Here is a 60948-nt window from a genome sequence, read left to right on the forward strand (position 1 = left end):
AGCCGATCCGTTAACCTTCCTCTTGAAGCTCTCTGTCCATTGGTGAAACCGCATGAAAATCCATTTGGTAGATTTTGAAGGAATCGATCACATACACTTTTGGGAACTTTGTTTTATAATACACTAACTGTTGCCCGCGACTACGTTCGCGTGGTTATAAAGATATGCATAACTATTAAGATGTTTAACGCAAATTATTTTTTTAATTCAGTCACTTGAAATGCTTCTCACACTGAGTAACTTTTTAAAAGGCACACTGTAGTATAATTTAATAGTTATTTTTATAAAACCTCTCTATACACCACATTTTTAGTTCCATCTGCAGGCTGCAGTATAAATAACCTATCAGGCGAACTTATAGCTGCTGTATATGTTTCATACAAACCATCAACCCCAATTAATCCTCTTTAGCGGTGGAACATTGCAAAATCCGTTCTTAGCGGACGTCTACTAACTATAATCTACCTCCCTGCCAAATTTTATCTTTGTCCATCCTGGATGGATGGACCATCAAGCGGTTTTTGAGTTCTCGTGATGAGTGAGTCAGTGACCTTTCTCTTTTAGATATACATAAATTACAATGCATTATTTGGACACCTCCTCACCACCTATAGAACATACATTTAAAATTTCAAGTCTCTTAATTCAAAAACATAGGACTTTCATACAAAATTTCAACACCTGTTTTATCCCCTTAAGGGTCGAGTTTCATAAAATCCGTTCTTAGCGGATGTTTACGCCCTATAAGGAACCTACCTGCCAAATTTCAAGTTTGTAGCTGTTATAGTTTCGGAGATTTCGTGATGAGTGAGTGACCTTTCGCGTTTATATATATTATAGATATATAAATATAGATATAGATTATAACATATATTTATTACGGAATATTCACCAAAATATTTAGGTATATATTATTTATAGCATTTTTATTATACACAGACACAGATAGCAAGGACGACCCTATCTCTGATAGAAATCTCTTCCAGTCAATCTATGATAAAGAGAAATGTGTCCAAGTGGAATATAATAATGAAAGGTGTACTAAATAAAGTAAAAAAATACGTAATATGTTGTATATTGTACCTACAAAATTAAAATATACTCATATCAACCAAATTTTAAATACAACCACCTGAAAAACCCACAGATGCAAGTGTAAATACATATACATGCAAAAAACATTACTAATAATATTATTCTTAATTGCACACCAATATAAGATACAAACAAAAGTAGTACAATTAGAGGAACTACTTTTACTAATGAATTTTATTCACAAAAAGGAAAAATGTAATAAAAATGTTAATATTTTATTAATTAGTATTAAAATTTCACTCAGACTTTTTAGTCCTTAGGGGGAAGTCTAAATCAATGATTAGTCGGATGGAACGTTTGAGAGATCATGTTATGAAGACAGTAAAGCGGTTCGAGCTCTGAATGGTAGTTTGAGTGACACTCCCTCGTGTGAATTATACACCAAGCGATCATTGTTTGTGCGGTTGGTTGGGGAAGACAGTCACTTATATGACTGAATTTTGACATTGAATTAACAGTCTTACATTTGTTAGATGTGAGAGTGATACCAATTAACATAAGAGAATGCTAAATAAATACTTCTGCGTGTAACACGCATTACAAAACATAAACTTTACTATAGTATAAATATAAAAATTAAGGCTTTTGTCCTATTACTACGCATGAACCTCTTCTCAATAAAACAGAAATTTTCCACTACGCAGGCCCAATGTGAGTAGGTAGACATACATGTCTAAATTTTTTTGCAAAACTGGCAAGTTTTTTTACAACAAAAAAGTTAATACAAATTAGCTACCCTTTTTAATCAAATCTTGAAAATATATCCTGTATCTTCTTGTACAGAATCCTTCTTTCAATACCAAAAAAAACGACTGTGCTTTAGACCACACGACTGCAGTAAAACTTCTTTAGCTTCATGTCGCACCTCTCTATCTTGCACCTACAGTAGTATACGAAACGTAACTCCCTCTTTTTCTATTTTCACTAACATATCTTCCTCTCAACTTCCTCGCCAGATCACACTTTTCGTAACGCGCCCATCACGCATTCACCAGCTTACTTCTCGACTTAAGCGTGCGTAAAGAAGTTCTACTTATTATTATTGTCTTTAGTTTTGTTCAAAATTCATTTAGATCATTGTAAGGAGTGTAAGAGATTACAATTATGTAAACGTTATTGTGGCCGTGCCGTTTAAATACACAACATGTTGACATTTAACAATGATGCCACAGCATCGGTAACGCACCAGTACCACCGTCATTTCGCACTGCATGATGTGAACAAGTTCAACCCAAAACAAAGTGTATTTTAGTAAAGGGTTAGTATTATGTACCTTCTGCGTAACGAAAACGAAGTCGTTTATAAATTCACCAGCAATGATTTTATCGGCAGGATACGGATTCCGATAACCGCAAATAATTACTATTTTATCAAGTACTTCTCATTTCTGTTTGCTTATCTTTTTTATATTTTAATTAAAATTTAATTTAACATTTAATAAAGTTTTAATGGACTTCGATATTATTGTTAACCTTAGCGACAACTATATTCGATAAGAAAAGAAATGTAAATTAAATAAAGAAATGGAAAACACTAATCAAAAATTTAAAAATATAACAATGATATATGCATATTTTTTACTACCACAAACTTATCTTACTTATATAATCATATTTAACCTATTTCATGACTTAATTAGATAACATTATAAAACATTATCAGAACCAAAGTATTTAATCAGAACATTTATTATCATTGTAACAAAATTAATATGGCGTAAACAGATTACAAAGTGATAAAAATTGAGCAATATTTAATAATACTTATCGCCCACAACTTAGTTCGCATGAAAACTTTGACATATATACTTCATACGAACTGTAGATGTAAGTTATTATTTTTGATGAAATACTTTAGATTTGTAAATAAAATGATTAGAGTAAAAATAATGATTTCCTTGCGCTTTTTACGACACTAAATAGTAAAATTACAAAAAAAAACATGAATACGTGTTTTTAGTTGTATTGTGTATCCATTTTTTATAGATACTTTAACAATAATTTTACTCTTTATAATTGTGTTTGCTCGCAAACGAAAAAAAAACCGACTTCAATTACATCGAAGAGTAATACAACGTAGATCGACGAAAAAATAGTAATACTTTGTTCGTATTCCATATAACGCGACATTATAAAATTGTAGAATTATATAATGTTCTACTGTTATTTCTAACATTTTGTTAGCGATTGTAGGCAGAAATTTCATAAAAGGCCCGTCGTCGATTCGCGCGAAGGGCTGACATCGCATACGGCGGGTTTTTTAGTTGAAGCGGATTTATATTAATTATATTGAATTACGGTTTATGTCTTTTTTATTAAAAATATGTAATGTTCATGTTTTCACACAGCTCCGATGCCACGACTGGAGTTTACCCCTTCAGATCAACTGTCTAAATAGGCACAAAAAGGCTTACTAGTCTAAGAAATATATTATTACTATATCAAATTGTAAATAAATGAATCTATAACGCCATCTATCGGAACCTAATTGCGTTATTAGAAAACGTCTGAACGCCATCTCTAACAAGGTCATTCGTTCAGTAGATTTTACTGTTCAATTTTTTCATTCCGGGGCCTTAAATGAAAATCGATTCTTAAGGAGAAAACTCCAAAAACAGTCAAGTAAATACGCCATATCAGATATAGCTCAAAAAGTTCGAGTCAAATCTCAATTATATTTAAATGGGAACACATGACAAGCACCACCTATCGATTAAAAAAAGAATCATCGATATCGGTCCACCCAGTAAAATAGTAATGAGGTTAATATAACGTTGGTCCACGTAAAATAGCCAAGTAAATACCCAGTATTAGCGATAACTCAAAAATTATAAGCTCAAATATATTTATAACGAATAAACTGCTACTCTCTACTCTAGTGGAATATTGTAATTTGATCGATAGTGAACGAAGTAATTTCGTTAAATTTTGATAGATGGCATTGTGGCAAAGTATTGAACATGACCACAGTCGTCTTAACATCGTCATGTAAATACGTGTCATCAAAGATTACTCAAAAATTGCTCATTATATCTCAATCATATTTAAAACGGACGACATGACAAGTATTAGCTTTTGATTTATACAAAAAAGATCAAAATCAGTGCACCCAGTAAAAAGATATAACGTATAATACAACGTAGGGTGACGAAAAAACCGTCAAGTAAATACGCAATATTAGATATAACTCACAAATTACTAATCAAATCTCAATTAAATTTGAATGGGACCACGTGACGAATAGTAGCTTTTAATTTATATAAGAAACGTCAAAATCGGTGAATCGGTGCACCCAGTAAAAAGTTATGAGGTATAATACAACGTAAGGTGACGAAAATAATGTCAAGTAAATACGCGTTATCAAAGATTAATCAAAAAGTAGTTATCAGATCTCGATAAAATTTATATGTGACCATATGATAAACATCAGCTTTCGATTAAAGTAAAAATTATCAAAATCGATACACCCAGTAAAAAGTTATTGCGGATTTTCAAGAGTTTCTCTCGATTTCTCTGGGATCCCATCATCAGATCCTGGTTTCCTTATCATGGTACCAAACTAGGGATATCCCCTTTCCAACAAAAAAAGAATTATCAAAATCGGTACACCCAGTAGAAAGTTATGTGGTATAATACAACGTAGGTCGACGAAAAAAGCGTCAAGTAAAAACGCATTATTAGATATAATTCGAAAAGTAGTTGTTAGATCTCAAATAAATTTAAATGGGACCAATCGGCACACACCACCTTTCGATTAAAACAAAATTTGTCGAAATCGGTCTACCTGGTCAAAAGTTCTGATGTAACATACATAAAAAAAAAAAAAAAAAAAAAAATACAGTCGAATTGAGAACCTCCTCCTTTTTTGGAAGTCGGTTAAAAAGGCAAAAAAATATTACGCTTCAGCCTGTAATATCCCACTGCTGGGTATAGGCCTCTTTCAAGAGAAGGATCAGAGCTTAATCCACCACGCTAGTCCAATGCGGATTGTCAGATATATTTCCTACAATGCGTAACGATCGCTATCAAGTGTATGTACATTTGGGACCGACAGCTTAACGTGCTCTCCGGGGGACGGTGAGGAGATCTACAAGGACTGCACAAACACCCAGACCACGGCAAACACCTGTATTGCTAATACAAATGATTTCATATACGGCGATCGAACCCGCAACCGCCAGCACCACAAACCAGTGCTGTAATTAAAAAAATATATTATAATATAAAAATATAAATAAAAAATATATTATAATATAAAAAAATATATTTTATCAAAATATTATATTTCAGGCATTTTTTATAATATAAATATTTAGGCAACATTTATATGTATATATTACGAAAAATTTACGCAAGTAGGTGCACAATGTTAAGCTTCTGTATGATTTTACCTATTTAGTTGTGAAAGCTAGAGATATTATTATTAACACCTATTTAGCTAGAATTCTCATACCACTAACATTTTCCGGTAATCGTTGATTCGGGTATTAAATTTATCTTCAAAATGAACATTGTACTCAGCTGTGAAAAGAATCGTCTTCAAAAAACCTGAAGCCAGCTCATACTGGAGTTGGGTAAGTGGAGCACTAGATCAGCTTCTACTTCATTATATCGACAAGTATCACAACTTAACTAAGTAGTAAGTAAATATTACTCAAAAAGTAGTGATCAGATATCAATACAATTTAAAAAGCCACAAAACAAGCATTAGCTTTCGATTAAAACAAGAAATATCAAAATCGGTATTCCCGGTGAAAAGTTATGCGGTATAATACAACGAAAGTCGACGACAAAATAGTCAAGTAAATACGCATTATTGGATATAACTCAAAAAAAATTTGTTGGATCGCAATTAAATTTAAATAGGACCACATGACACAGCATCTTTCGATTAAAACAAAAATCATTGAAATCTGTCCACCCAGTATACACCCAGTACACACCCAGTACAAAAGTACAGTCGAATTGAGAACCTCCTCCTTTTTTGGAAGTCGGTTAAAAAGCGGATCTATCTGAGATGGTAATAGACTTGCTACTATTTAGTAAAAGTACGATTATTATATGCTGTGTGGTTACGGCATGAAAGAATATAGCCACCCCCTCTCTTTCCGTGGGTATCGTAAGAGGCGACTAAGGGATAACACAGTTCCACTACCACCTTGGAACTTAAAAAGCCGACCGATGGTGGCAAAGCCATCCAACTGCTGGCTTTGAAATACACAGGCCGAAGACGGGCAGCAGCGTCTTCGGTGCGACAAAGCCAGCCCTACGGTCACCAACCCACCTGCCCAGCGTGGTGACTATGGGCAAAACACATGAGCTCATGCCATTTTTAGCGTGAACTTGTGGAGGCCTATGTCAAGTAGTGGATAGCGAAAGGCTGATGTGATGATGATGATGTGACGATTATTATAAAAATGGCCACAAAAATAAATATATTATGATAGTAAAACTTCTCGTTTCATGTCTTTATTATTGTAAAAATAATATGGTAAAATGTATTGTATCGTCTTTATTCTTAGTTACTAATCAGTTGTTCTTTTAATCGGATAGATTAATTTTAATATCTTGTATTTATCTAAAAGCGACAAAGGTATAAATAAGGTGTTTTAGTCGAAGAAAGAACCCAGTCACCTTATCAAAATGAAAACAGCAGTGATTCTTTTGTCTTTGGTCGTATACGCTTCCACGGCGACGCTTCCACAAATCTCATATGATTCCTCTCCCTATGGCTACTTAACTAAGTATGGTATTCCCGAGGCTGATAGGATCAGAGAAGCCGAAGAAAAAATCCTAAGTGGAAGCCGAATCACTGGTGGCTCCCCAGCTGCTCTTGGACAATTTAAATACCAGGTTCGTGGCTCAGTTGTTAATTTACTTATTATATTTATATTTAATTACATAACAGACCTGATATCTATCGGAAACAATAACTCATATAAAAAAAAATTAATTTATAGTTTATACGCAGTGTGTTGTTGGTAATACAGGAAAGTCAGATATAATTTTTGGTAATTTATCACTTTTTTATGTAAATACGTATATAAATACGTACGGTTAACCCGATGGTAAACGATTACCGTAGGTTATAGACGTCTGCAACACCAGAAGCATCGCAAACGCGCTGCCAACCACATCCCCAATTCCCCCCAGGATCTCAATTAAAGCATTATATATAACAACCATAGAATAAAACATTTATTATTTTACGCTGCCGTATTAAAATATAATGTCATTTTTTTCCTCAAATTAGGCTGGACTCTTATCTGAAATCATCGGTATCCCATCTGATCGAAGAGGTGTATGTGGTGCGTCCCTCATAAGCGCTAACCGCCTCGTAACAGCAGCTCATTGCTGGTTCGATGGCCGAAACCAAGCCTCTAGATTGACCGTCGTTCTTGGTTCTAACTTCCTCAACTTTGGAGGTACAAGGATTCAGACAAGTGATGTTGTTGTACATCCGCTATGGTTTCCTCTACTGGTTCGCAATGACATTGCTCTCATCCGCCTGGCGAATAATGTACTATTCTCGGGTATGTATGAGTGATATTTTATTACAATAGTTTTATCTATTTTTTACTTACACCCGGAATATAATTAATATTTAAATTAAAATGAACTACAAAAGAACACTTGATAAATATTTAATTTAATACAACTTTTTTATATAAATCACCCGCGACCGTCCCCAGATTCGCACGGGTAGTATAAAATGTTCTGAGCGACGGCGAGGACACGGCGCGGGAATGGTCTTATCAAGCGATTCTACTCATTAGTGTGATCCATTTAAAGTGTAGCCCGTTTTAAGCTCTCATTACTAAAACAAGTGATTTAACCTTATAACCACCATACCATATGACCTTCACAAATTATACAACTAAGACTTCGTTATGAATTACTCTGATTGTTAGTCAAACCTGTCCGAAAATTAGAGAGAGAGACAAACGCAGCAAGAGAATATCTATACAAATAATTGTGTTTGCTGGCAAACGAAAAAAAGCGACTTCAATTACATCGACAATTATTACAACGTAGGTAGACGAAAAAATAGTCAACTAAATACGCATTATCAAAGATTACTCCAAAAGCCTTTTTAAGCCTTTTGTTAACCATAAGAAATTTATAAAACTTTAATTTTCCCCTTCAATTTTCACTAGAGTCCTTTAATTCAAATCTTAAAAATATATACACAAAATATTACAAAATAGAAACAAATTCAACCTAATATTTATTCTAGGGATATGTCTTTAAACATTAAGAAGCAAATTTACATTTACACTACTTTTTGTTACTATCCAAATCTGATCTACTATCAAACTGAACTTATCTCTTAATTAATATGTGCATTACATTTTTGTTTCAAATTTTAACCTGAGTCATTATATTGTAGACACTATTGGACCTATCGCTTTACCTACTGGAGCTCTTACCAGCCAAACATTCGAAGGTGAAGCAGGAGTTGCATCTGGTTTCGGGATCACCGCTGATGGTAAGAAAAAAACAAAATTTGGCTATGATAATTTAAATTAACTTTTTTTTATTCCTGAGAACTGTAGAAGAACAGCTTATGCACGTAATTAAAAAATATATATATATCTTAAGTAAATACTTCTCAATGAATCACAGGTGCTTTTCTAATTACTACTTTTTTGCAATTTTTAATAAACCATGAGATAAATTTTGTTACTTCCTCGATTAGTAATTTTGAGAGACAGTTAAAATAAACCATATTGACATAAAATATATTTTCAGGTGGTGGTATCGCCAACAACCAGTTCTTGAGCTACGTTTCAATGAACATTCTTTCCCATGCTCAATGCGTGCAGGCATTCCCATTGCAGGCATCAACTGCCACGCTTTGTACACAAACCACCGGTGGAACCAGTACCTGCCGAGGTGACTCTGGTGGTCCCCTTGTGGTACAAAGGGATAATAACCCTGTATTGGTTAGTCTTAATTATTTTTTAATTTTTTTCGTTTTCCCACTTTATTGTGCAACACATTACATACGCATCAGCCTGTAATATCCCACTGCTAAGCATTTGCTGTGTGGTTACGGCATTACGAATATAGCCACCCCCTATCTTCCTGTGGGTGTCGTAAGAGGCGACTAAGGGATAACACAGTTCCACTACCACCTTGGAACTTAAAAAGCCGACCGATGGCGGGATAACCATCCAACTGCTGGCTTTGAAATACACAGATCGAAGACGGGCAGCAGCGTCTTCGGTGCGACAAACCCAGCCCTACGGTCACTCCATTTTTGACGCGAACTTATGGAGGCCTATGTCCAGCAGCGGACTGAAAAATGCTGAAATGGTGATCTTGATGATAATGAGCATAGGCCTCTTTCCCCATTTAGGAGAAGGATCCCAATGCGGGTTGGCGGATGTATTCCCTACTATACTTTACTCAACCGTTACTCAACCGATCGATATCAGGTTTACATGATAACAACTGGGACCGACAGCTTAAACTGCTCTCCGAGGCACAGTGGGTAGACCCACAAGGACTGCAGAACACTCAGATCTGTGCAAACGTCGATATGGCCAATTCAAATGTTTCTCATGTGCGGGGATCGAACCCACAACCGCCAGCGCAACAGCCTCAAACCAGTGCTGTGACATACAATACATTACATAATATGCAAAAAAAGGTAAAAAAATTGTAAGAATCCACTATACTAAGAAAATATCAACTAGATTTTAAAGTTGTTTGTAAATTTAATAACCACGAATTTCAGTTTTCTTATAAATCAACTTTAATATAAATAGTGTTCGACTCCTAACTGCGTTCCTTCAAATAGGAGGGTTCAATAGGGCGATTTTAGACAATAGGGGGATTCTGTAGGATTTTACTTTATCTTAATATACGAGCTAATCTTGTAAGGTACTTCTTCATAACCATCCAATAAAATTAAAAAAGGGCTAGAATTTGTTTTTCACGCAGAACGTAATCTATTATACTTACAGGACCCACTTGTAGGAACGCAATTAGGAGTCGAACACCTTACACATAATAAAATTTTAGGGTAATCATATACATATCTATATCAATATAACCACATATATGATGTATGATGACATAAATATATTATGATATTTTTTTCAATTACTGTAACGTATTCCTAACCTAAATAAGAGTTATTTTAAGGACATTCATGTGAACATTCACACGTGTACGAATTTAAAAAAGTTTAATATACACTTGACTTTATTTTCAGGTTGGTATTACTTCGTTCGGAATTGCTTTTGGTTGTACAATTGGCTACCCCGCGGCCTTCGTTAGGGTGACGTCTTACGTAAATTTCATAAACGAAAATTTGTAATTTCTATATAAGTTTTAATAAAATGCCTAATGACTGAACATGTTTTTTTTTTTGTTTTCCTTTAAGGACACACTAAAGTTAAGTATAAACATCCAAACGGTAGAATATGAAATGGAAATCTTTTAGGACCTGTTTCACCACTTGTGAAAAACGTTATTTGACGGATGACAATACAGAAAGACTGATGGCTGGAGGTAGAAGGGAAGGGAAGCGGGAGTAGGACTTGTTTCTTCTCAATTAATTTAATTGCGGTAGGACCTAAAAATATTAATAACACTATATAACAATTTTTACGGCCAAATTCGTACTCACCTAAGCAGTAAAATCATCATTTATTTTTATGCGTGTTACCTTATATCTGCTGTGTGGCTACGGTAGTAAAGAATATAGCCACCCTCACTCTTCCCATGGCTGTCGTAAGAGGCGACTAAGGGATAACACAGTTCCACTACCACCTTGGAACTTAAAAAGCCAACCGATGGCGGGATAACCATCCAACTGCATGCTTTGAAATACACAGGCCGAAGACGAGCAGCAGCGTCTTCGGTGCGGCAAAGCTAGCCCTGCGATTACCAACCCGCCTGCCCAGCGTGGTGACTATGGGCAAAACACATGAGTTTACGCCATTTTTTGGCATGAACTTGTGAAGGCCTATATCCAATAGTGGACTGCGAAAGGCTGTTGTGATTGTGATTGTGATTGTGTAACTAACGCAGTTGATGGTTATTGTGGCTACAGTTACGTTAATGCTACATTTTCAGCCGGGATAAAACCCAGTCTATACTTTGATTAGCTTTGACAATCATCATGTAAACGTTGTTTTTTGGCAGTGTAATTAATTTTTATTGTACTTTCCGCTGCACAACAGCTGTTTTTTTGTCTTCCTAAAATTCGAGAAAGGCTGCACCGATTTGGCTATTTTTAATCTTGAAATTATTGAAAAACTCATTTGATACATCAATAAGATTATGATATTACGTACATATATTATCGGAATATAATATTTAATCCGAAGATTTATTATTATCGTTACAAAAATAATCTTAACTAGATTAGTATTAAAATGTTGTAATGTTTAATTACGTTTTTTTTTTTTTATGAGGAGCTTATATTTTTACTATCGGAATAATATTTTATTGCAAAATTGTTCAAAGAACTATTTGGTTAATAAAAAGTGTGTGCGTAAAATTTTATGAAATTAGGTAGATATATGTAATTAGTAACCTATTTAGATGCCTGATTGATTGATTTTGATTACCTGATAGATTTAGCTAGCAACGTCCCACAGCTGGGCTTAAACCTCTTTTCCCATGGAAGAGAAGACTCCGACCATAATCCAAAACAATAGCTATTTATTTATATTTATCCGTGTTTAAACAACAGCTATCGCTTTTATAATAAACACCTTCTAGAATAAAAACCTGGGATTGATAATTTTGGGAGTTCTATGTGCCTCGGCGGAATACTCACTAGTACAGACATCAAGACCTTTTGACGACATTTTTTGTACAAAATACAAATAAATTCAGGGCGGGAATAGTACCGACGATTACGATACGATTCAGCCTTTAACATCCCTCTGTTTGGCCTCTTTCTCCGTGTATAAGAATGCGGGTTGGGGGATATATTCCCTACTATGAGTAACGATCGCTATCGAGTATTTATACCGACGACTTAAAAGTGCTTTCCGAAACATGGTGGGGAGACCCACAAGGACAAACACCTGAACCACGGTAAACATCCAATCTGGAAAAGGAATATATGTATAAAAACAAATATTTATCTCGAGCGGGAATCGAAACTAGCAATCCGTCGGTGTTTTAGTGCGTGGATATTAATTGGCCGATAGACGGGGGTTGTCATAAACGAGTTTACCGTATACCTTGATTTAGGTGCTAACATGAGCGTAGACATAATGTTGTAAATGGGGCAAAACAAAACATTTAATTACTCGATTAGAGTTAGAATATTAAAAATTCTTTTTACGACAAATTTTTACTTCCTTTACAATCTGCTCTACTTCAATAATAGCTTGCAGAGGTTTTACAGAGTTGTATTCAATCAGGTTGGAGTAACCCCACATTACCCCACTGTGGTGTCGACTTATGTTTTACAGTAAAAAAACATCGTAAACAAAAATCTAAGATCTACTCATATACGTCATTATGCAATGTATCAATACCGAATTAAGCTTCAAGGATTTTCCTTCATTCTTGATGTTTATGCCTTGCAACATAACGTTTCTAAGCTGTTACAGTAAAGTTACGGTATCAAGTAAATGCACAATAATCCACAAAAATATTACACAAGGTATGCCCCAATCTTAAAGTATCTGAGTTCAGATAAAACGATAAATAAACTCCACCCAAATATCTCAAAACAAGACTTATTTACGCAGTAAACAGTTGCAGCGTGTATTTACTTCAACGTTTCTTGTAACAATACAATTTTTAAATTACTTTTTATTTACTAAGTTGCTTTATTTGTCAATTTTATCAACTGTTTTTATAATCTAATAATTGTTTTTGTATCATTTATTTATCTAAAAGTGCCAACGTATGAAAAGGGCGTTTCATTACTAAGAACCCAGTGATACTCTCAAAATGAAGTTTGCTGTGATCTTTTTGTCCTTGGTTGTATATGCTTCCGCTTCGGCCTACTTACAAATCTCACACGAGTTCTCTCCCTACGGATACTTAACTAAGCATGGTATCCCCGAGGCTGAGAGAATTAGAGAAGCTGAAGAGAAAATTTTAAGTGGCAACCGAATTACTGGTGGCTCCCCAGCTCATCTTGGCCAATTTAAATACCAGGTTAGTTCTTTACCTCTTTTATTTTAAGCCAGCAGCCCGACCTCGTTCATGTGTAAATTTTGGTGTCATCCCATATGTTATGGAATCAATAAGCCCATGAGAAACTTGTGGGAAACTCACAATTTATTTGTTTTTCTATATTATATTTATATGTATTACACATAAAGCACTCACACACTACACATATGTAAACTATTAATATATAGATGTATATATTAAACAAGCATATCCGCACGATACTCGTAATATACGGTCGATTTGACATTAACTCTTTCTCTCACGATTTTTATATGATAACAGCTGAATCGGTAAACGTTATTTTGCCATATTTACTATTTCTAGAAAATAAAAATATAAAAATAGTTTAAAAATAGTTTACGACCGATTTTCTCAGTCCTACCAAATATGCACAAAAATTTTCATAACAATCGGTCAAGCCGTTTCGGAGGAGTTTGGCCCCGAACACTGTGACACGAGAATTTTATATATTAGTTTACTAGCTGACCTGACGAACTTCGTATCACCTTATTTTTTTCTGAAATATAATAATAACATAATATATCAAAATAAAATATAGCCTATCTTTTAAGTTGGATCAAACTGCACACGGTGTGCAAATTTGACTAAAATCGGTTAAGTACTTTAGGAGTCCATTGAGGACAAACATTGTGACACGAGATTTATATATATTAAGATTTTGTCATTATAAGGATGATTTAGAAAGCCTTTACCACGCATGATCGAGGTTTTAAACCGGGATTTTATAAGGGTCTCAAAAACAGACTGTCACTTAATTTTAGATACCGATATTAAATAGTTTAAAAAGTTTATGATATGCATAAGCATAAAAATGTGCATTTTTTAAGATAAAAACAGTTTGCAGTTTAGGGATTACAAAATGACTAATTTTTGAAATGATTTCGAAATGATGAATTTTGTAATCCCTAAACTCCCACTATGTAAAAAACATATTGACATGTTACTCTGTGCAGAGAAAAAACACGTCTCCTCACGAAACCGTACATTTTAACTGACTTCAAAAAAAGGAGGAAGTTCTCAATTCGACTGTATTTTTTTCCGAGATACTATTTCACTGTTCCACAGTAACCCTTTTCTGTGCTAAATTTAATTCATTTTCATGCAGCTGTTCTGGAGTAATTGGGTAACAAACATACATATATTCAGACACTGTTTCTAAATTAGCATAAATAAATGTAACTTAAAGTAAAAGTAATAAGTTCTATACTTCTAAATTATGGATCAAGATTAAAGCAACGCAGAAATTTGAGTTAGAGCTCCAGACTGATAACAGGCGTGTCCAAATCCGTGCTTAAGATTCTGTGAAAAGAAACATACATAAAAAGACACAATAATTCGATAAATAATTGTTTTCACTCCTATTTCTCATAGAGAACCCTATAATTTGTTTTAAAAAAATCTATTCGGTGCATAATTTAACAAAGTGAGATATGGATTATGAAATTTTTTTACTTGAAGAATTAAAACATGTAACATTTTTTGACTGCAGCTTAAAAATTTGACTAATAGCTTATCACTAATTTGTTGAATAGGCAGGACTATTATCCGAAATCATCGGTATCCCTAACCAAAGAGGTATATGTGGTGCGTCTCTCGTAAGCCCCAACCGTCTCCTCACAGCAGCTCACTGCTGGTACGATGGCCGTAATCAAGCTTGGAGACTAACAGTCGTTCTTGGCTCACACCTCCTTTACAGTGGAGGTACTAGAATTATGACCAGTGATGTCGTAGTGCATCCAGTCTGGTTCCCGCTACTGGTTCGCAATGATATTGCTGTCATCCGCCTTCCAAGCAATGTGCAATTCTCCGGTACGTATAAGTAATATTTGGTTTGTTTTTTTTTTACGTATAGCGAAACAATTGTGTCTCCAATTGAAAATATGTTACGTATGTGTATATTATGTATGTGTTTAATTCAACGTGTTATTGTATCAAATATTTTCGCTTCAGCCTGTAATATCCCACTACTGGGCATAGGCCCCCATTTAGGAAAAGGATCAGAGCTTAATGCCCCACACCAACCTTATTTATATATCAAATATTTAGTGTATAATAAAACAAAATAAATTCATCATTTATCTCGACTCGTGTCATAAACCTTGCTTTGTGAATAATGTATTAATATGTAACATACCCAATATGTATGATAACATACCCAATGTCTGATAAGTATCAAAATTAATTTGGAATTGGAAAACAAATGCTGTTTGTTTAGACGTTTTTTATACTTTAATTATGTTCCTAGGTTTTTTACCGTAACAATTATTAATTATTATCAAAACTTCAAATATTCAATCTTCAAATATAATTAGATTATCCAATTGGTGTAAAAAATCACCTTCAATTAAAACTTCTGCATACATGCAATGCATTTCATATTTTAATTTAAATCATTATATTATTAGACACTATTGGACCTGTTGCTTTACCTCTTGGAGATCTCAGCACCCAGCTGTTCCAAGGAGAAACAGCAGTTGCATCTGGTTTTGGAATTACCCAAGATGGTAAGAAAAAGAAATGTCAACTTTGGTATAAAATGATTACCCATTATAAAATTTCTGATTCTAGAAGTTCAGCTGAACAACGAATGAAAAAAACAACTTATATGCACATGCTTAAAATAAAAATGAAAAATAATTTCAAATACTTATTTATCAGCTGTTTACAGAACTATTATTATTTTCTAATACTATTGTACTTATCGATCAATTCAGCCTGTAACATCCATGCAAGAGAAGGATCGGATCTTAATCCACCACGCTGATCCACTGCGGGGTGCCGAATATATTACCTAGTATGACTAATGATCGCTATCAGGTGTTTATGATAACAACTGGAACCAACCGCTTAACGTCCTCTCCGAGGCACGGTGAGGAGACCCACAAGGACAGACATCGAAACTGGAAAGAAATATTTGTAGAAATACAAATATCCGTTGTAGGTACTTAGAGTACCTTTTATTTTATAGTAACAATCGATAAATCTAGAATAATCCTTTTTGGAAGTCTTGTTACGTACACCAACTTATTTTTATAAAACCAAACTAATGTAAGATATATTTTCAGGTGGTGGTATCGGTGATGACCACTTCTTGAGCTACGTCTCAATGGATATCCTTTCTCCAACAGAATGCACCCTTGCATTCCCATTACAAGCAAAGTCTGCAACTCTTTGTACTCGAACCACTGGTGGAACCAGTACATGTCGAGGTGACTCTGGTGGCCCCCTTGTGGTTCGAAGAAATGGAAATTCAGTTCTGGTTAGTCTTAATAAATAATTCTATTATCTAAAATAGATTTTTGTAATTGATAATAACGACCATATAACGATATGGTGCAAATTAAAACTTAATTAATTTTTACAGGTTGGCATTACTTCTTTCGGATTGGCTTTCGGTTGTCAACTTGGCTATCCCGCTGCCTTCATTAGAGTGACGTCATACCTAAATTTCATTAATGAAAATCTATAAATCGAAACATATAACACAAATATTGATAAAACTCTTAATGATTGAAGAAGTTTATTTTTATTTTCCCGCCTGTCCATAAAGACGTAGAAATATCTCCAGTATAACTATAACCTATATTTTATAAAATTAGGAGGAAACTAGGTAATTATTTCATGTGTGACAAAAAAAAATATATAAATATATTTTCTTGGGTTTATTAATATCATCTATTCTTATTATCAATTGTGAGATAAATTATATTTCGAAAAAAAACTATCTACTCCAACACTTTCAAACAATGTGATAAGCGATGCGCTTACTTAGATAATGACACCGATCTGATATAGTGTCGCATTTAAACATGTATCATAAAATCAATAAATAAAATGTTTTTAAATAAGTAATAACTTTGCTTATCTACAACCTATAAGCTTTTTACATTCATTCTGGCCTAAAAATTTACTAAACTCATTTATTACTTCAATATCTTAGCTTCAACCTTAAGTAAGAACTCTATAATTCTTCTCAAACCTACAATAACCTCGGAAACATCGGCAGGTAGATCACAGGCAACAATCTTGGACTACCTAGATTGACTTAGAATAAGCTTATCATTCAGTACATAAATGAAAATCTTTATTGCGTTTTTCCCAAATAGGGATATAACAGAGGTAATTTATCGGAACCGGATTTGGAGTCGAAGTTGGAGTCGAACGCAATTCAGAAGTAGAGGTAGAAAAGGCATGTTCAATGTTTTACTTAAAGACAAATAAAAACGTTATTCAGTCTATATAATTTTAAATAGAAATAAGAAATTTACACAAACTATGTAAATAGAAATTAAGATGTTTCCAATAACAGTTAACAAATTAAATCAAATGAATTGACTCTTAAAGTAGTATATTGTATTTATTTAATGAACAAAACCTTTGAAGCTTTATCTCCGTGCCGGCCAATCTATTTCTTGACGAGTTGTAGATTGGGCCAGCCCCACTAAAAACTTGCTCGCATCCTACCAAATTGATTTAAGGAGCTGGAATTTTGTATTGACATGTATTTTCCTCTACAATAAGGGATCATTTCTGATAGGAATACGTTTTTCTCTATTGGACTCATTCAGTAAACTTCTTATCATAACAAATTTGTCAAGGACTACATATTCTTCGAATACAACCTCCGATTAAAACCTTGGACTCTAAAGTTTCCAAATCGAAAACGAAACCATAAATGTAATATTAATCGAAACTTTCGACTTATTGGAGTCGGAGTTGAAGCTCTGTTGCATTCCTACTCTATAGTAATCCTACTATAGTATACTACTATACTATAGTATCCTACTATAGTATAGTAGTATTCCTACTCTATAGTAAAAATAATATATATATATATAAGCGAAAGGTCACTCACTCATTACGAAATCTCCGAAACTATAACAGCTACAAACTTAAAATTTGGCAGATAGTCTCCTTATCCGCTAAGAACGGATTTTACGAAACTCGACCCCTATGGGGGTAAAACGGGGGTTGGAAGTTTGCATGAAAGTCCTATGTTTTTGAAGTCAGAGACTTGAAATTTAAAATGTATGCTCTATAGATGGTGAGGAGTTGTCCAGATAATGCATCGTAATCTATATATATATATATAAGAGAAAGGTCACTGACTCACTCATGACGAGAACTGAATAACCGCTGAATGGTCCATCCATCCAGGATGGACAAAGATGAAATTTGACAGAATTTGAATGAGACGTCCGCTTATAACGGATTTTGCGATATCATATACAGCAGCTATTAGTTCGCCTGTTAGGTTATTTATACTGCAGCCTGAAAATAAAACTAAAAATGTGGTGTATAGAGAGGTTTTATAAAAATAACTATTAAATTATACTAAATTGTGCCTTTTAAAAAGTTACTTAGTGTAATAAGCATTTCAAGTGACTGAAATAAAAAAATAATTTGCGTTAAAGTAATGCATATCTTCATAACCACGCGAACGTAGTCGCGGGCCTGATGCCCGCGACTACGTTCGCATGTATGAAACAAAGTCCCCAACAGTGTATGTGAGCGATTCCCTCAAAATCTACCGAATGGATTTTCACTCGGTTACAATGAAGAGAGGAAGGTTAACGGAACAACGGTTAAAGGAAGGAAGGTTAACGGACAACGAGGAAGGTTAACGGAAAAGCTAAGCTGATTTTGATGAGAGTTTCACTGGAAGTCTGCCGGGGAAACTTTGTGACATACTGATTTCAACGCGGGCGAAGCCGCGGGCACAGCTAGTTGAGTATAAAATGACTCAATTAGAGTCATGTTGATTTTTGCTAAAATTATTTATACTGTTCATATAAATAACAATTAAGTTTTGTCCTACTAAGATGAAATTCGGTATTTTTATTTCAATATATTTTCTATATTCGTTGCAATAATAATTGACACTCTATTTATCAATTGCTATATTTTCAAGAAGATGAACTAATTTGTTTTAAGATCCATTGAAGTTATCTATATATTAATACGTGAAGCAAAAACTTTGTACCCATTTTCACGAAAATTGCGTGGACGGAGGACGATGAAATATCGTACACTTATACTTCATATAGAAAAGGAGTGCAAATAGCTAATATTTTTTAAAATTGTGCATAATAAATAAATTAAATCGATAAAAAAAAACATTACAGACACTACCATGTATTTGACACACAATCGCATATATACTCTTTTGTAGAAGCTTCAAGAGGAAGGTTTACGGAACAGCTAAGCCAATTTTGATGATAGTTTCACAGGAAGTTTGCCGGGAAAACTTTGTGACACACTGATTTCAACGCGGGCGAAGCCGCGGGCACAGCTAGTAATAATATAATTATAATCTTGACAGCGCTTATTTAATCTCCTTGTATTTTCTATACTGTGACATTGGCATATTTTAAAACTTTGAGCACGATTCATTTAAAGGCTTTGAGCCTTTAAATTAAAATATTGTGAATTAATAAACCTGACCTACGAATATGATATGAATAAGATTGTTCACCGATTCTGCTCACCGATATTTATTACTTAACTAATTTTTTTAATATTTTTTTTTTCTTCATACTAATTAATTTTGAAAGTTTTAACTTATTAATAAGAGTCAGTCAGTCAGTTCACCCTATTGTAATTTGTAGTCCACTGCTGGACATAGGCCTCCCCAAGTTCGCGCCAGGCATCCCTGTTTTCCGCAATTCTTATCCTGCACACATCGGCAATCTTACGTAGATCGTCGGTCAATAATAAATATTAATAACAATTACCGTTTTACTAATATTTTTACAAGTGTAAATAATTATAAATACAAAAATGATTTAATAGAATTTTATTACTTGCATCTATCTATACCTAATAGATTTATTTTACTTATCACAGTTGATTGATAGATAGATAGATAGATAGAATATACTTTATTGCACACCACTCGGAGAAAAAAATACATAAAACAGTTATTTACACATAGAGATAGTAAGTGATACAGATTAAAGCACGAAAGCAATACTTGGCAATTGTGATTTTTAGCACTTTATGACGTCGCTTCGCTAATTACGCGTCGGTGAAGTTTATTTATAAATTCGTTACAACAAAATTTAAATTTTAAGCTAAAAGTAAGTATATTAAAGGTTTTCTTATTCATCTATTTTTACATATAATTAAAACTTATTTTTATTCTTTTTGTACTCTATTTCTTAATTATTTTTACTCTGCAATCGTAATACAATTGACAGAAAACACAGCATGACGGCGTAATATTTTGACACCTTCAAATTCCAATATTATAGTCTGTGAAGTCTGAACATTACTTGTTGTTTCAAGAAATACTAATAAAAATGGAAGAAATCGGCATCATACTGCCTGAAAAGGTTTCTATAATACATGAAAATGATAAAAACAAATTGTGTTTTGCTAAAAACTAAATTGTTTTGTATTTATTTCCTTTTAGGATGACCAAGTCACTGACACAAAAGGGCTATCATTTGCTGGCCCCCAATCATTTGACGAATTGGAATCTGAAGATTTATACACAAAGTATAAGGTAATATAAGAAAATTCAGTAAGAATATAACATCATTTTAATTTTTTTATTATGTGCGAAAGCACGACTGGCAACTCGTTCTACATTTCACGCATTTCTTCGTATAATTTATCTGAATAATTATTTAATATAAAGTTTTATTTTTACTACAGAAACTACAACGTATGTTAGAATTTTTGGAAGTGCAAGAAGAATATATAAAAGATGAACAAAGAAATCTTAAAAAAGAATATCTCCATGCTCAAGAAGAGGTGAAAAGAATCCAATCAGTTCCACTTGTCATAGGACAGTTCCTTGAAGCAGTTGATCAGAACACTGGAATTGGTAAGATAATAATTTTACAAACACTATCTTAATTACTTATTTACAGTACACTACAAAGATAACAATGCCACTAAAGACAAAATTAAATTATTATTCTTTAATTTCATACATGCAAAGTATTAAAAAAAATATTATTTTTTCCAATGATGGTCTTATCTTATTAGATCATAATATTAAAAATTAATGACCTTTTGTGGGAATTCATATGAATGATAAAAAGCATGCCTAAAGTTTTATTGAAATTTGTACCCTCTTATAGTCGTCACAAAATAATAGGCCCGATTGGACATATGTCATCACAATGTAAACAGTGAAGTAACCATACGACTCGGAATTCGATACGATAAATCGATTCAAGTTTGTATTAGTATTTGATAGATTTGATTATGTAATGTAAAGTGCATTAAATTAAAATTTCGAATAGAAAATTTAACTTAAACTTTAATATTAGATAATTTGAAATGATACATACATTCATATAATCACGCCTCTTGCCCGTAGGGGTAGGCAGAGACCACTTATTTCCACTTGCTGTGCTTACATACTTCTTTCGCTTCGTCCACTTTCATTATTCCATTCATACATACTCTTCGGTTTAGGGAAATGATACAATGGTAAAAAAGGTCAATTCGTCTTTATTTTTTGTGACCTTGGGTAATGTAAATTATCCTAAAAACTAATAAAGACCCAATAAACCACGATAAAATCTGAAAAAGCTGTTTCATTAACTTTTTTAGTTACAATAACATTCACTCAATCACAAAATAATTGTGTTTGCTCGCAAATGAAAAAAACCGACTACAATTACATCGACAAGTAATACAACAATGAAAAAATTAACAAACACACGAGTCGTCACTACGATTTTCGAGGGTTTCCCTTGATATCTCTGGGATTCCATTATCAGATCCTGATTTCCTTATCATGGTACCACACCTGGGATATCTCCTTTCCAACAAAAAATTTATCAAAATCGGTTCATAAATGACAAAGTTATCCCCGAACATACATTATATATATATGTCGAATTGAGTACCCTCCTCCTTTTTTGAAGTCAGTTAAAATAAAAAAAAGTGAAAGTGATTGAATGAAGATTCAATCATTTTCATCGAATGATGAGCCAAAATCGTTACTTCAGCTATCATCACCTGTAAATATAATTATTTCATTTTCGATTATATTATCAATGTGGACGTCTCTGTCACAATCAGCCCATTATTGTTTTTCGAATTTTTTCTACCACCTTTGCCCAGTCGTCTTTAGTATTTTGGCACAAGCTTCTTTCAAGCTTTGTATTGTGGTGTGCTGCATATCTTTTGACCTGAGCCCAGATCAATTCAATAGCGTGTTACTCACAGTTGGGTATTCATTTCTTCTTCCTCTTTTTAGGCATATAAATTCTATTATTGTTTCTTACAGTTTCATACCAAGTTACGTTCTAGGGTCTTTTCCTGATGTAAAAACAGGCCTATTATATTGTGATAATTATAATGACAAATCTTCACAGTAGTCACAACATTAGCTTCCACACTAGCTATCGCCAGTTCGATCCCTATTGTTTAAAAATAATTGATTAGACCATACAGAGGTTGTTAAAAATTGAGTTTTGTGTTGTTTTAACCTGCCAATTACTATTAAGTGTGAAGTGTTAATTTATTTTTTCTTTCAGTGGGAAGTACAACTGGCTCCAACTACTATGTACGTATCCTGTCTACGATAGATAGAGAATTGCTAAAGCCCTCAGCATCAGTGGCTCTTCATAAGCATTCTAATGCCCTAGTAGATGTTTTACCTCCAGAAGCTGATAGCTCTATTTCAATGTTACAAGCAGGTATGCTTTGGCTTTCTTATAAATTTTAATTATATTATTAGTTTACTTATAGTAAAAGGAATTTTGAAAATTAACCCTTTTTAATTTTATAATTAACCTTTGTTAATTTAATAAATGACAATAAAAACTGGTAGGCTAATTTTAATAATTATTTTTGCATTAAACTATTTGTTTATTAAGAAATCTTTTTTTATTTATTATTATCTTTATTAGGGACTTTTATACATATGTACATGACAGTCCTATACTAAACTTATCTATTATAAAACTAACAATTTTAACATTTTTAAATAAACTAAATTATAATGCTAAATTATTACTAGATCTTAACTTAATACTACTAATTACAAACTCTAGTATAAATTTGGCACATTGGGAAGTTGGTTCAGACAAGATCTGATTGAACAAGCCGACTTCCAATAAATTCAGGCCTAACTTGGACACCAAGTCTCGTCTGCTCCATTTTGTAACGGATGCATTCCTTCAAAATATGTTGTACGTCTTCTACATATTTACATACTTCGCAATTTGGCGTGTCTACTTTTTTCATTAAATATGCGAATTTATTTAGAGGAATGTGTCCGCACCTTAGTCTTAGTGCCGTTACAACAAGAGTCAGTCTCATATTCGTCTATTAAGAAATCTTATACCTTAATATACTATAAATATTGTGTTACCACTTGAATTAAAGTGAAAACAAGAAAAAAATAATAACTAAGTTAACAATAGATTGAAGTAACAACTATTCATGTAACAATATTAACTCAATTAACTCAATTTATCGGTACACAGATGAGAAGCCAGATGTCCAATACTCAGATATCGGAGGCATGGATACACAAAAGCAGGAAATTCGTGAAGCGGTCGAGCTGCCTCTGACTCATGTAGAGCTCTACAGACAGATTGGTATAGAGCCTCCCCGTGGTGTCCTTATGTATGGCCCACCGGGATGTGGTAAAACCATGTTGGCAAAGGCTGTTGCTCACCATACTACGGGTAAATAATTAATTAAGATTAATTGAATTAGTTACATAAGTTTTAGAATTGCTCTCGGTCTCCGGTCGGGAACCCCACTGTGCTTTGAACACAGATGTCCATGCGGAAAAAGGGTTGATTCTTTCGGAATACACGGCCTTTCCTGCAATAAGAGTTCAGGTAGGTTTTCCCGCCACGGTTCCCTAAATGATACCATAAAAGGAGCTCTTGCCACCATCGACGTTCTTGCTCTTATCGAGCCTACTGGAATTAGTCGCGATGATGGCAAAAGACCTGATGGATTGACGTTGGTTTCCTGGGAAAGGGGACGGGCGCTTTTGTGGGACGCAACGGGGGAAATGCTGCCAGCATTCTTGGCACGATTCCACGCGGACATGAATTGTACCAAAACTATCTGTAAATATTTAGTTCTTAAGTTGTTAATTGTAAAATGTATAATATTTAATTAACTATTGTTATATTATTAGTTACATTGTTACAAAATTAACTGCAACTTATTTATTTACAGAAAATAAAATAGATACAGTTTATGTGATAAACAGTGCAGCAAAATCAATTAGCAGTTTAACAGTGCACTTAAACTTAAGTAGGACTAATGGTCATCTAACTAAACTATCGTGTTAGTTCTAAAATGTTAAAATATCAAAAATGTTGCTAGTAATAAATAGGAAATGAACATACTAGTTTAGAAAAATTTAAAAGTTTATGAATTTCATAACAATCAATAGCTAATTTGTTTATTTTTTCCAGATAGGCTCCAAAAGCACTTTTGAATCTTAATTTAACAAACTAAAATATTTGTTTTTTATAAATTAATTGTAGTTAATGTGACGCCGATGTTTGCAGAGAGGTATATTTCAGTTGAATGTAATAATGTATTTTGTTTCAGCTGCCTTCATACGTGTAGTAGGCTCTGAGTTTGTACAAAAATACTTAGGTGAAGGACCGCGTATGGTACGCGACGTTTTCCGTCTCGCTAAAGAAAACAGTCCTGCTATCATTTTCATTGACGAAATCGACGCCATTGCTACTAAACGGTAAAATAAAATAATAATAATCATTTAATATTATAATATATTTTTTTTTAATTACAAATTGTAAGCTAAAGACGCGTTGACACGTTAGTTATAAGTCATAGAACTGTCTGATGCCCTTGTGGTCGCTGGTTCGACCCCCGCTCATTGCAAATATTTGTATAGGCCATAGAAATGTTTACTTTACTTTGGGACATTTGTGCTTGTGTATTGTGTTTCCAGACCTCCGACACAGGAAAAATTCTCACTGTCACCTGTGGAGGTTTTAAAACTTATTATTAATAAGGTAATTGTTTCAGATTTGACGCCCAAACGGGTGCCGACCGAGAAGTTCAGAGAATCTTATTAGAACTACTTAACCAAATGGACGGTTTTGACCAGACCACTAATGTTAAAGTAAATTAACTTTATCATTTTTAGATAATTATAACTATCAATACTCATTTCGACACCAACAATTTATACTACGCAAACTCGAATTTTCGATAACTTGGTTTTCTTAATGCAACTTGAATAAATGTGTTTCTTTTTTATAATAATAAAAATTGTGAAATTGCAATGAATAAATTAACTATTAAAGATACCAAATTTGAAATAAGTTTCTTAATTAATACAAAAGGTATCACGTTTTTCCCTTTTATAAGCCTCAATTGTAAAGTTCACTTTTATGAGTTAGCTTAGTATAAATTGCTGATGTCGATTTGACTTGACTAAACTCAATAATTTTATGTAATTTTTAGGTAATCATGGCTACTAATCGTGCTGATACTTTGGATCCTGCTCTACTTAGACCAGGTCGTCTTGACAGGAAGATTGAATTTCCTCTGCCTGACAGGTGAAACTTCTTATTAGTTAATACTGCCTCCAGTAAAAAAATATGCTAGTTTAATTTGTACATACTTTATGTCCTAATTTGAATGTACGATTTTTAATTCTGTATAATATTGAAAGTTACTTGTTTATGATTTATTTAAAAACAAATAACCTTCAAGTTTAAAGGTATAGATTAGACCATGAGAAAGTGTGAATAATAAATAATAGTAAGAATTATACTATTTCCTTACTTGTTTTAAATTGCAATTTACTTTAAATAACAAACACAATCTGGGTATCAAAGATTGTAAGATGCTCTCTGATCACCACAGATGATCTAGCAGATAATAGCAGAATGATAACTAATATAACATAAATCAATTAAAAAACTTATTAAACAATGTTCTGTTCATCAGGCGTCAGAAGCGTCTCATCTTCTCGACTATCACGGCTAAGATGAATCTCTCCGAGGAGGTCGACTTGGAAGAGTTTGTGGCGCGGCCCGAACGCGTGTCTGGCGCAGACATTAACGCCATCTGCCAGGAAGCCGGCATGCACGCCGTTAGGGAGAATAGGTATACATAGCTTATATATCAAAACACAAATATATTAAATAACAATGCTCTTAAGTAGAGTTGTGTTCCCGTCGGGAGTAAGGTACCAACAACTCCTGGGGAGGGTCGGCAACGCGCTTGCGACGCTTGGGCTATAGGCTATAGTATCTGCTTACCATCAGGTGGCCCGTACGGTTGTTTATCAACCTAGACGCATAAAAAAATTAAAAATGTTTGATACTAGCTGTGCCCCGCGGGTTCATATGCGTTAATTTGAGGAAAAAATACCCAATAGTAAATGGGCTATCCAACACAAAAAGAATTTTTAAACGCGTTTAAACAAATTGACAAACTTCAGCTTTATAATATTAGTATAGATAGGAACTTCGTCTGTGTCATAATTTGTGTATGTCAAATTATGTAGAATTTATTGAGAAAAGTTTTCAATAAAAATCAAAATGAATGAATTAATGATGAATGGAAAACCTAAATTGATAACAGACGATTCTGAATTTGAGTTACAAATAACACACACTTTCAAGTTACAAATAATAATTTTTTAAATTTTTCTTATGTGTGACGTGAAAACAAATATCAAGAGGAAACCTGCTTCTTATGGAAGAGACATTGTCAAGCTGTTACTGATACTACTTTACAACATTTAATAAAAAATGTATATAATTTTAAAATAAACAATCAATTTTGTTATAGGTACATTGTGCTGCCGAAGGACTTCGAAAAGGGTTACAAGAACAATATCAAAAAAGATGAAAGTGAATATGAATTCTACAAATAAGTTTATAATATAATTGTAATATTTTCTTTGTAATTGAGTTTAAATTAAATTGTATGTTCCAATACTAATCATATGTTTGATTATATATTTTTTGTTTGTTTTGATTTCCTTTTCCAAGTATTGAAACAGATGATATAGGTATTGAAACAGAGATGAGTAACCTATATTCTTTTCTCAATGATTTTAAACGCTCATATATAAATATTAATAGTAGAATATTGGTTATGACTACTAGAATTCTCGTTGTACTAATCCATAATCTGAGAATTATGAGGATGAAATCCCTTAATACGATTTGAAAAAAAATTGTACTATATTTTGGACGAAAAAAAACCCATAAATACTATAAAACTTAAACTTTTTGAAAATGCAATAAAACGTGATCTTTCATTCAATCCAACTTTTCAAAAATTGGCCATGACTTAGTCGCGTCCATATTGAGTCTTTTGAACAGGAGCTACTCGAGGATTCACTTAACATTCCTTCTCATAATCCGACGCGCTAGTCCCCCCCCCCGCATTTTCTATCCCTTCGCCCCGTTTTTTATCTATTCCAACCACGCAAATACGGTAGATTAATATTTTTTCCGTTATCAGAAACACGTAGGTAGGGTGCGTATATGCGTATACTAATATCTGACCCGCTCGAGAATTTCCATGTAACGGTTAAGTTTTTTTTTTTTTTTGAAAACTCGAAACTAAACTTTTTTCTTATTAGAGCCTGTTTTACCGGTGGATAACGCTATTTGACGGATGATTATCCAACAGATAAAAGTTTTTTAATGTATTATTAGCGAAGTCCTTTCGAGACCGGTATTAATCGATGGTTCCCTTCTCGAAGTTGTTCAGGATTATGTTTATATAGGCCATACCATACAACTAGACCAGCCATACTCAACCATTTTTTTATATGGGCCACAAACACGTTTCAGTCATAGCGTCGCGGGCCGCAAGCAAAAACTATTAAAAAAAAAAAAACTATTTAGGTTTCAATTAAAACGTAATTCCAAGTTAATAATGTAGTTACTTTATTAATGAAAAAATAAGCTTTGACAAAGATATATAGATTTTTACGTATTTTAATGCGATTTTTGTATTTATGAACACTTTAAAAGTCTGGTTTAGCACTACATGCTATCCTTATTACATCTTCGAGATGAGAATCTGTAAGTTTCTTTCTATAAATGTCCTTTGTGTATTTCATTTTTGAAAAAGACGATCGCACACATACGTAGATCCAAAAAAATGTTAGTAGGATTTACGCACATCTTTGGACGTTTTTATACTTTTGGTACTCAAAAATTCTACATATTCTCTATTTTTCCTTTTTTTCTTTAAACAAAACTTCAAGATTAGTTTCGTTTTTAAAATCAATGAACTCATCGAACAAGTCAGAGTAATTACAATTTGGATCGTCTTAAATTTTTGATCCGAACGCCCATTTTCTAATGGGCACAAAATTTAAATTGGTTTACGATAAATTGGTAACTTCAGATGGGCTTCGGATGGTAACTTCAGATGGTAACTTCGGATGTAACAACAAGAGCCCGGCGGGCCGCAGTTCGAGTATAGCGGAACTAGACCGAAACAATTTCGAAAATTCCGCAATACTTGAGAACAAAAAACTTCAAGCAATGAGTCCTGTCTGTTTTAACATACGGTGCCGAGACATGGACACTGACGAAAGGACTAGTCCACAAGTTTAATGTCGCTCAACGTGCAATGGAATGAGCTGTGCTTGGGGTCTCTTTCAAAGATAGGTAAAACAGGCCCTTAGCATCTAATCTTCACAATCTAATAGGACCCCACGACGCTCGAGTAAATATACACATTTAACTTACTGACCTCCACTAATATCATTGAGTTTATGAAAATGAAAATAAAATGGGGTAACAAATAAATATTTCTTTTTTTCAAAATCTATATTTTATAACAGTTCTTATTTAACAATGTGATAATACAATATATTTGGCATATACCTTATGAAAATGAATACAAATAATTATGAATAATTAATTAGTCTTCTAATTTGTCACTTGAGAATGATGAAAATATTTTGTGATGAAATACGAAAAACAACTTCCTGATTAAGGTGTGTCTCTAAAGTGATTTATTACCAGCTTTGCAAAAGTTAGTAAAAAATTACTGACTATTTATTTAATGCAACTTGTTAAATTTTGTTTCTTTTTTTAACCCTTTCTGTATTAGATATAAAATGTTTAGCCGCATTTTTTACAAATTATATCAGTTATTTAGAACACAATTTACAGATCAAACAAACATAATGAAAAATAAAAATTTATTGTCAATAATGGGGTATTCTTTTTAATACAATAATACCTTTGAATTGTGTATTTAGAAGTGACTTAAATTTCTTTAATCACATATTAAGGCAACTATATTATTAAATAACAATCAACAGGTGCAATACGTGCTTGCATGAATTTTTTAGGCTTTCTTAAGGCACTTAATTAAATCTACTTAAGGCAACAAATAAAAATGTTCTAAACATACTTGTCAGGACATGAGGTACCTAAATTATAGACGATCAAATGCATACAGCAGGGGTGAACAATCCGCGGCCCGCGGGCCGCATGTGGCCCGAATAGAGATTTTGTGCGGCCCGCCAGAGTTTTCAAATTTTCAAAACTGTCAATTTATTATCATAAGGCACACCAAAATTCAATACTTGTACCGTCAAGTATTTTCCATCATTCTGTGCTTTTTGCACGAATATAAATTATTCAAAATTTCGCGGTCCTCTACTAAAAAAAGGTTGCTCACCCCCGACATACAGTATGGTTGATTTATTTTAAATTATTTTTGTGATATTAGAGAAAAAAATATATATATTATTTTTCGTTGCAGGCGTTATTTAAGGCGGATAGATACTGAATTACGAGTATGCCACATTTAAGTACGAGATAAAAACTAATTAAATTTCTAAATCTAGCTGCTTACTATAACATGCATTCGGTAGATACATTTTAGTAATTAAACGTTTTTCTCAGTAGTTTTTAAGTTCGACCAATGTAAAGTCATTCCTTTGGTTAAGAAAGTAAGAAAAAGTGCACCAAAGGATGATCATTAAACAAATTTTTAACTATTACTAAGATTATATTGATGATTAAGTAGTATATTTTATTCTCTCTCCTTTTATAAAAGAACAGATGCTACTGACACGATTTACATAGACAATTTAAAAGATTTTTTTTTAATCTACTACCATGCTTTAAATCCTCTATAAAATATTCTGAAACAGTTAGCTTATTGCCATCATTAAAACACCCAATGTCCTAATAACCATAATATCATCCAAGAGAATGATATAATGTTGCACTGAATTTCATAATAAGACTCCTTTGTTTTATTTTCGATCCCTCCTGGGCAAAGAGTACTCAACAGAGAGCCCCATTCTTACTGCTTGATGCGTGGTATCTATTAATTTCAAAAAAAGAACATGTGTATGAATTTAAGGAAATAAACTATCATTCCATGCGCGTTTCACTGCCAGAACGCCGCTAAACATTCAGCTGTTATAGAATCTTTTATAGAGGATTAATATTATGGGTGTAGATAAAGTCTTGAATGCAATTGTTGATAATTAGGTAGTAAAACACTCGGCTTCGCCTCATGTGATCAACTCACATTCGTGTTTGATACCTTTTATTATAAAACTGTTGCATAAATAACTAAAATAATATTTATTCATATTAATACAAAGTGTATAGTAATACAAAGTAGTAGGTGTATATTAATACAAAGTGTACGTGGTGGATTAAGCTCTGATCCTTCTCCTACATGGGGAAAGAGGCTAAAGCGTATATGTAAGTTTTATTTCAACAGCATACAACTTAAAATGAACAATAACTATAGTGCTAAACTAATCAGTAATTTTTCTTGGTTACCAAAGAAATGACATCCCAATAAGGTCGAACTATAATAGCCATAGAGGCATAGATTTACAAAAATGAATGTATATAACTTCTATAAATTTACACGATCAAGAAGCTTCTACCATAAAAATGATTTGTCAATAAAATATATATAACATAATTTAGTCAATCGATATAAACGTTAAAAAAGTTCACACAATTATGTAATTATTTTACAATATAACATCAACATGACGTATAACTTTCAATAAAAAGTACTATAAAAACAAAATAAATTTTCGAATTTAATTCACCTTTGTAGTAGATGCTTAAGATTTATTCTAGTTATGGCAAACTTTTCCCAGGTGAAAGAGCTTTGTAATGTTTTGTAAAGTACAATATTTCATGTTTCGAGTGATATTTGTACCACCCCGGCGAGAAATTTATGGGGTTGAGGGAAAGGGGGTGGGAGGGTTAGTGTGGGTTTTGTCCCCCCCCCCCGGACAACTATTTTCGTGTAAACCCCGTTGTTACAGAGATATCGTGGTTGAAGTTTTGAGGTTCAATTTTTAAATCGGAAAAAATTAACCTACCACCTTTAAGGTTAGAGTAACGATTGGCTCCGGCGCTGCGGGAAGTGCAACCCTCCGCGCCTCCGGCTTAAAAAACACTCTAGGGGTGGGGCAGACCAAGACCACGTGGACAGTGGGGTGCTCCAATTCAGTTTTGGGTATTTTTCGAATTTCTATACCTATATTCTAGCACGCAATGTTACTAATTTTATTAGAATATTATGTCTGACGCGTTATTTTGTTTTAAAGTGTCTATTTGTCAGTCGTTAAAGGTCAGTTCGTATCGTATTTTGATCTTGCAGTAAAGATCGTTTTTACGTAAATTTGTTCGAAAATAACGCGTGATAGTCGCAGTACGGAGCATGAGTGCACATCCCGCAGCACCGGAATCAAGGTAGTCAGAAAGAACAAAAATTCCTCCAAAAAAAAATCTACCTATAATGTATATAATAGCCATTTTTAATTTAATTCTGCAAATTAGCTGCCAAATAATGCAACAACTAAAATATGGTAATAATTGTTCAAGAATAATAGAAATTATCAGTCTGTATAAATTATCTTGGAATGTTAGTTTTAAATGAATATTATGTTATTATGTTAGTACGCATTAAAGTAACAAATTAAAATTTATACATTTGCACTAAAGATATTAAAACAATACTCCCAGATACACCACATGATCTTTAAGTATAAATTTATAATTAACATCAAAGATAGTAAATATTCAAACATGAAATAAGTACAAATTCAATTTAGCCAATTTTGATTGGATTTGAATAATACTGATACATTTTTAGTTAGGCACGGATCCGCAGTCATTATATTAAAATTAATTGATCATACGTACAATAATTATAAATAATTAACTTTTTATTCTAAAATTACAATAAAGTTTAAAGTGTAAATTGATTTTTAATAATATATTAAGTTTTGTATACATTGTACTGTAATGTATATCAAATAGTTATGGACGGGGATTGAAAGATATGATTTTTACTATTAATAAGGCAATAAGTTATAGAAAACTGCAAAAATAACAAATAGTTCCTATATAATAACGCTAGCGAAAATTATAATCACTCAAGTTCGTGTGAAATGTAATGGAATGATATAATTAAGAGTTGGAATGATTTTCACTGGGTAAAGTTAATAAGATGATATTTTTAATTTGTTGTATCATGTGTAAAATTTCGCAAACTATAAATAATTTTATAAGAAAGTCCATTATTTATATCAATTTCGAAATACATGCTTGTCAGTTTCGGCATTGACCCAAATTGACGAATACGCCCATTTCCCTGTAAATAGAAAACAATTATATGAAAATATTAGAATATTGTCACGCAAATAACATAAACATTGCACGCAGCCGAGATGAGAATGAACTAACAAAAAATCACAAAAAATAACGAAAATACTAAGATGGATGTGTGGAGTAACGAGGAAAGATCGGATTAGAAATGAGTATATAAGGGGAAGTTTGAAAGTAGCACCCGTGACAGAGAAAATGAGGAGCAATAGGTTAGCGTGGTATGGGCATGTAATGAGGAGGGATGAACGCTTTGTTGGTAAAAGAATGTTAGGGATGAATGTCGAAGGACGAAGAGCGATCGGCAGAACGAAAAAGCGATGGATGTATTGTGTGAGTGAGGATATGAGAAAGAAAGGAGTAAGCGCTGAAGTGACTAATAATAGAGAGGAATGGAAGAGGAAAACATGTGCCGACCCTACATAAGTGGGATGGTGTGGGATAAGGGCAGGAAGATAATTCAAAACCTAAGAAGTAAATATTTACAGATAGTTTTGGTACAAATCATGTTTGCGTGGAATTGTGCTAAGAATGCTCGCAGCATTTCCCCTTTGATTCGCTATGCCGATTCTCTGGGCAAAAAATGCACCAGCCCTTTTGTCATCAGTGGAGGCAATTAGGAGAGTAGTAATCTCATTTATATAACTGCTAAAAAGTAATGTCAATATGTAATTAATTGTAATTATTTTAAGAATTGATTGGAAAAGTTCATTCGTATTGTAAGAGCGTTAACCACTTTAAATTTTTCATTCAAAATACTGTCCGATTGAAGATCTAACATTTCCATTTGCAAATGAACTGGTGCCTGTGAAGCTTCAAAATTGAATAGATTGTTGAAAATTGGGAATTCCATTTCATTCATTTTGTGGAAGTCTTCAAAACGACTGTTGAATTTTGTGATCAGATTTTGCATAAATTGAAAATATTGATCCATTATATTTCGGTTCACCGTGCCAAATGATTTTAAATGAGGGTGTGTGTATTTCAAAAGCTTGAATACGTGAATACATTTGAGTGACAATCAGATTTTTACCCAGTAACTTAACATTCAAATAAGTCAAGTATAGCAATACCTTAACAATTACTGGACTTCAAAATCACTACTTCACAGTACAACTGAATTTACTAAAATCTTTCTCTGACCGTATCGCTTCGATTACTCGATTCAACCGACTCACGTCGTGCCGACACACTCGTTTTTAAGGGAGGTTGTAGTCTAGACTCGAAGCGCGTGGATAATTCTATTGTTCTCAACAAAAATAATAGAGTATTTCCATTTGTTGCTAAGAGATGGTGTTACTGTCTACCTCTCTCGCTTGGTTAAATACGCGCTGCCCTTGAATTTACTTATAAATGTAATGTGCGCATTTTAAAACTTCCGTAGAGGAATCGAGTGAAGTCATGATTCATCTTTCTGTGACATAATGCGATCGCGGGCCGTATTGATACGGCCCGGGGGCCGTAATATTTTCCATTGACCCGGATTGATTCCGGCCCCCGGGCCGTATCAATACGGCCCGCGGACCGGAATCGGTTCGCGGACCGTATTTTTGACATCCCTGGTGTAAATTATAGAGCAGCGGTACTCACAGAGTGCTCAGTGCGCGTCCTGGCGCGGCATGAGCGGCACGAGCAGCGCGGGCGGGCCGGCGCGGCGCAGGAAGGGGTGGTGCAGCAGGCGCGCGGCGGAGTGTATAGTGTACAGTACACGGTACACAGTACACAATGTAGAGCGGCGGTACTCACAGAGTGCTCAGTGCGCGTCCTGGCGCGGCATGAGCGGCACGAGCAGCGCGGGCGGGCCGGCGCGGCGCAGGAAGGGGTGGTGCAGCAGGCGCGCGGCGGAGTGTATAGTGTACAGTACACGGTACACAGTACACAATGTAGAGCGGCGGTACTCACAGAGTGCTCAGTGCGCGTCCTGGCGCGGCATGAGCGGCACGAGCAGCGCGGGCGGGCCGGCGCGGCGCAGGAAGGGGTGGTGCAGCAGGCGCGCGGCGGAGTGTATAGTGTACAGTACACGGTACACAGTACACAATGTAGAGCGGCGGTACTCACAGAGTGCTCAGTGCGCGTCCTGGCGCGGCATGAGCGGCACGAGCAGCGCGGGCGGGCCGGCGCGGCGCAGGAAGGGGTGGTGCAGCAGGCGCGCGGCGGAGTGTATAGTGTACAGTACACGGTACACAGTACACAATGTAGAGCGGCGGTACTCACAGAGTGCTCAGTGCGCGTCCTGGCGCGGCATGAGCGGCACGAGCAGCGCGGGCGGGCCGGCGCGGCGCAGGAAGGGGTGGTGCAGCAGGCGCGCGGCGGAGTGTATAGTGTACAGTACACGGTACACAGTACACAATGTAGAGCGGCGGTACTCACAGAGTGCTCAGTGCGCGTCCTGGCGCGGCATGAGCGGCACGAGCAGCGCGGGCGGGCCGGCGCGGCGCAGGAAGGGGTGGTGCAGCAGGCGCGCGGCGGAGTGTATAGTGTACAGTACACGGTACACAGTACACAATGTAGAGCGGCGGTACTCACAGAGTGCTCAGTGCGCGTCCTGGCGCGGCATGAGCGGCACGAGCAGCGCGGGCGGGCCGGCGCGGCGCAGGAAGGGGTGGTGCAGCAGGCGCGCGGCGGAGTGTATAGTGTACAGTACACGGTACACAGTACACAATGTAGAGCGGCGGTACTCACAGAGTGCTCAGTGCGCGTCCTGGCGCGGCATGAGCGGCACGAGCAGCGCGGGCGGGCCGGCGCGGCGCAGGAAGGGGTGGTGCAGCAGGCGCGCGGCGGAGTGTATAGTGTACAGTACACGGTACACAGTACACAATGTAGAGCGGCGGTACTCACAGAGTGCTCAGTGCGCGTCCTGGCGCGGCATGAGCGGCACGAGCAGCGCGGGCGGGCCGGCGCGGCGCAGGAAGGGGTGGTGCAGCAGGCGCGCGGCGGAGTGTATAGTGTACAGTACACGGTACACAGTACACAATGTAGAGCGGCGGTACTCACAGAGTGCTCAGTGCGCGTCCTGGCGCGGCATGAGCGGCACGAGCAGCGCGGGCGGGCCGGCGCGGCGCAGGAAGGGGTGGTGCAGCAGGCGCGCGGCGGAGTGTATAGTGTACAGTACACGGTACACAGTACACAATGTAGAGCGGCGGTACTCACAGAGTGCTCAGTGCGCGTCCTGGCGCGGCATGAGCGGCACGAGCAGCGCGGGCGGGCCGGCGCGGCGCAGGAAGGGGTGGTGCAGCAGGCGCGCGGCGGAGTGTATAGTGTACAGTACACGGTACACAGTACACAATGTAGAGCGGCGGTACTCACAGAGTGCTCAGTGCGCGTCCTGGCGCGGCATGAGCGGCACGAGCAGCGCGGGCGGGCCGGCGCGGCGCAGGAAGGGGTGGTGCAGCAGGCGCGCGGCGGAGTGTATAGTGTACAGTACACGGTACACAGTACACAATGTAGAGCGGCGGTACTCACAGAGTGCTCAGTGCGCGTCCTGGCGCGGCATGAGCGGCACGAGCAGCGCGGGCGGGCCGGCGCGGCGCAGGAAGGGGTGGTGCAGCAGGCGCGCGGCGGAGTGTATAGTGTACAGTACACGGTACACAGTACACAATGTAGAGCGGCGGTACTCACAGAGTGCTCAGTGCGCGTCCTGGCGCGGCATGAGCGGCACGAGCAGCGCGGGCGGGCCGGCGCGGCGCAGGAAGGGGTGGTGCAGCAGGCGCGCGGCGGAGTGTATAGTGTACAGTACACGGTACACAGTACACAATGTAGAGCGGCGGTACTCACAGAGTGCTCAGTGCGCGTCCTGGCGCGGCATGAGCGGCACGAGCAGCGCGGGCGGGCCGGCGCGGCGCAGGAAGGGGTGGTGCAGCAGGCGCGCGGCGGAGTGCCGCTGCGCGGGGTCACGCACGAGCGCGCACTCCAGGAACGACAGCAGGTCGGGCGGGCAGCGCGCCGCGCCGCGCGGTCTCGGCGGCGGCATGTCGCGGATACGACGCATCGCCTGCACAGAAAACACGTTGATTAAAAACACAAGTACAGTGCTAGATAATAAATGTTAAGTAGTTCAAATGCCGTGGAATCTGCGCGAAAACGTGTTAACATTTCTGTTAGAATACTTATGATAGTCTATTACGTTCGAAAAATAGTACTTAAGCCCTTGCGAAATCCGGCTTGTTCGAGCGACTGGAATTCATCGTACCTACGAGTGAAACAGTTAGTGATGACTCTTACGCTAACGCTTCAGCCTATAATATCCCACTGCTGGGCCTCTTACTAGTGTTAAGAGTTCTTCGACTACGGTGGGAGAACTCACAAGAACTGCACAAAGACTCAGACCATGGCAAACATCTGCATGGCCAATACAAATGTTTGTTATATGCGGGGATCGAACCCGCAACCGCCAGCGCATCAGCCCAACTTATGCAACGCTATATAGAATAGAAAAGATAAACTTATAAACAAAAATTTGGATTAAATTATAATCTACTAACCTGAAGCGGAGGTTCATTGAAGAATGGCGGTTCACCATCAACCATTTCAATTAGCATAATCCCCAGAGACCAAATATCAACTTCAGGACCATATGGCAATCGTAAAACCACTTCTGGGGACATCCAATATGGTGTTCCGACTAATGATTTACGTTTTGGTAGCTCCTGAAATAAATTAATATAACAATTATTTATTATTTTATATATAAATATTTTTTTTTTATATTTCAAATTATGTTTATTTTTTTAATATTTTGTTACCTGTGATACTTGAGCACAGAATCCAAAGTCAGACAATTTGACTCTGCCATCTTCTGTCAAGAGTATTGAATCTGATTTGATATCCCGATGAATGACACCTTGGCTATGTAAGAATGCTAATGCCTAAAAAAAATATTTTGTACATTAAGTACATATTTAGTTTTTTTTTTTTTTTTTAAGTATAAAACAGAACATAAATGATTGTAATAATAACCTATTTTACTTCTTTAGCTTTATTTATTCAGTTAAAACAAAAAAGAATAATAATATATACTTTTATTCTCTGAAAAACATTCTTGCCCGTATGTCATAATAACTTTATTATGTTTGAAAATGATCATAGTACTTTATAGTCAAATTTATTTTCTCTAATGTTAAACTCGATTGCTAGGTGTAACTCCACTACTCACTAACACACTCCATAACTACTTTCCATTGAGATTATATAGTTTTTATAAAGCTAAAAGTTAAAGAGTAATTTGAGTTTTTCGCTATTACTTTTAGTAAAATATACATTCCTAGTCGGTCGATTTGCTTTATCTACAATTAATTTGTTAATGACAAACATAATAATAATTTGTTAAACGACGATGCAAAAATGCTTTTAAAGCCTACTTTAATGTAGAGAAAAGTCTATTTTGATTTTTTGATAAAGTGTAGAAAACAATGAGTAGAAAATTCTAACCAGTGAACTAATAAATTTTAATTTACCTTTAAACATTGTTTGCAGACAGTGGCTATTTGCTCAGGATCCATTCTTGCATGTGTCACTATTTGAGTAAGAGACGCTCCAGCCATATATTCCATAACTACCCACAACTCATCGCCCACCAAATAGGACGCATGTGTCTCTACTATGTTTGGATGTGGATAGTCGCGCATTATCACCTGTTTATGAATAAATATGATAACAGACTGATGATTATGTATGTACATAATTATCACGTGCTCGAAGACTTTTGTCTTCAAGCTTTGCGGAATCTTCGAAGTGAAGGCTCGACGAAGCCTGCCAAACTCCGCCCAGTCTAACCGAACCCTCCTATCGGCTTCCTTCTTGAAGTTGTTTCGGCCTAGTTCATTCAATACTCTACCAATGACTACGTCTGTAGACTCAATCGTGAACAACTTCGTTCGTCACGGAATGACTTCATGGTTAAATATAACTTTCGTTTTGTCCAAATTCATACTGAGACCAACTAACTCCCTCAAGGTCTACATGACAAGATGACGTTATCGTCGGCGAAACGGATGTGAAAGATGTACGTCGTTGACATTGAAGCTTCGTCGCCCCCCCCCCCCCCCCCAAAGACATGCTCAAACGCAGTGGTGAACAGTTTCGATGACAATACAAATAAATATACAAACAAATAAATAAATAAAATACATCCCCCTGTCTTACCCCTTGTCGAAGGAAAACGGTCTTATTTGCTGGTAATGGACATGGACTGACCGTCCATACCGTCTTCGCTTCGTCGTTCATACATCTCATCATTACAGCCTATACAGTCCACTGCTGGACATAGGCCTCCACAAGTTTACGCCAAAAATAACGTGAACTCATGTGTTTTGCCCATAGTCACCACGCTGGGCAGGCGGGTTGGTGACCGCAGTACTGACTCTGTCGCACCGAAGACGCTGCTGCCCGTCTTCGGCCTGTGTATTTCAAAGCCAGCAGTTGGATGGTTATCCCGCCATCGGTCGGCTTCTTAAGTTCCAAGGTGGTTGTGGAACCTTGTTATCCCTTAGTCGCCTCTTACGACACCCACGGGAAGAGAGGGGGTGACTAAATTCTTTAGTGCCGTAGCCACACAGCACATACATCTCAGTTCATACATTTCAGTACCTCGATACGATTCAGTACGTTCCTACGGAAGTAGAACGACTGTCTGGAGTGCAGGATCATAGTGTCCTCGTCCTCTCTCCAGACTTCAGACAACCCCGTATGCTGCCACTTAATGAGACTTAGCTTTACTTTAAGTTCGGAATGGTGATGGTTGTCTCGGTTCCCCTAGTCTATACGTACGTACATGTACCGTTACATGGTCCAGCCACAAAGCACTTCCATTGAAAGTCGTGTAATGTTGGGTGGCAGCCTCCCGTAACCCAGTTATTCGTAGCACCCTTTGCCCTACAGGGAACTGAGACCCGAAATTTCTTCCGTGAACTCATAAAGTTTTGCCCATAGTTACCACGCTGGGCAGACGTCACAGTTGAGGAACTATTTTAACAAAAAAAAAGTTAATCTTTTTCCCACTCACCACTTCGTTAAAGAGTAATTCCCTTCGATGCTGGTTCTTAAGGTTCATCATCTTGACCGCGACTCGTTTTCTTGTCCTTGTATCAGTGGCCGCGCAGACAACGCCAGTGCTACCTTTACCAATTTTACTGAAGCCTGTCAGAGTCTCACGAGGATCACCTTCACTTACCACGAGACGTAGAGCAGCACGAAACTATATGAGAAAATAAATGTGATATAGTTACGACGATTCGGTATGTTAGTTTATGTTTCTTTACTTATATTATTTTAAGATTTCGATTTATATACTGGGGATTTTGGGAGTTACCCGAACGCGTCAGATAATGGGGATTAGCCTTGCACCTTGTGAAATACTCCAACCAGTATGGTATATAGCCATATATACAGATTGAGTCGTCATAAAGTGCACAAAAAAATCTTCAAAAAAATTATATTTGAGTTTTAATGAATATTATAAAAATTTTAATTGCCGCTGCTAGCCCTAGTTAAATAAATCGGTATAACTTTTAAACTAAATGTCTTTTCACGATGGAATAAATTTTATAACGCTTGCTAATAATAGGCTATGCTCATAAAGTAAAAATATCCTAGAAAATTAATGCTATAAATTTAGAAAAAGAATAATTTAATGAAAATCTGTTTTTTTTTTCATCATTTTTACAATAATGTTAAAGTTTCTTAAAACATCGTCCCAATTACCTTACTTTTTTTTATTTTAAGTTATTCTACATGGTATTAGCTTCTAAAAGTAAAAGATGCACATTCATTACTCAAATACAACATTTTAAATCAGCGTTTAAAAAAAGCAGTTAACATAGAGATGAAACGGATATCCGGTAACTATCCGGTATCCGGCCTATCCGGCCTTATTTTCACTATCCGGCCGGATACCGGATAGTAATTCAGTATTCGGCCGGATACCTGATAGTAATTCTGTACCATCATCATTGGCCTTAGTCCGTCTATTGCAGACGATTTAGACAGTGTCAGACAGACACTGTATCGCCTGGGACCCTCTTCAGGAAAACACAGAGTTGCCTAAGCTCCGCGCCACCCTCTCGACCTCACTGGCTAGGTCCACATGAACGACGAGTCGATACGTGTGGAGCCAGTTCGGCTACAGGAGTCTTTTGCATTTTAGAGCTATGCCACGAATGCTTAACGGAGACCCCATTCCGGGTTTCAAATGAAGTTTTCCTGCTCCAGGACCCTGATGATTTTGAGCCAGGTTTATCCCTCGGTCGCCTTTTACGACCCCTACGGAAAGAAAGGCAAGTGTGTTTGTGTGCGATACACCAAACAGCTAAGTCCCGCCGGATATCCGGCGGCCAGATATTCGGCTATTCGGCCACATGGTTGGCCGAATATCCCGTATCCGGTATCCGACCAAACTGCTATCCGTTTCATCACTGGTTAACACAGTGAAACACCGGAGTAGGCATAAAACAAAACTATGTATCTACATAAACCATTTATTATTTTTAGCAAATTAAAATTAAATAGCCTTGTCAATTAAGCTTATCATTTTGACCTAATGCATCAATTGTTCAAAATGACCACCCCGTTGTTACAAACACATTGTAGCGCGAAGCACAATTTGCTGTGTTGCATTTCGGGATCATTTCTGATTTCGTTTGCAACACGCAAAATTCTTTCTTTAAGTTCCACTACGCTGTTTATGGGACTGCTGTACACCCTTTGTTTCATTGTTCCCCACAAAAATAATCTAAATTGGTAAGATCGGGGGAACGCGCCTGCCAACAGGTCCTTGTCGACCGATCCAGCGACGCGAATAATTTTCATTTAGAAAAGACCTGACAATCAGCGCATAATGGACAGGACATCCATCCATTTGGAGGGTCATAATTCGACGGGTTAGCATCGGCACTCCCTCCAACAGCAACGGCAGTTTGTCCTTCAAAAATTCGAGAAATGTCTCTCCAGTTAATGTCCTAGGGAGTATAATTGGACCAATCAAAATGTTGTCAAACATTGCGGCCCACACATTTATTGAAAATTTCACTTAAAATGTTGAAGTCCTTTTCAGCTTAGGGTTTTCACCTTTTGGGCACCACTTATGTAAATTACGACCACTGACGATGCCATCTCTCGTAAACCGAGCTTTATCTGCCCACAGAATAGTTTTCGTGAATTCGGGATTCTCTCTAGTTTTTCTTAAAACCCATGTGGACATGACGTACCTTGAACGCCAATCCATATATTCGTGTATTAATGATATGGATGCAACCCTGCTCGCCTCAAGATACGCCAAACCGATTTTTGGGACACGCCATGTCATAACGCCAAACGTTTCGTACTATAGCTCAGGTTCCGATAAAATTACTTCCGTTATATCCCTACTGTTAATACCTGCTCGAGTATTAACCTTTTTTCTTTTTAGCGTGTAACCTTCCCAATCTACTCCCAAAACGCTCGAGTAAATCCCTATTTAGCTTTTTGACCTCCACTACTATTAGGTATTTATATGTATTATAACAAGCATAATTTAATTTAGTTAAGGTCTTTATTAGAATGTTAGCGCAGTATGCAATGACCTTACTTTCTACTCCGGAGATAGTGGGATAAATTCGTAATATATCTCTTTATTTATATGTATATTAATTGAATAAAAAATAGGATGCTATATCGGTCAACTGTTACCTGTTAAGACAGGCATGTTGTTTACATAAGGAACAGACAGTGTGTCTGTATATTAAAAATAATTAATACTATTTTTTCCTGACTTAAAGAAAGGAAGAAGTACTCAACTCGACTGTATTTATTTATGTGATATTTCATAACGTTTTACTGAGTAAACTGATTTTGAAGATATTTTTTTTAATCGAAAATAGGTGCTATGCCGATTAATACGTAGTATTCTCCATTCTACGTGACATTGGCGAAAACACCTGTGCTCATTTGGCACTATTCAATAGTCAATAGCCATTATCCTTAAAGAAGAAGAAGAATAATGTGTATTGAATGTTATATGCTATAAATATAATATAATACCTACGCCGTATTACTTTGCGATATAATTGAAGTCGGTTTTTTCGTTTATGAACAAACACAATTATTTTATTTAAAGTCTGCCTCTGATGACTTGAGTATGTATAAAAAAATATTTTCGTAACAAGCACACATTTGAATTATTAGCAAAAGAACTTCCTTAGCACATAATTTATAAGGACGCTATCACATTTTTCCACAAATATCAGTGTTTTTCAGGTACCATTTTAATTAATTAGGAGTCACACTGCGAGGATATCTTGGTTTCAAATGAAAGATAATATATTCATCTCCGAGTGACACCATAAAAATTCTATAGCCCCATACAATCTTTTCACATAAATACGGTTTAAACATCACAGAAATCGCAAAAAATTAAAAAAGGCGGGTCTGAATAGGAACCAATATAGCTAAATACACTGCACTAAGAAAAATAACTACATTAAGAAATTGCTGCTTATTTAGTCTTCTGTTCGTGTCGCTAAATATTTTATATAAAAATAAATAATATTTCCATTTATGAGAAAAATAAGAAACGCTCTCAAATTTCTTCATACATTTTTTACTCGTGAACCATCGTCATTCGTCATTTCACGCCGAAACGCGCTCATGGAAGCACGGCTGTATCGCTTCTGCGTAAATAATAATTAAGTAAAAAATGAGTTCCTTGTGTATACTGTGCTTGGACGAAGTTGATACTTTACAAATTCCCACGCAATCCATAACTCTGCAACTCAAGATCTTCACAATCGATTGTCTTTGCCTATGCATCTGATTTATATAAATAAAGTAATCTTCGAAATTTGTTGTCTTTCTTTGTTTTTTTCAGGTAGGTTAAGGGTTTTTATAATTAATTTTGTATCATAATGTATAAAGAAAAATTATATAATAAAATATTTGTTTTTTTTTTCAGAGCACCACATTGTATAATTTTCCGATTCCAATTTTAAGTAATAAACTAATGTCATATATATATATATCGAATTGAATAACCTCCTTCTTTTTTGAAGTCGGTTAATAACCTTAACTTTTTGGAGAATATAAATTTTTTTGATGTAGCCTAATGACGTTTGACATAGAATTGACAGAAGATTGATAATAACACTTTTTTTTTAATATTTTTTCTACCAATTCGAATTCAATATTCATAGTTAAGACTCGACAACGTCTGTCAGGTCAGCTAGTTTATTTTATACTAGATGTGCCCGCGACTTCGACCGCGTGAAATTTAACAAAAAGTCATTGTTCCGTTTGCAGAGTTATAAAATAAATAAATTTGTAAAATAAAAGTAGCCTAAATTACCCCATATTGCATCAGCTATCTGCCAGTGAAAGTACCGTCAAAATCGGTCCACCCGTTTCAGAGATTAGCCTCAATTCTATTCTTCTTCTCTAATTTTCAAATAAAAAAATAAGTTTCTAGAACATAAACAAAAACCATCGAAACTAGTAACTTAAGGATCAACGAGGTCACGAGCCGTAGCCGCCAGACACGGAGTTCATTTCAAAGACGAGATGAAGAATTAACAAGATTCTAAGTAGGGATTCTAAGGTAGTAGGCATATGTCCTAGTTTATTTCAACATTTCCGTCCTTTTTATATATCCTACAGAAAACTAGCCCTGTTTTACGTATTACATATATATTTATATCTACGTATTCGTAATATAAAATGGCATATTCCGCCTATAAACAAAAAGGAACGCAAAGGAATTTGTCAAATAACTATTTTTCGTCACTGTTTTATATTAAGTTGTGTTGTAGTTCAAAGTTCTTATGTCCAATGTATATTACATTTTATCATGAACAAGTCATTATCAAATGGGTTAAATGTTTTTATATTGTAATACCCATTTATTTTATTTAATTTAAAGATAAATATCTAATTAAAAAAGATATAGTCACAAACAAGTCACATAATGACACAATTAATAAATACCTAATGGCATCATTCATCCTACTTAACATATACTATAGATAAACTATTAAATATATCATACTTAACCTAAATCTTATCTAAGAAAGAGATAAATTTTATTAAAAATATTTGAAGATTTGTAGCTAATCTCTAGAAATACTGATCCAATTTTAAAAGTTCTTTCATCAGTATAAATTAGGTATATTTTGTTGTTTCATTCGCTTATGTTGACATAGTGGTAAGTGATACGCCAACTAAGCTACAGGTTTTCTAAATAATATTGAAGTTAAACTAAGTTAAGAAAAGCATCATTACCTGTTCGTGAGTTAAACGCAACTCATGTTTGGATTCGGTGATCGGTATATGTGGGGTTGCTAACGGTCCAGACTGTTGATGTCGTATCGTATTTGGATATGTATCACCTGAAATAATTAAAAATAATGCTTAGTTATATTACAATCCACGTTTCACTACAGTCTTTCTTGAAAACTAAAACCACGGGACATATTTGTCATCGATTTAGATGATGTTAAAAATTATAAACAATGCATATACATTTTATAAGACTAAATTAAGGGGTTTATTATTGCTATTATCGGTTTTTGAGTTATTTTGATGAAAAATATATACAACCGCTTTGGTGTAATGGTGTCTGCCGTGTCGGCGGCGTCTAAACACAGACAGTCGCGGGTTCGATTTCTGCTCGGAATGGATATTAGTGTTTATACAAATATTTATTTCCGGTCTGGATGTAAGTCCTTGTGCATCTCCCCACCGTGCTCCGGAGAGCACGTTAAGCCGTCGGTCCCGGTTGTTATCATGTACACGTAATAGCGAAAATAACTCATAGTGGGGAATATATCCGCCAACCCGCATTGGAGCAGCCTGGTGGATTAAGCACTCATTCTTCTCGTGCATGGGGAAAGAAGCCTATGCCCAGCAGTGCATATTGAAGCGGAGGCGGATATACTGGCCATAAATACTGTTACAATTAAAAATAAACAAAATATTACTTTTGAATTTAAAATCTGTCATTTTTATATGATTGTTCATTGTGTTTTCTCATTTTCACGCCAATACATTGTAAAATATTCATTTTTCGTGCTACATAAATTAAAAGTATATTGCGGTAGATGTCCAATAAGAACAGGTTTTAAAAAAAAGTGTGCTTCTGTACACACGTAAGAAGTTATACTTCATTGGCTAACTAACTTCACGTTGCTAACTTCTTCGTTGACTACCTACCTAACTTCAGATGACAGTGTGCGCGCGCATTCATTGGCTAGCTAACTTCAGGGTGTCGGTTTTTTTCGAGACGGTGTGCGCGCGCATCGTAAAAATTTACTCTAATAATTTTTACATAACGCGCCTAAAGAAATATTACTTCAAAAATTATACCACTAAGGACGTCAAATAGGGGTTGAAAGTTTGTATTTGTCATAAAATACGTCCGTCATGATTTTTTAATAAGAAACATGAAATTAATTTTTGCACTTTTGATTAAAAATGAATAAATATTTCATATAAATATGCATTAGTGGACAATCTACCCTTAAAGGGATGAAATAGGAATTGAAAGTTGAAATGAGAAATTCGTCATTTTTGAAATTAATTTTGTTCTGGACTAGATACTAATTAAATACAAGTAAACAAGTGTGTCATTTTTTGTGAAAATTCTAAACTTAAATGGGTGAAATAGAGGATGAAATTTGTATGGAAATCCGACTTCAAACACAAACTCACAAACTTCTTACTATTTCTAGAGTAAGAAGTTTTAAACTTTTTTATAGGCTTTTGATCATTATTTTTGAAATTGAGGAAAAAATCAATCCCTCACATCAAAATTAATGACGTTTCTTATAAGAGTGCGTTTTAATTTGCATTAATATTATTTTACACTTTATTTTTAGATCCGGTTAGGTATTAGATATATATAAATAAATAAATAATCAAATGTATTTTTTTTTAGTTTTTATGTAATTTTTACGCCTCCATTTATCTTAAATATTTTCCTGTATCCTGAATCGGAAGTAGTCAGAAGCATGAAATTTTATTTTATTTAATATCCCAGCGTTTACGGAAATTCTGTATAAGAATAAGAAATAAGAAATTATTTTATATTACTGAAATTACTTAAAAATGGCTTGAGGAACCTAAGAGAAGACTGTTAATCGTACTAATGTTCCATGTGGCGTGATTGAGAGCGAGCTTTGTGAGCAGTTTGGTAGTTCTAACGCACGAAAGGTGAACCATAATTGTGATACTAAGAGATGATCACTTCAGCCTATCGCAGTAAACAGCTGCACATAGGCCTGCATAAGTTCGCGCTAAAAATAGCGTGAACTCATGTGTGTTGCTCATAGTCACCACGCTCGGCAGGCGGGTTGGTGACCGCAGGGCTTTCTTTGTCGCACCGAAGACGCTGCTGCCCGTCTTTGGTCTATGTATTTCAAAGCAGCAAGCAGTTGGATGATTATCTCATCATCGGTCGGCTTTTTAAGTTCCAAGGTAGTAGTGGAACTGTATTATCCCTTAGTTGCCTCTTACAACACCCACGAGAAGAGAGGGGGGTGGCTATATTCTTTACTTTCGTAACCACACAGCGAACTAAGAGGTCATGAATTGTTGTAATATAATGATTATACACTACTTTAACTTCTCTCTGTAAATATTATCAATTTCTATATAATCGAAGCCGTGGGCAACTGCTAGTATAAAATATAGTTTTAGCAGTTAAATTAGTAACAAGCAAAAAATTAGAAAGAAAAAAAAGCTTAATTGTACTGTTGTAGAACTGATTACCTTTTTTGAAACCTGATGAGCATATTCTGTGAGTCACAACAAATCATTTACATATTTTAAAGATATAAATTAATAGCAACAGTGTGAGGCATTTATATTTAAACCATGTGCCTTACGGTTTCACCCGCATTCATTTGAGGAAAATACGTCCTAAAATAATACCTATATATCCATCCTAAAATATAGCCTATAGCTTGTGTCGGTAAATAGATTATCGAATGCAAAAAATGTTTTTTCAATTAGAACCAGTAGTTCATAAATTAAGCTTGTTCAAAGAAACACGCCGCCGTAAACGCCGGAAACGGACGCCGCGTTGGCGCAACTGTTACAGCCATGGATTGTACCTGTTGCGTTGGCGGTTGTGGGTTTGATCCCCGCTCATGACAAACATTTGTATTGGCCATACAGGTGTTTGCCGTGGTCTGGGTGTTTGTGCAGTCCTTGTGGGTCTCCTCGCCGTGCCTCGGAGAGCACGTCAAGTCGTCGGTCCCGGTTGTTATCATGTACACCTGATAGCGATCGTTACTCGTAGTAGGGAATATATCCGTCAACCCGCATTGGAGCAGTGTGGTGGATTAAGCTTTGATCCTTCTCCTACGTGGGGAAAGAGGCCTATACCCAGTAGTGGGATATTACAGGCTTAAGCGTAAGCGTAAAGAAACAAACAAACTCTTCAGTTTTATAATATTACACAGCTTTATAATATTTCAGCTTTATTATTATACTTAGCTAAAATAGAAATAATCCTTGTTTATTTAATGATATTCTTTTCATCAATTTTTTTTAGAATATGATAAAAATATAATTTTTACTCACCAACATTGTTATTTCCATTAACACCGTGCTGCATACCTTGAACCATTTGAGGTTGAGGGTGATTGTGTTGGTATGGTACATTAGCACTCTGTATGTTTTGGTATGTCATTGCTGCGAGCTGGTTGTCATTTATTTCTGTAACGGATCGAACTGTTGCTTCATGAGAGTGAGACCACTCAACAGGCGAGTCTGATACTGGTTTATTTAAAGTATAATTACTCTGCTCTCTTCGTAATGTCGGATACTGTGGAGCTGGTGGGACGGGAGGTGACTCTTCTGGCACTGATGGTGGAATATTTGGCTGATTACGTAGATCTCTTCTGATTCTCGGAGGGCTCATACTTCTGAGAGAATTGGATCTTGCAACATTAGAGGTTTTTGGTAAAACAACCCCATTCTGCACTGGCTGCGTCAAAGGATTTGCTGATACAGGTCTAGACAAAGCAGCAACCGAGGAAGATCTATGTTCACCTCTCACTACAGTCTTCAAGTCTAAAATCTCGGTGGGAGTAATCTCTGAGGGATCGACCAAGGGCAATGGCCTATTTGTTGATTTTAATATCTAGAACAAAGAAAAACAACAATGATCAAAGAATTTCAATTGAGACATAAATTTGTTATAAGATAAAATTCTCATTTTGTCTTATATTTACTTCAATGAACTACTTTACTGTACTAATTAACCAATATTATGTTGTTAGTTTTATTTTGTGTCTCTTCTTTCATGTGATATATGCTATTATTTTGAACACAATTTTATACTTGTATTTTAGTTTATTAAGAACCTTACTTTCTAGCTTTTTACCTGATTATTGCCAACAAGAGAGGCCCATTGTAGCGGCAGTCCAACAAACTTTCCTTCTCTTTTATCAAAACCCGTATGTACTCTATGCTCAAAATTGCTTGGGGGAGAAATAAGTGGCTTTTTCTTTTTCTTGGAAAACATAATGCAAACAATTTGTCTGCAAGAAAAAAAAATTAAAGATTTTATTGAAACTTTGGATGTATAATTATTGTAAATTTATCTTATTACTTGTCTTATGTCTAATTTTTTAATATCTGCAAACAAAAATCAAACTATAAAAAGTAATACGAAAGGGAAGTGAATTTAGAAAAAAAACAAGTACAAAAAACAATCATTGGAATGAAGTTGTTTACGCATAACTCGCTTAATAGAAAGCTTTACATAAAAACTACACGAGTACACAAACCACTAAATAGTTACCTTACACTGCACCAAACACACCTTGTTAATTTAATTTCACTTCTATGAAATTCTTAGCAGCCATACCCAAATATACAATTTTTCAAATAAATCCAATTACTAATGGTATTTGCATCAGTTGTCAAAAACTTTCACTAAATACGACTTAAAAGCATACACAATTTGCTCGACTTAATTTTAAGTTTTGTTTTACAAACACATCGTCTCACTTATATGAATGCTATTGAATACTATACAAAACTATTCATAAATGCGTTCGAACTTCGAGAACAGCATACTAAAATATCGTAAATTCGACACTACAATAATCTTTAATCTAGATAGTCAATTAGTGATTTTATTGTGGTACATTGGTACCATCTACGGTCGTAGTACCATAAAATAAAAGATGTGTCACACTCGACAAAGGTATTCCTTCGTCACATATAAGCCGTTTATGACTTTAAGAGTTACTTTAACTTTAAGCGGTCGCTATTGATAGTGCAATAGACCTTTAATTTTGTTGCTATCTGTAGTTTTGACATTCTTTTAAATGACTAAGAGTAACTTTAAGCGGTCACTATTGATAGTGCAAAAAGACCTTTAATTTTGTTGCTATCTGTAGTTTTACAAACAATTTTGACATTCTTTTATAATTTTGCCGATATATGCCAATACCAAGAAATGACCAAGAAGCTTAAACAAAACACCAATACCTACCTTTAGAATTACACACTCTCTTACATACATACTCTTTGGTATTTTGGTTTTAGGTAGAGCCGTAAAGAATACTTTTATTATAGGTACGTTTAGTAGGTACTCTTTGGTAATAAATTGTGGAAATCTTGACAATACTATCAGTGAAAATTGTGGTTGTGGTGAAGCAAAGTGGAGTAAAACAAGAACTATAAAATTATATGACAGACTCTTGAGAATTAAGTTAAAGAATATAACAATAAAAAAACAAATAAAACTTACATTTCAATAAAAATGAAAGAAAAACGACACAAAAAACAGCATAAAATATCTTCAAAACATGGGAGTAGTGTCAAAAAATCAACTCGAAGACGGAGTGTAAGTATATTACAATCAACTTGATATTTACATAACCGGTGATTAATTTATGGGGGGGTTAAGTTTTTCTTATTTCTGACTCTACCTTAATTCGAATTGCACTCATGCTCTGTTCCGCGACTAAGTATCAGAATTTTTTTGAGTTAAATCAATTTGAGTAAATATTTCGGAATTTTACAATATTATACATATTTACAATTCACAACTTAAAAACTTAATATTTACCAATACTCAAGGTTAATATCATGCCCACGTGGAATAGTGCCAAGAATATTGGTAGCACATCCTTGTTGAATTGCTATGCTAATTTAAATATATTATTATTTTTAAAATTACATCATGATATCTGAACTAAGATACGATTATGATTTGTTTTATCTAATGAACACATCTTTATGACAGTCTTCAGAAAGCTCAAATTCATCATCAGAATGGGTAGAAAAAGAAGAAACTTCAAAAAAGTCACTAGGTAATCGTGAGGAATGGATGTCATTGACTGGAATGTTAAGAACATATACAAAAGATGATGTTAAGCCAAAAAAAGATTTAAGAGACAAGAAGCACATTGATTCATACAACCCAGCTAAAAGTAGTAGAGAACTCAATCCTTATTGGAAAGATGGTGGTTCAGGTGTACCTCAAACAGCTGAGGACGTTCGAAAATCCAAAGAATTTCTAAAGCCCGTTGGTGAAGATGATTATTATTCACAATCTACTTCATATAGTTCAAGGAACACTTCAGAAAAATATAATTCTTATAGGTCAAATAAATCATCTAATTGGCGTAAAGAATCAAAGGAAAAATTTACAAGTCATGCCAGTGAATCTTACACTGTTTACTCAGACAAAATTAAACCAGATTCTCCTAAACCTCCTGCTAAAAGTAAAGATACTTTGTACCTTTCTGATGAAAAAATGAATAAATTGGCTGCAAAAATTGTAAAAGCAGAAATACTAGGTGATATGAAGGTAGTAGAAGAATTAAAAGCTAAATTGGAAGCAGCAAGGGAGTACAGGAGGAATAATCCTGATCCTTCAGAGGCAGACGATGATGACAGAATTCTTTTGATGTCAACAACCAGCAGTGGGAATAGTAGACCATTAGTGAGCAATCCAGGAGATCCTCGAAGTAAATGTGGCAAACGCAAGGTGGAAACACATGACTCTTCTGGAAGAATTAAATACTTCGGAAATGATGATAAATATGATTTAGCACAAATGGTAAGACTAATGTAACTTATAAATATATATAAATTATATTTTTACTATCTTAATAACTCTAATATTAAATGTGAATTTTATTATTTTCAGTTTCAACAAGAAAAATATGATTCTAATTATGACCAAGAAGCAGAATTGGCAAGAGTTGCAGGTAAAAATAAGAATCCAAATGATGATCTGGAGGATATATTCTTAGATGATATATCAAAGAACAAAAGTTCATGTAAGGAAAGTGAAAAGGAGAAACATCGTGCCATTAATCAGAATAAGAAATTAGAGAGATCTTTAGAAGGATGCAATTATTGCTTCGACTCTAAAAACATGTTAAAACATCTCATAGTCAGTTGTGGGAGTAAAATATATATGGCATTACCTGCTACAAAATCTCTTGTTAAGGGACATTGTATTTTAAGCACTATTCAGCACTCAATATGTGTGACAGCTTTGGATGAAGATATATGGACAGAAATACTGGTAAGATGGAGTATTATTGAATTACATCCTGCAGAGATAATAATTTTCTTAATAAACGTGTTTGACACTTATTATTGCTTTGTTATAGAATTACAGAAAAATGATAACTCAGTTTTTCAACAATCAAAATAAGGATGTGGTATTTTATGAAACCGCTACCAGATTGCATAGATATCCCCATATGGTTATAAATTGTATACCATTACCTAGAGATGTTGGAGATATGGCATCTATTTATTTTAAGAAAGCTCTATTGGAATGTGAAGCAGAATGGTCAATGAACAAGAAAGTAGTAGATTTAAAGGGAAAAGATATTAGAAAAGGTATTCCAAGGGGTTTACCTTATTTTTGGATCGATTTTGGAATGGATCCAGGCTTTGCTCATGTTATTGAAGATCAACAACTTTTCCCAAAAACATTTGCTGAGGTAAACAAAAATATTTTATACTAGCTGCCCGGACAGACTTCGTTCTATCACAAGTTAATAGTAATTTTTTTTTTTTTTTTGTGTTAAAACCTTTCATGGACCTTAAGAGCCATTTCACAATTTTACGCTCTGCAAGTTTAGGTAAATTTGGTCGCATCGCGCGAGTCGTACGAGCCGCGCGATCTTTGTGCTAGTACGTATAGTGTGACAACCAAAAGACCATCGTAATCATTTTCTGATGTATAATAAAAATTATAACTATGGTATAAAATGTTTTTTACATAATTAATTTGTTAAAAATTTCAAGTATGTTATATAACAACAGTCAATAAATTTAAAATAAAATTAAAAAAATCAATTTTATGAAACAATTTTTTTAAATTGATTTAGTTTTTTTAGTTTACGAATGAATCTAATATTTACGATATGAATAAAAAAGCATTTAATGACATCGACACCGACAAACATATTAATTAACAAATAAGAAGACAAACAGATTGAAATGCCTATTTGTATTGATAGTGTGAGAAAAGAAAATTAAATTATACATTTCTTTACAGAAATTATCATTATATTATTTTACAGTCATTTTCGTAATATGTTTATTTTATTTATATTTTATTATGAAAGTATCAAATGCGTTTTATCCGCTATAACAACAGGCGCTTGGCGCGTGTGAGCGAAAGAGACGGCTGCGCAGAATTTGGCGTGGACCTTACCTCTAAGAGCGCTAGCGCTCGACTGATTTACCGGGCTTGATGCGTGGCAATATATACTATCTTTTTATTATTTAATATAAAATGTATTAAAAATAATTACATCTTTTAATTATTTTTTTTGTATTCCTTAACGATGTAAGTTTACTTTGATGAAGATAGTTCGTTAAAATTTCTTAGTTTTCTAAGAGAAATATCGCTTTTAAAATTGTACTTATTTGGAAAATATTCGTAACTTTAAATTTTTTTTTATCGTTTAATAGAGATACAAATGGAATAAAAATCTATGATAGTGGACAACAAAATTATATTCCACATATTATGATATTTTTTTAAAATGGTTTCAACGTAGAGGTTATTGAAAAGTAGGACTTCAAAGTAGAGATGAAACGGATATCCGGTAACTATCCGGTATCCGGCCTATCCGGCCCTGTTTTCACTATCCGGCCGGATACCGGATAGTAATTCAGTATTCGGCCGGATACCGGATAGTAATTCAGTATCATTATCATTAGCCTTAGTCCATCCATTTCAGACGATTTAGATAGTGTCAGACTGTATCGCCTAGGACACTCTTCAGAAAAACACAGAGTTGCCTAAGTGTTCTGCGCTACCTTCTCGACCTCACTGACTAGGCCCGCAGGAACGACGAGTTGATACGTGTGGAGCCAGTTCGGCTGAAGGGGTCTTACGCATTTAGAGCTATGCCAGGAATGCTTGACGGAGACCCCATTCCGGGTTTCAAATGAAGGTTTCCTTCCCCAGGACCCTGATAATTTTGAGCTAAGTTTATCCCTCGCTCGCCTTTTACGACCCCACGGGAAGAACGGCAAGTGTGTGTGTGTGCGATACACCAAATATCTAAGTTCTGCCGGATATCCGGCGGCCGGATATTCGGATATTCGCCACATGGCCGAATATCCGGTATCCGGTATCCGGCCAAACTGCTATCCGTTTCATCACTGCTTCAAAGTATACATTGCGACCGTTTACCCAGGGAGGAGGCTGATGAAAAGGTTAATAATTTTATACACATAATATAAATCAAAATTCTGATCTGACTATGGACTACAACAAAGGTTGCTCTATTATATTTCAAGAATATAAATTACATTATTGCATCCAACACTGAGATTAACGACGTCAAAATATTACAATTTCGCGGATTGTTACCGATTTTTGTGAAATGGCTCTTAAGGAACATATACAAAAATAAATTAGCAAAATTGGTCCAGCCATTCTCGAGTTATGCTCTTAGCAACATTCATTTTTATTTATATAGATATCTTTTAGTATAGACAGTAACAATACAGTTTTTATATAATAAAAAAAAATGAGAACCTATATACCTAGTTTTCATTGCTAAATCGAATTACATTAATTTAAAATGATGTAAAAGAATTTGTTTAAAATTGTACATTTATTTTCAGGAAATCATTGGGGGTATGTTGGATTTGGATCATACTTTGTGGAATAATCCTCATAGAGAATATGGAGATGTGCAAAGAAAAAAAGTTATAGAATTTGTAAATGATTGGAAACCTTTTGAACAGTCATTCAAAAATTAAAATTCATTAATGTCATATAAGAAATGTAAATATTAAGGCTATCAGGAAATGACTAAAGGTTTTTTTTTTTTTAAATAATGATACTTAATATATTATTATATATCTGCGGATGTGTGTTGTTTCATAATGCTGTTCAATCAAAAGACCAAATAAAAATAAAAGTTTATAATTTATTAATCTCCTTGCTGGTCTTCCTTCATCATTTCTTCTATTAATCTTTGTCTTTCAGCAGCCTGTCTCATTTTTGTCAAAACCATTGATTCATAATCTCTGTCTGTCACTAAAGAACTCACATTACTAGCCTTTTTTGTAGATAATATTGGTCTTTCATTGAGCCACTTTAATGTTAGGGGATTATCAGGAAGACCTGAAACAAATAATTATAAGATTACTTGTTATATGTATACATGTATTAATTGACACGACATATTCATTTTTTTTTCTATATATTTAAAGATATAACCACAGGCTTATAATGCCAATGCTTTTGTTATTCCAATTTTTATTTTTGTTAGTAATCTTTACTCGGTACCTACACTACTGCAGCTTACATTAAGAAAACCAATTATTCTATCTTAGTGTCCCTCATGCAGACATGAGTCCACCGACCAAAATCACACTATTTTAATTGATATCTTACATGCAAACGGATATAGAAAAAAATTTTTTTTTGCTTTTTTTTAAATATTGTTATTTCATCTTATTTTTTTATTATTATATTGCACCTTACCTTAATTATTATAGTCATTATTACTATTATGATCTAAGTTTATATATACACTTACTTGCTAACTATAATATACGAGCCGACCCGTGCCCACTTCATTGGGCGTTAATTATTATTATATTAACCAAATAACATACTTTAAAGAACAAATTTTATAGCACTTAAATAAATAATATGTTGCTCCCGTGTATTTTTTATTTTAAATTACAGAACCAAATAACATACTTTAAAGAACAAATTTTATAGCACTTATATAAAATAATATGTTGCTCCAACGCCATCTATCAAAAATCGAGAAAACGTCGTCGATAGACTAAAATAAGACTTAAATTAATAACGTCGAAAGATTAATAAATTGTTTTCTAATAGCGATAGATGGCGCTAGTTTATTTACCATTTTGATATTATATTTTTATCTTTTTTTATTTACTGATTTTTTTCTTCAATTACAATAAAATATAGCCTATGTCACTCCTGAATAGTGTAGCTTTCTGTTAGTGAAAGAATTTTCATGATCGGATCAGTATTTGCGAAGATTACCCCCTACATACAAACAAAGTTATAAACTTTACCTCTTTATAATATTAGTATAGATGTACACTTATTTTCTAGTTACCGTATATGTACACTTATGACCTACTTGGCCTACTTACAATATACACTTCACCTATGTTATTATTAGTAAGTTATTTTTTTTTTTTTTTTTATCCTTAGTCCTATTTTTATAAGAGTCTTATCATTCACATTAAATTGTGATTACATTACACTGTGATTACAATTTACTCATAAAAATATGTGCTACAATTTATTATAATATATTAATTATGTAGTGTTGTCTTCACAACCCAACACTTTTCAACATTTCGTGCACACTCTCAATGACGGCGGCATCCCTGTTGTGAATCGCCATCTTAAGGCTGTGCTCGAGGATGCCTTTTTTAGAAGTTTCCAGTGCCTTCGCCACAAAGCGACCAATTGCATCGTCACGGTCATCGGTGTAATAGACACAGGTGTTGATGTGTCTAGTCACCGCGACTACAGCGTGCGAGGCTCTGTCGTTGACCGGACCCATATCCCTGGTCAATCAGCAATCTCTTCTCCTCTTGCGTAAAGACCAGGTACAAGGTCCGGTCCCTTTCTACAGGAATGCGCGCGCCCGTGAGGCTCTCCACTTGCAAAGATCGGATCTTTGTGCTTGAGTTGTACACGGTCTTGTAAACCTCACTGATGGCAAAGGCGACGTCTTTAGGGTTACATGCGTGCATAACAACTCACATGAGATGGTTGTTAACAGGGTTGGTCTGCAGTACCGCATTTCGAAGAGGTTGTCCCTGTCGATATACGGCAGCTGATTTATATCTCCAATGAGGACTAACTTCTCTGCTCCCGATAGTCGGGCGGCCATTACTATGGCTCCGAAATGGTTCATGAGGGCTTCGTCCACCGTTAGGCGTTTGATTTTTGAGCCCTCACGGAAACTATTTACCAGCATAGATGCCATAGTGCACACCTTTTACTTGGCTTTGTTGCCATAGCGGTGCGCCAGTTTTTCCTTTAGGTCTTTGGCCGCCTCAACTGTGGTGGTAATCACGACCTCCGTGTCCTCATCGAAGTCCCTGACTATGCGAGTTGTCTTGCCGCATCCTAGTACACCGTTTATCCACTCCAGCGATGGTAGCCCCCAGGTCACGGACGGTAACACCAGGCTTTCCGGTCGCCCGAGATGGTTTTCGCCATCCGCAGCATCCAGTCCCCCAGCATTACGGCGCCTGGTACGCGTGGCCACCGGCATAGAATAGTGCCACCCCCATCTCATCCCGTGGGTATCGTAAGAAGCGATAGAGGGAAAACCACTAGAGGGCAGGTAGCTGTGCCTTCTAAACACATGGTCACAACTGCGATCGTCAACTTGCCTGGCAAGCGTGGCGATTACGCCAAATCCCCCCAAACGGTCTTAAATGATAAGACAGAATATAAAAGATATAGATGATTGTAGCCAAATAATACTGCCCTGAAGTAGTGTTGTATTGCCGTGGTCTGGGTGTTTGTGCAGTCTTTGTGGGCCTCCCCACCTTTATCACATTAAGCCGTTGTTCCCAGTTGTTATCATGTACACCTGATAGTGATCATTACTCATAGTACAGAATATATCTGCCAATCCGCATTGGAGCAGTGTGGTGAATTAAACTCTGATCCTTCTCCTACATGGGGAAAGAGGCCTATGCCCAGCAGTGAGATATTACAGGCTGAAGCAAATTTACTTTCCTCGGCGCCCTGGTATGCTCGCAACTCGGAAATTCACGAGTATCTAGAAATCCCAACCATTGGATGAAGCTAAACGATATTCAGCCAACTACAAGGACTGGTTGACAACCCATCCTAACCCGTTATCCCAGATGCTTTTGCAACCAAATCCAATTAGAAGACTCAAGAGAGCCGATGTGCTGCCTTACTAAGGGGAGATGGAGCAGTGGCTCTATCTCTCCAAACACTAATCTCTTGCAATACACCTGATTATAGTCTAGGTGACTGATCGCAGGCCTAAAATAAAACTAAAAAAAAACAACTTCAACCTACCGCAGTCCACTACTGGACATAGGCCTCCAAAAGTTTGCACCAAAAATGGCATGAACTCCTGTGTTGCCCATAGTCACCACGCATGGCAGGCGCGCTGGTGACCGCAAGGGTATATATATAATGTAGTTGAAATTTATACACTTTAATTTTAAAAAATAAACCAGCTCAGTAACAGCAATCATTTTCCAACAAAAAATTGCAAAAACTAATTTTTTGGGCTGTCAACTAGGTGTAACCCCTTAAAGACCAACAAATTACTGAGTTACTAGTATTTATGTATCAAATGATTTAAATTGATTAATATAATGTATTATATCATATACCACACCTTTTTCTAATTCTAGAGCCATTTCGGAAGCCTCTTTATTTGAAAACTCTACTAAAGCACTGCCTTTCTTCTTAGGAGACATAATTAATGCTGTTATATTGCCATACTTTTTAAGAAATCTTTTCAAGTTAGATTCATCATACCCTCCATTGGTAGGATCATTTTTTTCAGCCTTCCAAGTTATTTTTATCCTGTTCAGACTAGAATCCCATACCGGTTCACTGATGTTTCTCATAGTCTTTTGTATTTCATCTTTCATTCTCTGTTGTTCCTCTTGTAAAAGTCTACTACCTTCTTTTTGCAATCTTTGAATTTCAGCAGCGAGTTTTTGTTCATCTGTTAAACCTGTGTTTCTTCCACCAGACAGCCCATCACGTTCTCTCCGTTCTAAATCTTCTTTAAGTTTACGTCGTTTACTGTCTAGTTCCTGATGTCGTAGTTTCGCAGCTGCTTTGGCTTTTAAAACTTTGTCGTACGCGACTCGTGCTGCACTGTCCGTCAAAATTTCTAATGCCCGCGACAACTCGTGGAATGTCTCTGCAGCTTTTGGATTGTCGGGATTCTTATCTGGATGGCATAGTAGAGCCTTTTTTCTATATGCTTTTTTTATCTGTAAATAAATGATACATTGAAATATGAGAAGGAAATTCGTATAAGCAAAAGTGGAATATTATAAAAACAATAATAATGCAAAAAAATTTACAAGCACCTTACCTCAGATTCTGTCGCCGTTATCTGAATATCCAATAATTCATATAGATCCGTATCTTCTATATTTGTCTTAGCCATTTTCTTTAAAAACTATTAACTGAAACGGAAATTAACACAATATTATGAAAGTATAGAATTACTGAATATTTTAAGAATATTATGACGATTGACATCCCATTAGCGTTAGGCGTTATTTAACGTAATCGGTTTCAGTAACTAGTTACGAAGCGAATAACCATGTACGTAGTTTCGCCGATACGAATGTAACGATTACTTTACGTACGCAGTTTTATCAAAAACTTGACACAACGACCGGCGCATAAGCGTTTTGCCTAATAACGTAACACAATACGCAGATACGCTTACGCGTAGGATAAAAAGAGATGGCTATAAGTACTATAGGTGCATCTTTGTTTTCGAATATGCTCATGCGATTTTGTACGCAATTACTATGAGCTTAAGTTTATTTTAATATGTACAGTTTTTTAAAGAAATTTTAATTTCGGTCGTGTTTATTTTTAAATATTTTCGAATTTACTATTTAGATTAAGACAGTTGACGAGTGATCAATTATTAACGATTAATGTTATTGTCTCGCGTTAAAGGATATACTAAAAACTGTGGGTTTTTTGTTGTATTTTTAATTATAATGTATGTATCTCGAAAAATAATTAAAAGCTGTACATAAAATCAAATGAACTTCTAAATACGCCTGCATCGACTATTATGTCTATAAAAAAATCAAACAATTAATTTAAATCATAGATAAATTTAAATAATATGTTTTGCAGCCAGTCGTAAGCCTGGATAAACTATGAAGGGAAATTAATTTTATTATACTATTCATCAATATTAACGTACGTAACGGCATTCGAATTTATAACATATAACTACTTCATAACCATAATACCAAAGAGCAACACGGGGGGAGTAGCCATGTACAGGCGTTCCCCTTTGTCAAGGTATAAGGCCAAATGGCCATATGCATTCAATGGAACTAGTTGCAGCTGCACTGCTCACTAGACTAAATCTAGTTGCGCGATTGAATTAACGTCCTTCAAAAAATGCCAAATTGTTCTGTTTTTTGCTGCAAAAAGAGATCTGCCACGTCAAATTTACTAAAACACGGCGTTACCTTTCATACGTAAGTCTTTTTTAATCACATTATTACTTGTATACTACGTTTAAACCTCTTTTAAACTTAAATATTACAAATATTACCGGTCGTGTTGACTCGATTTGTTTACCAACACAGGCCGCTCGCCCTCATACAATATGCGGATCGGTCGAGTGACTAATCGGAGCCTATTTCCGAGAAGTCACTGTCGCCGAGCATTGTTACCGGTTTGTTTGTAGATAGTTATCGATAAAAACGGCAAAGGCAAAAGAGGAGACAGACATTTTTGAGATTTTGATTTATTTAAAATATTATATTGCGAACTTTTTTTAATAAACGTAGTTATATAATAAAATTGCATTAAATTAAATATAATA

General features: G+C 35.4%; 6 protein-coding genes and 1 long non-coding RNA gene across 7 annotated transcripts; 4 read left to right on the forward strand and 3 right to left on the reverse strand.

Annotated features, from left to right (window-relative positions):
* The first annotated feature begins 6737 nt into the window (after positions 1–6737).
* Positions 6738–10460, forward strand: LOC123660897 (chymotrypsin-1-like). Its single transcript, XM_045595919.1, has 5 exons — positions 6738–6947; positions 7348–7627; positions 8485–8583; positions 8847–9040; positions 10318–10460. Exons 1-5 carry the CDS (start codon positions 6738–6740, stop codon positions 10420–10422), a joined length of 888 nt encoding a protein of 295 aa, XP_045451875.1. The 3' UTR covers positions 10423–10460.
* A 2565-nt stretch (positions 10461–13025) lies between these two features.
* LOC123660898 (brachyurin-like) lies at positions 13026–16789 on the forward strand. The gene is made up of 5 exons (XM_045595920.1): positions 13026–13235; positions 14807–15083; positions 15680–15778; positions 16340–16533; positions 16639–16789. Exons 1-5 carry the CDS (start codon positions 13026–13028, stop codon positions 16741–16743), a joined length of 885 nt encoding a protein of 294 aa, XP_045451876.1. The 3' UTR covers positions 16744–16789.
* A 3691-nt stretch (positions 16790–20480) lies between these two features.
* On the forward strand, positions 20481–27214 carry LOC123661172 (26S proteasome regulatory subunit 6B). Its single transcript, XM_045596158.1, has 10 exons — positions 20481–20608; positions 20689–20781; positions 20934–21105; positions 22775–22936; positions 23729–23932; positions 24822–24969; positions 25266–25362; positions 25707–25801; positions 26196–26354; positions 27045–27214. The coding sequence occupies exons 1-10, from the start codon at positions 20576–20578 to the stop codon at positions 27127–27129; spliced, it is 1248 nt and encodes a 415-aa protein (XP_045452114.1). The 5' UTR covers positions 20481–20575; the 3' UTR covers positions 27130–27214.
* Positions 27215–32716: 5502 nt separating this feature from the next.
* Positions 32717–34555, reverse strand: LOC123661173. Its single transcript, XR_006744317.1, has 2 exons — positions 34475–34555; positions 32717–32873 (listed from the first exon to the last, which is right to left on the reverse strand). It is a non-coding gene; the product is annotated as an uncharacterized LOC123661173 (long non-coding RNA).
* A 2110-nt stretch (positions 34556–36665) lies between these two features.
* LOC123661255 (serine/threonine-protein kinase PAK mbt) lies at positions 36666–50038 on the reverse strand. The gene is made up of 9 exons (XM_045596242.1): positions 49653–50038; positions 49233–49389; positions 48428–48989; positions 45125–45231; positions 39885–40076; positions 38338–38514; positions 37627–37749; positions 37366–37530; positions 36666–36875 (listed from the first exon to the last, which is right to left on the reverse strand). The coding sequence occupies exons 2-9, from the start codon at positions 49371–49373 to the stop codon at positions 36666–36668; spliced, it is 1677 nt and encodes a 558-aa protein (XP_045452198.1). The 5' UTR covers positions 49374–49389; positions 49653–50038.
* A 179-nt stretch (positions 50039–50217) lies between these two features.
* On the forward strand, positions 50218–55292 carry LOC123661088 (CWF19-like protein 2 homolog). Its single transcript, XM_045596092.1, has 5 exons — positions 50218–50705; positions 51108–51926; positions 52017–52400; positions 52489–52827; positions 54974–55292. The coding sequence occupies exons 1-5, from the start codon at positions 50622–50624 to the stop codon at positions 55109–55111; spliced, it is 1764 nt and encodes a 587-aa protein (XP_045452048.1). The 5' UTR covers positions 50218–50621; the 3' UTR covers positions 55112–55292.
* On the reverse strand, positions 55262–59729 carry LOC123661089 (dnaJ homolog subfamily C member 17). The gene is made up of 3 exons (XM_045596093.1): positions 59458–59729; positions 58744–59353; positions 55262–55478 (listed from the first exon to the last, which is right to left on the reverse strand). Exons 1-3 carry the CDS (start codon positions 59530–59532, stop codon positions 55285–55287), a joined length of 879 nt encoding a protein of 292 aa, XP_045452049.1. The 5' UTR covers positions 59533–59729; the 3' UTR covers positions 55262–55284.
* Positions 59730–60948: the final 1219 nt, after the last annotated feature.

This window comes from Melitaea cinxia, chromosome 16 (assembly GCF_905220565.1).
Source record: "Melitaea cinxia chromosome 16, ilMelCinx1.1, whole genome shotgun sequence".
In the NCBI taxonomy this organism is placed as follows: domain Eukaryota; kingdom Metazoa; phylum Arthropoda; class Insecta; order Lepidoptera; family Nymphalidae; genus Melitaea; species Melitaea cinxia.

Coding starts and splice junctions, on each gene's coding strand:
- LOC123661088 (XM_045596092.1), top strand. CDS start 50,622: ATGAAAGAAAAACGACACAAAAAACAGCATAAAATATCTTCAAAACAT. Junction 51,927..52,016: donor AATATGATTTAGCACAAATG/GTAAGACTAATG, acceptor TATTATTTTCAG/TTTCAACAAGAAAAATATGA. Junction 52,401..52,488: donor ATATATGGACAGAAATACTG/GTAAGATGGAGT, acceptor GCTTTGTTATAG/AATTACAGAAAAATGATAAC.
- LOC123660898 (XM_045595920.1), top strand. CDS start 13,026: ATGAAGTTTGCTGTGATCTTTTTGTCCTTGGTTGTATATGCTTCCGCT. Junction 15,779..16,339: donor TTTTGGAATTACCCAAGATG/GTAAGAAAAAGA, acceptor ATATATTTTCAG/GTGGTGGTATCGGTGATGAC. Junction 16,534..16,638: donor GAAATGGAAATTCAGTTCTG/GTTAGTCTTAAT, acceptor TAATTTTTACAG/GTTGGCATTACTTCTTTCGG.
- LOC123660897 (XM_045595919.1), top strand. CDS start 6,738: ATGAAAACAGCAGTGATTCTTTTGTCTTTGGTCGTATACGCTTCCACG. Junction 6,948..7,347: donor TTGGACAATTTAAATACCAG/GTTCGTGGCTCA, acceptor TCCTCAAATTAG/GCTGGACTCTTATCTGAAAT. Junction 9,041..10,317: donor GGGATAATAACCCTGTATTG/GTTAGTCTTAAT, acceptor CTTTATTTTCAG/GTTGGTATTACTTCGTTCGG.
- LOC123661255 (XM_045596242.1), bottom strand. CDS start 49,373: ATGTTTTCCAAGAAAAAGAAAAAGCCACTTATTTCTCCCCCAAGCAAT. Junction 40,077..45,124: donor TGCGTTTAACTCACGAACAG/GTAATGATGCTT, acceptor TTTCTCATATAG/TTTCGTGCTGCTCTACGTCT. Junction 36,876..37,365: donor TCAATGAACCTCCGCTTCAG/GTTAGTAGATTA, acceptor TTTTCTGTGCAG/GCGATGCGTCGTATCCGCGA.
- LOC123661172 (XM_045596158.1), top strand. CDS start 20,576: ATGGAAGAAATCGGCATCATACTGCCTGAAAAG. Junction 24,970..25,265: donor GACGCCATTGCTACTAAACG/GTAAAATAAAAT, acceptor TAATTGTTTCAG/ATTTGACGCCCAAACGGGTG. Junction 26,355..27,044: donor CACGCCGTTAGGGAGAATAG/GTATACATAGCT, acceptor ATTTTGTTATAG/GTACATTGTGCTGCCGAAGG.
- LOC123661089 (XM_045596093.1), bottom strand. CDS start 59,532: ATGGCTAAGACAAATATAGAAGATACGGATCTATATGAATTATTGGAT. Junction 59,354..59,457: donor TAACGGCGACAGAATCTGAG/GTAAGGTGCTTG, acceptor ATTTATTTACAG/ATAAAAAAAGCATATAGAAA. Junction 55,479..58,743: donor GGCTCTAGAATTAGAAAAAG/GTGTGGTATATG, acceptor TATTTGTTTCAG/GTCTTCCTGATAATCCCCTA.